Genomic DNA, 72,089 nt, shown 5'->3' with positions numbered 1-72,089 from the left:
CCGTCTCATCTTTGTTTTCTTATAGCAAAGATGCCTCCTCGCAGATCACCCAGACACACTACCCCGATAACTCCCATACCTTCTCCACAAATCGATGCAGCAACTCTGAACGCTGCAGTGGCCACGGCTGTGGAAACAACCATGGCACAATATCATCCCATCGGTACTGGTGGAGGTCAAATGCATATGGATTCTACTCAAGGTGAGGTCCCTGTGCACTAGGGAGAGTTCTCCTACAAGGACTTCACCAGATGCCAACCATTGTCCTTTAAGGGGACTAAAGGAGTCATTGCCCTCATGCAATGCTTCGAGAAAATGTAGTCAGTCTCCAAAATCTGTTTATGCCCAGAAGGAAGCAAAGTAAAGTTTGTTGCCTGCACCTTTTCTGGCAAGGCCCTAACATGTTGGAACAGCCATGTTAAGTCACTGACTCTATCAGTGGCAAACACAATAGGTTGGGAAAATCTAAAAGAGTTAATACGGGAGGAATACTGCCCATTAGGCGAGGTTCAAAAACTGGAACAAGAGCTGTGGGATCTCGCTATGGTCGGCTCAAACATAATGACCTACACTGACCGGTTCAGCGAGCTAGCAGCTCTATGCCCCGAGATGATTACCTCAAAGAGCAAGAAGATAGGAAGATACATTTGGGGTCTGACTGCTCTGACCCAAGGAAATGTGTTGTCTTCTAACCTAGCCACGTTCAATAGTGCTAAACGCCTGGATCAGTGACTCATCGACCATGGAGTCTGCCATGGTGTAAAAGTCCCTATTCCCGAGCCATCCAGGGAAGAGGACTATAATCAGAAGTTGGAGAACAAGATAAAGAAGTAGAGAACAACAAAAGATACACCACAAGAGCAACCAACGAGTACTATGTACGCTGCTACGATGCCTACTGCTTCAGCACCTGCCAGTCGATATGCTGGAAACCTTCCGAAATATGGAAAGTGCAATTTCCACCACACCGGAGTATGTTGAGAAATGCAGTGTCTGAACTGCCACAGAAAAGGACACACCGTCCGTTACTGCAGGGCACCGACTCAACTGATGTCCCAAGACTTCGGAACTGAAGAAAAACAAGCCTGCTATGGCTGTGGTGAGACTGGACACCGTCAGGAATACTGCCCAATAATAAGGAACTCAGGCGCGGATGGACGCATTCTAATGATCACTGCAGGAGAACCTACCCCGGAGTCGTCGACGAGTAGTGGTATGCTTTTCAAAATAGTAATTACTTTTAAAATTAATTTATATTCATATAAGATTAAAATTTGGGGATAGTACTTAAAAGTAACTATAACCACTCACATGTTAAAATAGGGGGAAATATGTTGGAATAGTGTCTAAGACTGCAGCTATATTAGGCAAGTATTTGACCCGATTGTGCATGGTCCTTTTGGGTTGCCTTCACCATAGCAACTTGGTAGGATGATTTATTATGAGAGAATTGTGAATGGTCCTTTCGGGTTGCCTTCACCATAGCAACTTGGTAAGATGATTTATTATGAGAGAATAGATATTATTAATATATTATGAGAATAATATAAGGAATAATAATATATTTATTTGATTAATATAAGTCATAGATTGATTAGTATTAATTTGGTGACTTAAGGAGATTAATTAAATAAGAGGGTATAAACTGTCAATTGCTTGATAGTTAAACTTTAGACTGTAAATCCTTATTGGATAGGGGTTGGATGATTTCTAGGCTAGGATAAGCCTCAAAATCATCCAAGGCATTATCTTGGGAAGGATTTGGATTTCTTTGAGTAATAGTTATCCAACTAGGGTTTGAGTTGTAACCCTTAAGGAGTCTACAAGTATAAATAGACCATATGGCAAAGGGAAATCGGTACATCATCTAAAGTAGAGAACCCCTGGCCAAATTCCTCTTCTCTCCTCTCTCTGAAAACCATCCTCTTTGCTAGTTGCTGTTTGTAAGCCATTAGAGGAGTGATAATTGTGACTCTAAAGCTCCAAGAACAAGAAGATCAAACAAGTGTTTCAAGGTATGCTTCTAACTCTGGTTTTGTGTTGTTCTTATACCTAATAAGTGATTAGGAGTCTTGGATTCAATGCATGTTTAATTAGAGAAACCAAGATCCGAGCATTAGGGTTTGTATGTGCACTTAGGAATGTTCTTATGTACAAAACCAATCAGTGGTATCAGAGCCTAGATTGGTTTCTATTAAATTGATGCTTGAATGTTTGAATCTCAAATGCAAAATTCGATTTTTGTGTTTCTAAGTCATGGACTCGGCGAGTCCCATAGTGGACTCGGCGAGTTGGCCTGACTCGGCGACTCCAGTGTGGGTACTCGGCAAGTCCGAGCGTCAGGATTAGCCAAAAACGGGATTTTTTCATATTTATCTTATGGAAACTTACCTTAATCATATTAGATCAACCCTAATCCGATTTTGTGATATATATGACTATATTTTTGATCTAATAGAAGATATTTATCAATTAATAAAATATTTAATTTTCTTATATAGTAATTATTAATCAAATATGGATAATTATGTGATTAATTGTTAATTTAAATTATTTGTTATTTGATCCTTTATGTTTTAAATGTTTAAAACCTGTCCTCAAGTTTTGAAATTTATGTTTTGTGATTAAAAGTTTAATTTAGACAATTTAAATTTCAAACCCTAGAATTTTACAAGTTTAAAATACAACCCTATACTAATATAGTATTACAAGACTAATATCTATATATGTATAACTTAAATTCGAGTCTTACCGTTAGTAGGCCTCATTCACGAAGTCGGTCTATAAGGTGGGTATAAGGTTGCGGCCTATAAAATGGTGCTTAATGGATGTACACTCACACCCACCGCTCGCTTGATTTGTGGAGGGTCATTAGTCGAACGGGTAGGATAGGGCAACCTCATCCTCTCATTAAAAGTATAATAAGATATACAAAGTAGCTACATGTTTTCTTAAAATTTTCCAATCTTAGTTACTTTAGAAAAAGTGAATTGATGCAATCCCATGAAATTACACTTTGCACCTTGCTAAGAAGTTAGTGGAGCGTGTGTAGTTTACCGGCACACTAATTGGTTCTAAGCGAAGGTGGCAAAGGGTGATTCAGTGTTTATCATATTTTGATGGAGCGTGTGTGGTTTAGCGGCACATCGAATAGGTGATCGTTACAATGAAGGCACCATGTTAATTTGCATGGTCATTCACACCCGCTTTGTGATCCTCGGTATCCCAGTCACAAACAAGAGGGGCATATCGAGATTTAAACATGCCATTGAAAAGTTTCAATGAATCTCATCCTAACCTAGGAATTCTCAATACATTTAGGACTTAAAGTTATGTTTTTCATGGTGGAGAATTAGTGAATCATCATTCACTTACCTTCAAATTGTTTGCATATTAGATTACGGCATCCGTTTTCTATTGTGTAAATATTGTTGTTGGATCCTAGCCCTAATTTTCTTATTGGGTGATTATTAGGGATTCATATTCTAATCTATCTTTGTCCTTTCTATTTATAGATGTCGAACGCCAACAATGCGGCCGCGAGTTCTTTCACTTTGATGAGCCTTTGTCAAAAGGTTACCTTTAATGGAACGAACTTTAGCAAATGGATAAGATACATTCGCACGATTGCTCGCTATGAGGATAAGGAGTATGTCCTCGATGAGAAGCTCGAGAAAATCAACCCTGAAATTGCTACTCCCGCCTAAATCACCGCTTTCGAAACTCACGAGCGTGATGCAACGAAAGTGCATTGCATCATGATCGCGACAATGAACTCCGAATTCCAAAAGTCCTACGAGGACATGTGTCCGTACGAAATGCACCAAGACTTATTAGAGAGATACCATCAAAACGCGAGACAAGAGCGTTATGAGATTTTCACGAACATGATTTCCGCTAAGATGGGTCATGGAGAGTCTCTTACCGTGCACTTGAAAAAGATGCAAAGGTATGTCGACCGCCTTCGCAAGTTAAATGTTGACTTTGGGGAAGACTTGGCGATCGACATGGTGCTTCACTCTTTGCCTCCGAGCGACAATCAATTTAGGATGACCTATCACATGAACAAAGAAGAGGTCACCCTAAGCAAACTCCAAGGTCTCTTGAGGGTCGCTGAGAGCAACCTCAAGGACAAGTCTGTTGCACCAACTCCCAATCCGCCTGCTGCTCCTGTCTTGGCAATTGGACCAGGAAAGGGAAAGAAGAGGAAGGCTTCATCAAAGAAATATCGCAAGGTGAAAGCCCGAGATGGTGCCTCTTCTAGTGGGACCAAAGTTGATCCCGCTAAGCCCTACTCTAACCCGAAGGAGGCAGAGTGCCATCACTACCACAAGATAGGACATTGGAAGAGAAGTTGCCCAAAGTACCTGTAAGCCATCAAGGAAGGAAAGATCAAGCCATCTTTCGCAGGTATATATACAATTAAATCTAGTGATTCATCTCACAATACTTCTTGGGTTCTTTATACCGGTTGTGGTTACCACATTTGTTCCAATGTGCACGGACTAAGAAGAAGTAGAGACGTGGAGCATGGAAGAATAAATCTAATCATGGGGAACAGAAGATCGTCGCCTGCGACAAAGATTGGAGTGTATTATTTAGTGCTTAGGAATAGTTTATCTTTAGATTTGAACAATTGTTGCTATTCGCCAAAAATGGCTAGAAACATCATTTCTTTTCATGGTTTGTTTAGACAAGGTTTTAGATTTTCTTTTAATAATGAGAATGGTTCTGTTTTAGCTTATCTAAATGGTGTCTTTTACTTTGAAGCTATACCATGTAATGGAATTTATGAAACTGTTATGATTGTTGATAACTTAGGAAATGATGTTTTGTACTTAGATTCTTTCAATAGTATGGATAAGGCATCCTTATGACATTGTCGTCTTGGACATGTCAACAACAAACGCATAGCCCAACTCCAAAAGGATGGAGTGTTGGAGTTATTCGACCTTAGGGAAGATGACACATGCGAGTCTTGTTTACTTGGAAAGATGACTAAGTCACCCTTCGCTGGTACGTGCGAAAGGGGTGAGGGTCTATTGGACCTCATACATACCGATGTATGTGGACCGTTTAGATCTACCACGAAGGATGGAAACCGCTTCTACGTGACATTTACCGATGACTATAGTAGATATGGGTATATCTACTTAATCAAGCAAAAGTCAGAAACTTTTGAAAAGTTCAAAGAGTTCAAGAATGAAGTGGAGAATCAATTGGGCAGGAAGAGCAAGATGCTTCGATCCGATCGAGGAGGAGAGTACCTAAGTGTTGAATTCCACGATTATCTCAAGGAGTGTGGAATAGTTTCACAATTGACGCCACATAGGACACCACAATTGAATGGTGTGGCAGAAAGGCGTAATCGAACTTTTTTGGACATGGTTTGCTCTATGATGAGTCGTGCTTAGCTATCTATCTCTTTTTGGGGGTATGCCTTAGAGATTGCCGCCAAAATCGTTAACCGAGTCCCTACCAAGAAGGTTACCAAAACACCTCACGAGATGTGGACATGGAAAGCTCCTTCGTTGGCACATATCAAGGTTTGGGGTTGCGAGGCTTTCGTAAAACGAGATACTCACGACAAGCTCGAACCTCGTAGTGAGCGATGTATTTTCATCGGCTACCTGCAGAAATCCTTTGGATATCTATTCTATAGACCGAAGGACAATGTTGTCTTTGTTGCGAGGAAAGGAGTTTTCCGAGAACGAGAACTCATAGGCCAAGGAGACAGTGGGAGGCAAATCGATCTTGAAGAGATTCATGAGTTGATAGATGAAGGAACCTCAACCATTGGCGCTCAACCCGAGGAGGAAACTCCGGTTGAACCGATTGATGTAGCATTACCTCTTAGACATTCCGAAAGAGTTAGGTTTCAACCCCAGTTGTATGGTTTTCATATTACTGCCGAAGGGGACATGTATATTAGTGATAGTACACTAATAAACTTTGATGAACCTAATAGTTATAAGGAAGCCATGGCAGGCCCGGAGTCTGTGAAATGGAAAGAGGCAATGGATAGCGAGATCCAATCCATGTATGATAACCAAGTTTGGAATTTGGTTGATAATGTGCCCGGACGTAAGATCGTTGGGTGCAAATGGATCTTCAAGAAGAAGACCGACGTGGATGGAAAAGTACACACGTATAAAGTACGATTGGTTGCGAAGGGCTCTACTCAAACACCCGGAGTTGACTATAAAGAGATCTTCTCACCGGTTGCGAAGATAAAGTCTATTAGAGTGATGCTAGTTATTGCCGCATTTCATGATTATGAGATTTGGAAAATGGATGTCAAGACCGCTTTCCTTAACCGAAAGTTGGCTGAGGATGTTTACATGGCTCAGCCAGAGGAGTTTGTGGATCCAAAGCATCTGAATAGTGTGTGTAAGCTTGAGAAGTCCATTTATGGACTAAAGCAAGCGTCTCGCAGATGGAATCTTTGCTTCGATGAGAAAGTCAAAGAGTTTGGATTTGTACGAAGCGAAGATGAATCATGTGTATATGTCAAAGCCAGTGGGAGTGTAGTAAGCTTTCTCGTTCTATATGTCGATGACATATTACTCATAGGAACCAACGTCCTGACTCTGCAGGAGGTTAAGTCCTGTCTCGGGAAGTGCTTCGCTATGAAGGACCTCGGAGAGGCTTCCTATATTTTGGGAATAAGGATAGAAAGAGAAAGAAGTAAGAGACTAATAGGTCTTAGTCAGAACACTTACTTAGAGAAGGTACTAAAACGTTTTAGTATGGAAAACTCGAAGAAGGGAGAATTACCAATACAAAGCAATGCCAAGTTGAGTAAGACTCGCCCTGATGTAGCCTTTGCTTTGAGCATGGTTAGTAGATATCAAGGGAATCCTGGCAGAGCCCATTGGATTGCGGTGAAGAATATCCTTAAGTACCTTCGGAGGACGAAGGAATGGTTCTTAGTCCTTGGAGGGAGTGATGACTTGAAGGTGCGAGGGTATAGCGATGCCAGTTTTCAGACCAACAGGGACAACTACCGTTCGTAGTCGGGCTGGGTCTTTACCCTGAATGGAGGAGCAGTAACTTGGAAAAGTTCCAAGCATGAAACTGTAGCTGATTCAGCGTGCGAATTAGAGTACATCGCAGCGAGCGAAGCGTCGAATGAGGCAATATGGCTAAATAACTTCATTGGTGATCTTGGAGTTGTACCTACCATAAAGGAGCCCATGGAGATTTTCTGTGATAATGAAGGTGTGGTTGCCTTGACCAAGGAACCGAGAGATCATGGTAGATGACGACATATCGACAGAAAATATCACATTATTAGACATCGTGTAGAAGAAGGACAACTCGTAGTGAAGAGGATATCATCAGAAGATAACCCAGCAGATCCGCTTACGAAGGGACTGAGTAGGGTTAAGCATTCGCATGCATGCTAGGAGTATTGGGCTGAAGGATGATATTAGCGTAGATTAGATAGTATTATAAACGTGTAATAGATAAATGTAATTAACATTTGATGATTAAATAAATGAGTTTTATTTGTAAGTAATGTTACTATCTTATGTTAATTGTTTAACTATTGTTTCACTTTGCATGTTTTGACTTCCAGAATAATTGAGTTTATTAAGAATAATCGAATTGTTCAAATGATCCACAATCCTTCATATGTCGGAAGTAGATATGAATGAAGATTGTCATGAATAGGTGTGTAGATTGTCTAAATGGTTTTAGACATAGCAAAAGATTGCTGCAACATTCATGAGTGCTTATGAACTAGTTTTGAGCATTGGAACAAACCCGTGCTTGCTGGAATCACCTTATGGAATGTGATAGTAAATGGGTGATCGCAAGACGATAATATCATATAGTCTTAAAACCGAGATGTATGGTTTGTTATTGGTTAATTGATTGTACATTGATAATGCGAAAACGCATTGGTAACTCGATGTTATAAAACACATTGTGTTGTGTAGTTGGTTAATGAATAAGTAAATGCATATAAGTCGAAGTTTATCTGTAACTTTTATCCTTTGAAGGAAAAAGTGATATTTCGGCCGCTAGATGATTTGATTTGACTTATGTGTCGGGCCCAGTCAGAACTGAATTGATGTGTTCGATTAAGTTCTACGTCAAATAAATCAGAAATCGAGAAACCAAATGCTAGACTAACTATTCCATAGTATTGTCAGCATGATATCTAACAGAGGACTGTACGATCCCTTATCTAAAGGACAAGATTGATTAGATCAGAGTTTGACAGCGTCTTTGAGAGCTACGATTGCAAATCGGAATGTACCTGTGCATATAGTTACTAGACTTATCCAAGTGGGAGACTGTTGGAATAGTGTCTAAGGCTGCAACTATATTAGGCAAGTATTTGACCCGATTGTGCATGGTCCTTTTGGGTTGCCTTCACCATAGCAACTTGGTAGGATGATTTATTATGAGAGAATAGATATTATTAATATATTATGAGAATAATATAAGGAATAATAATATAGTTATTTGATTAATATAAGTCATAGATTAATTAAATAAGAGGGTATAAACTGTTAATTGCTTGATAGTTAAACTTTAGACTGTAAATCCTTATTGGATAAGGGTTAGACGATTTCTAGGCTAGGATAAGCCTCAAAATCGTCCAAGGCATTATCTTGGGAAGGATTTGGATTGCTTTGAGTAATAGTTATCCAACTAGGGTTTGAGTTGTAACCCTTTAGGAGTCTACAAGTATAAATAGACCCTATGGCAAAGGGAAATCGGTACATCATCTAAAGTAGAGAACCCATGGCCGAATTCCTACTCTCTCCTCTCTCTGAAAATCATCCTCTTTGCTAGTTGGTGTTTGTAAGCCATTAGAGGAGTGATAATTGTGACTCTAAAGCTCCAAGAACAAGAAGATCAAACAAGTGTTTCAAGGTATGCTTCTAACTCTTGTTTTGTGTCGTTCTTATACCTAATAAGTCATTACGAGTCTTGGATTCAATGCATGTTTAATTAGAGAAACCTAGATCCGAGCATTAGGGTTTGTATGCGCACTTAGGAATGTTCTTGTGTACAAAACCCATCAAAATATTCAAGAGAACTAAAAGATCCTTTAGAGAAGGTATTATGGCTCACCATATACATCAGGGTTGTGCGCAACTAAGATGTTGCAGACTTAGAGTGAGTGACTCCGCTTAGGTCCCCTTTCCTTAATTGGTTGAGGATTTGAGGTAGAGATGCTCAGTCGACTGCCTGACTCATCTTAAGTATTCACAACTGGTATATGACGGGCGATGGTAGTGGTACCATCGTGGGTCATGGTATAAAAGTATCCCTTCAGTGAGTAAATCACTTTTATTTGTAAGTATGCGTACATAGCGGTACGTTACATAGGAGTGTTAATTTCAAAATAGAAAACAGGAAACATGAGAACAGTTACAAGGAGTACATTTGTGACAACCCGATGCTCGTTCCATCATTTGTAACCCTTTTTGATTAATATATTCGTCGTTTTCAATTTTGTTTCCATTACATCATTAAATTAAGTCATAAATGTGGGATTTCTATTATGACTTAATGGGTGTCCAATTTGATGAGAAAAGAAGGTTCAGATATTTATTTGTGAATAAATATTTTATGATATATTTGAAAGCTTCTTAACAACATACTTTGATGATCAAGCCTCTAAGCTAGAGGATCATCACATGCATATTGGTTTTTGGGTGAAATACCACCACCATCATCATAAAAACCGTGGTTATGAACAAATGATTCATAATCCATCAATAGAATGTTGTAGATGAAGAAGATATCTAAGAAAACTTGAGATTTTAAAGGAAGATTTAAGGGGGAATGAAGGATTTCGTTTTTACTTGTGGATGAACTTTGCTGCCAAAATTCATGAGTTAGGGTCTGGGGGAGAGAAAATGTGGTGGTGTGTGTGTGAGAGAGAAATGAGAGATTTGAGAGAAGAGTGTGGGAAAGAACAAACAATGAACTGCTTTCTTGGAGAGGGGGACTATTTTGAGGAGGAGAGAGATTCCTTCTCTCTTCAAGTTTTATAAAATTCAATTTCTTTTATAAAATATCTCAATTTTTATATAAATATCAAACTTTTTATAAAATATACACTAAAATCAAGTTTTTATTCATAAAACCTCTATTTTTTATTTTTAATTAATGGGTAAATGTTAATGAGTTAAATTTTTTTTTTCCTTGAATGTATTTTCATAATTTTTATTATTATAAGGTACATAATTATTTTTATAGAATTTTTAAGGTTAAATTTTATAAATATGAGTTTTTAGGGCATTTAGGTTTTTGAGAGTTTGTAAATCTTTAGATATTAAAATCAATAGAATCTTTGAGACTTCAATCTATCTTATGGTATTATAACTCTTTTATAGTTACAAATAATGTTTATAACTTATTTTATCGGTTTATTGGCATTCTATGTAGTAGTTTCGAGATTCAATTGAAATTGAGGAATCAAGTCGTACAACCACTCACTTTAACTGAAGTCAAAATTGTGCCTGCTAACTTTCAAACTTTTTGGAATAACTTTGAGTGTTTTAAAGTTAGTGTTTTAGAAGATATCAAGAGAGAGGATACCCTAGGGTTTATTATGTAACAATAAGTGCCAACAACTTCAAGAGTTTGGAGTTTACCGTCCAAAATGGTATTGGGACCGTAAACCCTAAAGACTATATAAGTGAGACTTAGATATTTTATTCACTTTTTCACATTTCCAAGACTAGAGCCATTTCTCTCTCAAGTATCATCCCATTTTCTTCAAGATCTTCAACTTGTAAGTGTTTCTAGCCCTGATATGTTTAGATCAATTGTTAAACATCAAGAAATCCTCCAAATACCCCAAGGAAAAGGTGTTCACGGCCCAAGATCCTCTTGAACCGTGAACACTAAAAATTTGGCCAATCTGAGGCCAAAGTGTACCTTATGCCCCTGTAGGTCTTGGAACCAAACATAGAAACTACCCTTGACATGTTTAAACCTTAGGAGCAACAAGAAAACACCCAAGGATCACAAGGAACAAGTGTTTACTGCCCAAGAATCTTCTTGGACCGTAAACCCTAATAAGGGTGCTAAAGTGTCCCTATTCTCTTGCCATATCTTGGAACCAAACATAGAAACTACCCTTGACATCTTTAGACCTTAGGAGCAACAAGAAAACACCCAAAGATCATAAGGAACAAGTGTTTACGGCACAAGAATCTTCTTGGACCATAATCCCAAATAAGGGTGCTAAAGTGTCCTTATTCTCTTGCCAAACCTTGGAAACAAGCCTAGAGCGTTCACTTAATGTGTTTAGCACATAAAATCACCCAAAATGTCCCATTTAAATGTGTTTACGGTTTGGTAAACCTCCCAAAACCGTAAACACCTCAAAGGCATGTTTTAATGCCCCAAACTCTTTCCTTAAGCCTAGAAACTAGCCTAGACCCTTACCTTGAAGTGTTTAAGACTTGAAAACATCATTTAACCATAAACCATTTGAGTTTACTACCGTAAACCCAAAGACAAAGGGTCCAATAACCGTAAACCCCATAAAGGGTTGATATGTTGCTGTAATCAATTCCTAAGGCTAAGACTTGAAGTTAGGATGCTTCAAAATGACTTCTAGGACATCAAAGCACAAAATGGTAAAAAGTGCAAGAGTTTACAACCATAAACCCAAGGGGGGTCGTTACAAAACCGTAAACACCCTTAGATGCCATTTCACTTCCCCTTGATGAATCACATGTGATTCCAACACTTAACCAAGGTGTTTTACTAGTCCCAGATGGTGTTTCCATTCATATAGTTGTTTATAAACACTATATTCATGTCAGTATGTGCCCTTATATGTCATTTAGGACTTGTGTTTCGGGACTTCATTCGTGGAACTTCTCATCCATACATGCATACCCATTTGAATCACCCACATCAGGTGAGTTCATACCCCGTAATGAATCTTTTAACTATTTTAACTGTTTTAAGGGGGGAATACAGGTTGAACACAATGATAATTGTGTAAATGTTTGTTGTTAAACATCTTTCAAAATGTTACTTATGTTATTTATAAGTTGTCAAAACATTTCAAAACTCTTTTAAAGGTTATGTTACTTTATAGTTATACAAAACTCTGTTTTTAAAGTACAAGCATAACATAGTAGATAAATGAGTCTTTTCAGTAACAGTCCAGGTAGAACATTAGTAAACTATTATAGGTATAGTTTAGGAGAATGCTATTCATTACTTCTAGTACAATGAAGCACACATAGAAAGAATACCATAACAGAACAAATAGTGAAGAGAATCAAACAATACCATAACAGAACAAGCAATGAAGAGAATCAAACAGTACCAGAACATAACATAACAAATAGGTTAAGTTGCTATAGCATGAGAACACACAAACATGAACTAATTATACTAATGAATCACTAACACATTAGTGATTGTTATATTGGGTATACATGAACATATAACTTTAATGTGAATTACACGGCTTGCAAGGAATTGTTGGGGTCGTGTTTGGTTCCCTAAATCTCTTTACATTGAGAGCTTTAAGTAGGGGTTCTAGCTTTCACATTATGATTGTAATAAAACAAATATGTTTTTAGGTTATTAGTACATCCGCATGTCATTATAAACGACATCTGTGTACTTACTTTTCCCATTACTTTCATAAAGTGTCAGTGTTACTTGAAACTTGGTCTACTTTCTAGGTAACATAGATATAAACTAGGGAGAATATACCTTCACATTTGACAAAGGAAAGTTGGATTTAACACAGATCAAAAGATGCCTTGGTAGAAGGCTACGATTAAAGGTTAGGATCATAATGCTAGCTTTGTGATGCCTTAATGTATACACTATAGGATACATATATACTAGTAGATTCCGACAGCTAATAGGATGTGTGCTCTTTGCTTCACTTCGTGTTCCTGTTGGATGTGGGCTTGGAATGGTCGCTCAATCTATTATCTATCCGAATCAATATACATTTATGCTTAGTATCCATTAAGTCATCATAAGGGTACCAGGTATGGATCAGGTTATAGGACATGGAGTTAACGCACAGCTTTTCTAGTACAAAACTTACTTTTCAAAGTCAGTACTTTTGGTATAGAAAACTAGAGAATTCCCAGATAAGGGCTTAATCCATTTCACTAAGCCAATACAGTTTTAGAGACTTTAGGTGAATAACTCTATAACACCTTAGTTTATACACCGTGTTTATATACAAAGCTAATACCCAATAGATAGTTAACGATGTGTTTTCCGCCATACTTCCTGTTCCCGTTGGATTGTGAGCGTAGGGCAGATTAACTCAATTAACTTTCTACCCAGTATAAACAAAGCTATTATAAAAGTAGTCACCGTAGTCATTATTTTAATATAAGAAATACAGGTTATCTTAAAGAACTTTTCATTAGATATAAAGGAACCATTACAAATAACTCCATAAGTAACAAGTTAATACACCAGTTTTATATATGACAACGATCTACCAACCAATGGAGTGTGTGCTATCCACCTTACTTTCTGTTCCCCGTTGGGTTGTGAGCTTGGGGCAGATGCACACAATCGATTGTTTGTTTACTCTGAGTATATATAACTTTTACCTACTTAGTACCCATAGAAAGGCTTGCAGTGTCATTTTACTTAACTTTCATTCAAGTAGGAAATATATGATTTTCTTGAGGAACAGGCGAACCTTTGAAAACAGAACTTACAGCTTACATCACTTTTACATATACATTTTCCAAAATGCTTTACATCTTACTCACATCACTAAAATCTTATGAACTCACCAACTTAATTGTTGATCAACTATTTCCAAAAACTTGTATTCTCAGGAGACTATTAGACAAGTGCTCGTGCAGGGGATTCAGAAGATGAAGCATTACAACTTCAAGTCTTGTTTTGTTATTTGTTTATGACTTCTATGTTTTGTGAACACACACATTGTAAACACTTACGTTCTAAATGAAATGGCTGCTCATTACTTGTTTACCATATACAAATCTCGTGATACTTGACATGACATCCTCCACCCCCAAACGTTTCGGCCGTTTCGGTTTTGGGGTGTGACAACTAGTAACTCAACCTCAGATCCTTGTACATATTCATTGCCCCTAGTTGAATAGGGAACTTGGATTTGTGTGCCTCCTCCAAAATTTTATGCCTCACACTCCTTGTTACCAGTACCCACACCCTGGCCACATTGTATCAGAAGACCTCAGCTATCCCAGAAATACAAAGGGCTACTGACCCCAAATCGACTCTATCTTCAAATTTTCTTTCTTTACACCCTCGACCTAAGTTTGCTTGATCATATCCAACAATGGAGAGATCATTGTCATCTTCAAACAAACATCCCCGATCGATGCACTTGCTTCTTTCCGGATTAAAGCATCGGCCACCACATTGACCTTCCTTGAATGGTACAATATCCTGCAACCATAGTCTTGTTGGATTAATGTCTAAGTCCATACCTATAATTGTTAAGACTTGACCCGACCCGGCATGGTCCATTTGGGTTGCATGGCATCATGCACTTGGATAGACTATAATGAGAGAAATAAGACACTTATGGTTATTAATATATTATAAGTTCTAGTATATTAATAATAAGAATAATAAGATTATTTAATTAGTATCGATCAAGAATTAATCTAGGATTAATTAAGTGATCAAAAGAAGACTAATTAAATATATGGGTTGATTGTGTAAATCATCCATACTTATATAGTGGGCTAATGCTCCATGGGTTATCTAGTTGGGCCAAAACCCATATGATGCTCCATGGTATATTTGAACCCATGGATCGAAGGAAATCGAAAGTCATGACAATTAAGGTTTAGCCTAATTGTATAACTATATAAGCATATTATTCTTGATCAAAATCGGCCACTAGAGAGAGAAGTGAAGGGCTAGCCGATTTCATGAAGTGTAGAATTCTCTCTAAGTTATTCCAAGTGTTTCTGGTGTTGTGTGAACCATTTGAGGTGTCACACTTGGGGCACTAGGCACTCAAGCTTCACGAAGACAAGCACTAACAAAAGGTATGTTATTCTAACTTGTGTTATTCAACGTTTAGTATGCTAGAATAGAATAATACCTTGGAAAGTTGATATTTGCATGTATAATAGAGAAAACATAGATCCAAGGTATTTAGGGTTGCATGTGCACTTAGGATTGTTAGAATGCTCAAAACCCAACAGTGGTATCAGAGCCTAGGTTGTTTTCTTGTTATACTTGCAATAGAACCTGAAAAATCGAGTTTTGTTGCTGTCTACCCATCAGACTCGCCGAGTCCATGAAGGGACTCGACGAGTCCAAGGCAAAAAGCATCCAACTCGCCGAGTTGGTTAGTGCACTCGACGAGTTGGACCCCCAGACAGCATAAATTCGATCCTTTTGGCTAGAAATGGACTAGGAACATTACCCTAAGTTGTTTTTGAACTTATAAACTTGTTTTTTAATGTGGTAATGTTCATGCTAATCCATTTTCAAAGATAATTGTCAATAGATTCATGTTTTGTATTAGTTTAAAGGTTAGACTAATTACATGAAAAAGTTTGATTTGAATTATCTTGTTCTTATGAGTTGCTTATATTAATAGAAAAGTTAATTGAAATAGTTGTTTTCAATCCATTTTAATCTAAGAGTTGAGTATAAAATGTGTTTGTGTAACTTGTCCTCAAGTTACATGAAGAGTCACATTAAAGACTCATAAAACTCATAAAAGTTGGCAATGGTTACAAAATGAAAAGTGTAACCTTAATTAATTCCATAAGTTATAAAAATAAAGAAAAGTTAATTCTTTTATTAGTTTAAAGTCTTCCATAAGTTATGGAACTTGAAGAGTTTTTTGGATTAAAACTACTTTAAACACATAAGTTATGGAATTAATTAGTTTTGAATAGTTTCAAAACTTGCCCTCAAGTTTTGGAATTTGTAAAGTTTTCTCTTATGAATACTTTAATTCCAAGTTAGCCCTTAGAATTTTAAAAGTTAAAATTCAACCCTTATACTTTATAATATTATAACTTAATAATATATATATGTATAAGAGTAAAGTCGGTCATACCGCTAGTACGCCTCTTTCACGAAGCCGGTCTATAAGGTGGGTATAAGGTTGTTGCCTATAAAATGGCAGCTTAATGGGTGTCCACTCCCACCTACCGCTTGCTTGACTGGTGGAGGGTCGTTAGCCGAACGGGTTTGACAGGACTATAATTCTCCCTTCATTAAAAGTATTAATGATAAATACTAAGTAACTAAACTCTTAATAATTCCCAATCTTAGTTACTTAGGAAAATGTGAATAAGGTGCTAATCCATGAAATTATAATTTACACTTTGTCTAAGTCGTTAGTGGAGCGTGTGTGGTTAACCGGCACACTAACTTGGACTTAACAAGGTAGGCAAAGGGTAACTTAATGTTTATCATAGTATCGATGGAGCGTGTGTGGTTAACCGGCACATCGATTGAGGGGTAAACACTTAAGGGTGCCATGTAATTTGCATGGTTACTTCACACCTTGTTTTGTGATCCTCGGCATCCCAGTCACAAAACCTGAAGGGCACACTCGAGATTGAAACATGCCATTGAACAGTTCAATGAATCTCAAAGATCTAGGAGTTTCAAATCCAATTAAAACCTAATAATACATTTCGTTTATCTTGGTGGAAATTGGTGAATCGTCATTCACCTACCTTCAAATATTTTATAGTTTGGATTACGACATACCTCTTCTAAGTTATAAAAATAGTTTGTTGGGTCCTAGCCTTAATATTTCATATTGGGTGTCATATTAAGGACTTTAAATCAACTATCTTGAATATCTCCCAAAACATGTCTGGTTTAGACATTTATGATCTTCCCAAATCTCTTGAAACAAGCTTTCCTAATGAAGATGATGTCCCATGGATATCATACTTCTCTCACCTCCTCCAATTATTCTCCCTAACCCGCAAGTTCTTGAAAAGTTTAAGGTCACTCGAGCCCTAATGGCAAGTAAAGGTCTAGGTGTGGTCACATCTTGGAGATGTAGTCACATATTGACAAGTCGGGAGAGTTGGGTGTCACTTTCTAAGTCACATAGTGAGTTCCTTTGGGACACCTATGAAAAAGAATATGACAAGACCCTTAATGATCTTATCTAGTTGCTAAGATCAACTTCCTGAAACTTTATGGACATTGACAATGGTGACACTGGAAATACAGAAAAAGCATTCTCTTCCCAAGGAAAAGGATTGACCATAGTCAACTAGGTTGACCAAATGGTAAAGAGAAAAGGCTAAGTCTGTAATAGTCCCGTGTACCATTATCAAAGGGTCCATATGTTTATATTGCCAAAGGAAGGGTCATTAGTTGCGAAGTTGCCAAATTTACCTAAGGATGTTAAAGTCAATAAGTTTGACTCTACTTCAGGTACAGTCCACTATCTAACTCTGCTAAGTTTCTATTCTGAGATTCTTATTACATGATGTGACTGGGTCACATGTTGATGTTTTAAGAATCAAAGAAAAGTGAAGGAACTTAAAGAAAGAATATGCTGAATCTGATCGCGTAGATGGATTTCTATCGCATAATTTGAAGATCGGATTCTTGAGCTACTTCTTAGGAGTTATGAGGTATTGCTTAGGAATAGATAACAACAAGTTTTCATATGGATTGTAAGGATAAGTTTTTACAGATAGTTTTAAAATAAAAGAGAATTTTTGATTTTATTTACTTTAAAATATCCTTACAATGGCATTTGAGGAAAAATTGTTGCTTATATGATTCCATTAATAGCAAGAGTGGAAATATGAAATTGATTCTTTCATTTGTGGTAATGTATAAATTTACCAAATAAAGGAAATATTCTCGTCACCCAAGTCTCAATTGGACCGGAACTTGGAATCATGCAAGTCGTATAGCATGATGAATGAGAACTTTCAAGTATTAGAAAAATTAAGACTAATTACTTATTCACATGGATATGTGAGTCAAGTAATGGACTAAGGGATAGAGTACATAGTCATGTGCACTTATTAAGTCCACCACAAAAGATATAAGGCTATTCGTCATAGTTTACTAAAGCTCAGTGAATATGATTATACTTACAAGCTTAAGTGTAACTCTGAGACATTGGAAAAGGTTCCAATGCATGGCAGAGCGAATATGAAGAATCAAATTAGGCAGAAGGATAAAAGTTTCTCAAATCTGAAAAGATGGGAGAGTACTTTAGTATCAGCTTTGTGATCATCTTGATGATTAAGAAACCATATCAAAATTAGTTCTCTAAGGAAGTCGTAGTGCATTCTTATGACTAAGAAGAAGGGATCTTGAATTGTTGAAATGGTTAAATCAAGAAGATGAGTCATACTTCGTTCCAAAAACAATTCTTAGAGTCATACTCCAAGATTGTAACTTGAGTGACATGTCTTAAAGAAGGTATAAAACACTTGTCAAATGTAAGAGTAAAAGTTTCCTACCCTTGTACATTTGAAATTGGTAAGTTGTGATGTTTTGGATAAAACAAAGACCAACTTAGGCCAATTGTGTGAAGTGTTTGTCTTGATTAGAATCCACACTATCTCTTGGATATTTGACAAGAAAGTCTTATAGGTCAAGAGGATAGTGGGAGTCTTAAAGGTCTTGAAAGTCTCAAGAACTAATCAAGAATAGAACCTGATGTTCTTCACTAGCACACGACTTGCGGTTAATAACCTATCGAGTTGACATATTCTATGCCCATTCCAGTTAAAGTTGGCTTTGCATATGAGTTCTTAGAGTTCTCAATTTGTTGTACAACAACTTGGAAACAATGGTAGGCCCTTGAGTTGCTAGGTGGCAAGAAATTAAGATTGAGTTCAATCCATATGGTTTTGGAGTTGTCATTCTCCTTGTCTTGCGATTATGGTTTTGACAAATTCATATGGATAAGAACCATTAAATCTAAGTGTCATAAGGTTTCTTTCCGATTCATGAAAATGATGGTGAGGAAACACTTTCACTAAGTAGATTTTAGCTAGATAGCAATTGTGATATTTGCATTCTCAAAGTCGTTAGTGGAGCGTGTGTGGTTTACCGGCACACTAACCTGGACTTGTGAGAAGTAGCAAAAAGGTCTAAGCATTATGATTATGGCATCCATCTTCATAATTGTTTAGACACACAAGTGTGCTATCTAAGGGAAGGTATATGCTTTTGATAAAGTTTTATCAAAACAATCTAGTATCAAAAATCGGAACTTTGGTAAGAAAGTTAGCTGATTTTTGAGTACATGTCAAAACTAGTGGGAGCATAAGTGTTATGCTAATAATCATCATGTTAGTGGGAGCATGATAATTATGATAAGTATTGCAAGTTAGCAATGTTAATTATAGAAAACAAAAGTTTCAATTGGGAAAGAGTTGTTTTGCTATAATTAAGGGAGAGGAAATTATACTTCATCTCAAATCTATAAGCTTAGATCGTGAGGTTTTAATCATTTAGTCAAGGATATATATATATATATATATATATATATATATATATATATATATATATGAATTTCATGTTGGAATGGCTCAACATAAGGAAATTCTATATATGGGTCCATTATTTGCGTTCTAAAATTCGGTTATGATTACGGCATCCCTTTTCATAATCTGAATTATAAGAACTTGGCAAACAGAAATGGAAATGTTATAGCAAAAGACTGGTTTAGTCTTTATGTGAGACATCATGAATCGTGTTCCATACACTTCAGATATAGGATCGATTTCATGTGCTATATTCATCCTTTCTAAAATTTTCCAAATGCGTGGGGCATTAAGAAGGGAAAATGTTTAGAACTGGATATGACTAAAAGGATTAAACAATTGTCGAGGAAAATCTAAGGTTTACCAAAGATTGGTTGCTCAAGGACAGTTGGAAGTATAGTGATAATTCTGGAAGGACCATATTGACATAATCTGTAAGGAGGCAACTCTTGTTCAGAAGTGATAGTCAAAATGGAATCTGGAAATGTTTCAAAGTTAGAATTTTCAATTTGTTTAAGATTAGGAAACTTAATGAAGAAGGATGTTTCCAAGGAGTTGATCTCCTTTGGAATACTCTATAATGATTGTTGCCAAGTCCTTGTGAATTTGTGCATAATCTTTACAAGAGGATCAATGCATATAAGTTTAGAATCTAATAGATTTCAGTAAATGGCATGAATTTGGAATTCTTGCATTTGCAGTAAGGATTTGGGAGTGTGAAAAGAGAATCATTGAAGTTATGTTCAATTGATCTAGTTCACAAAGTAAAGATCATAGATAAACATATTATGCATACGTGGTGTATGGCATGACTAGTGTTTAGAAAACATAGTGCACATGCTTGGAGCATGGGACAACTATTGTTTTAAATTCAAGAATAAAGTTGATAGCTGAAACAGTATACAATGAATAATGTGTAATCATATGGTGATAAATAAAAGGTGTTGTATTTATGTTCATAGGTTTTGATACCATATTGGATTCAATTATTATTGTGTTTCACTTTGCATGTTTTGACTTCCCGAATAAACTAGGTTATTCTTTCGGAATGACTAAGTTATTCAAACCATCCACAGTCGGTCATATGTTGGAAGTAGATATGAATTAAGACTGTCATGGGTTGGCTTGTAGAGGTCTAAGGTGTTGGACAAAGGGCTACAACACTCATGAGCGCTCATAAGTTCTAAGTATTGGATTCAACCCGCGTTCATTGGAATCACTTCATGGATTTTATCACGAGTGATCATGAGACGATAATATCTTATATTCTTCAAACCTAGAGATATGAGTTGTTACTATGAGTTGGTTGTACATTGATTGCACGAAAACGCATTTGGTAACTCGGTGCTATAAAACGTGCCTTTGTGTATGATTCAACAAGTAGTAGAACAAGCCATATGAGTCGAAGTTTGTCCATTCCTTTTACCTTCGGGATAAAAGCGATATCTGTGGGCCCCTCGATGATTTGATGATGACAAATGGAAGTGCTCGGCCGGGCCAGGACTGATTTGATTTGTTCAATTAGTCAGTCGTCATAAATCGAAAATCGGGAAACAATAAATGGATAGAGAGAATGATTATAATCCATGTCTCAGTCCATATGATATCTAGAATGGAGGAATATATGATCCCTTATCTAATGGACAAGTCATTGACAAAGGTCAGAGTTCATCTACAAGGTCAAGAGTTCGACAGAAGCTTTTGAGAGCTACGATTGCTAGTTGGTTCCTCAAGTCATATGCAATAATAGTTTTGGACTTATCCAAGTGGGAGACTGTTGGATTAATGTCTAAGTCCATAACTATAATTGGTAAGACTTGACCCGACCCGACATGGTCCATTTGGGTTGCATGGCATCATGCACTTGGATAGACTATAATGAGAGAAATAAGACACTTATGGTTATTAATATATTATAAGTTCTAGTATATTAATAATAAGAATAATGATATTATTTAATTAGTAGTGATCAAGAATTAATCTAGGATTAATTAAGTGATCAAAAGAAGACTAATTAAATATGTGGGTTGATTGTGTAAATCATCCATACTTGTGTAGTGGGCTAATGCTCCATGGATTATTTAGTTGGGCCAAAACCCATATGATGCTCCATGGATTCTCCATGGTGTATTTGAACCCACGGATCCAAGGAAATGGAAAGTCATGACAATTAGGGTTTGACCTAATTGTAACACTATATAAAGATATTATTCTTGACAACATTGGCACTAGTATGATTCTAGAGAGGGCTAGCCAATTTCATGAAGTGTAGAATTCTCTCAAGTTATTCCAAGTGTTTATGGTGTTGTGTGAACCATTTGAGGTGTCACACTTGGGGCACTAGGCATTCAAGCTTCATGAAGACAAGCACTAACAAAAGGTATGTTATTCTAACTTGTGTTATTCAACGTTTAGTATGCTAGAATAGAACAATACCTTGAAAAGTTGTTATTTGCATGTATAATAGAGAAAACATAGATCCAAGGTATTTAGGGTTGCATGTACACTTAGGAGTGTTAGAATGCTCATAACCCAACAAGTCTTCCAGTACATCCAACCACCTCCTCTACTGCATGTTCATGTTCTACAGATCCATCAAATACTTCAGACTTTTATGATTAGTGAAGATGCTGCACCGAACTCCATACAAGTATTGTCTCCAAATCTTAAGGGCGAACACCACCAGCCCTAATTCCAGGTTATGGGTGGTTTAGTAAGCCTCGTGAGGCTTCAACTGCCTCGAGGCGTACGCGAACACATGTCATCTCTACATCAGTACATCGCCTAACCTTGTGATAGACGCATCATAGTAAACCACCAAATCATCTAGCCCATCGGGTAATGCTAATCCGGTCCCCATCGAAATGTCACATTCTTCTTCGCCATGTGGTTCAAAGGCACAAAAATCTTGTAGAAATCTTGAATGAATCTCCGACAGTACCTTGATAGAACCAAGAAGCTATGTATCTTTGATGCATTTTTCGGCACCTCCATCACATCACTGCCTCAATCTTGGCTGGATCAACCAAAATGCCCTCTTGGTTGATGATGTGCCCCAAAAACTGCACCTCTCTCAACCGTAAATCAGAATTTGAGAACTCAACATCAAGCCTTTGCGTCCTCAATGTCTCCAATACCTCCCTCAGATGCTGCTCATGCTGCTACTTGGTCTTAGAATAGACCAAAATATCATCGATAAATACGATTACTGACCGATCCAACATCAGCCTACACACTTTGTTCATGAGATGCATGAACGCTGCTAAGGCATTGGTGAGCCCAAATGGAATCACCACAAACTCATAGTGCCTATACCGAGTCCTATAAGCTATCTTCGGTATATTCTCATCCCAAATCCTCATCTAATGGTACCCTGACCAAAGATCAATTTTGAAAAACCAAGACGCACCCTGCAGTTGGTCGAACAAATCATCGATCCTCGAAGCGGAAAATGGTTTTTCACCGTTAAATTGTTCAGCTCTTCATAATCAATAGACATCATCTATGACATGTCCTTCTTTTTCATGAACAGGTTCAATGCTACCCATGGGGAACTGCTCGGACGGATAAATCCTCGATCTAGTAGCTCCTGAAGCTGCGTAGTTAGCTCCTGCCTCTCGAGTGGAGCTAACCGGTATGGTGCCTTGGCTTTTGGATCAGCGCCTGACACGAAATCAATGAGAAACTCCACTTCTCTCTCCGGAGGCACTCCAGGTAACTCCTCAGGGAAGACATCTTAAAAATCTTGTAGAACTGGAACATTATCCAAATCTGTCGAGGCCTCAACCCTCGTTTTCTAGATATGTGACAACCTGAAACTATTCAGTCACCATAACCCGTTTACAGTTAATAGAACTCGTTCTTATTAAACTTTTCGTTAAGATTTTGGGGTAAGACAAATAAATTAAAGTTATTATTTAATTTCATTGGGGTTGAAATGAAATAAATACACGTGTAACACCCTCGAATTTAATTATGGAAAATTTTAGTTTACGACTAAGCCGGGTAAGACTATAAGCCCCGTTTAGCGTCTGTATCGGGTAAAATTCCACCTGGCCACAAACTCAAATCCTATATAAGGGCTGAGTGGTCACTAAGTTAGAACTTTTACCACTCTAGCCCCTCTCTCTCTCTACTCTCTCTCTCTTCAAGGCCCGGTTTTTCCAAAATCCACAAGTTTCCGCATCCAAACTATAAGTACTCTTACCCTAGATTGTTCTACAACTCATTACATGTCATTATAGATTGAAAATCATCCAAGAAGGCCAAGAGTAAGGAGTTTACGGCCCAAGAACACTCTAGGGCTGTAAACCCCTAAAAGTGTGCCAAAATGCCCCCAAATCTCTTCCTTAGGCTTAGAGGCTAACTTAGAACATACCCTAGAAGTGTTTTAGCCATTAAATCTTGTGTTTAGAGGCTTAAAAGAGGGTTTACGGCCCAAGAACACCCTTAGGCCGTAAAATCCCTTAAACTATGAAAATTGAGCCTTTAACCCCTTATTTAGCCTTGGACCTTCACATAGAATGTTGTAGGAGTAAGCTAAGGCCCTCAAAAACAAAGTATAAGGGGCGTCCAAGAGTTCACAACCGTAAACCATGGGGTTCACGACCGTAAACTCCCAAGGATTGGTCCTAGGACCGCAAACTCCAAGGGAGTGCCTCTTTTGAACCCTAAACGCACCTCAAGCCTTGGAATTTTCCTTAGAACCCTTCCTAGAGACACAAGAGACTTGAAAACACACAAATAGACTCCTACCATGAGTTTACAACTGTAAACTCATTGGGGAGGTGGTCCCTCAGCCGTAAACTCACCCAAGGTGAGTTCGTGAGGAGTAAACTCGATAGTGAGGCCTAAAACTCCTTCCTTGCAACCCGATAGCCTTCTAGCACATGATCATAGAGTTTTTTCTTCACATTAGGATGTCTATATGTGTTTAATTAGTGTCTTAATCACTAATTACTTGTAAACATATGTCTTCTAGGGTCATAGAGTGTGTACAAGTCTTTACTTAACACCAAATGCTCATCCAACATTTCCACCCGATCTACTCGCTATAGGTGAGTTCATACCCCTTAATTAACCTTTTTAAATGTTTTTACATGTTTTAGGGGGGAGGATACAAGTAAATGCAACAAGATCTAGTTCCTAATCATATGTGATTTATAACTTACAACCAAAAAGGATTTTTCTATACTTTTAACTACTTGTCAATAAAATTGATTTAAATATTCGTCAAACGCATTTTCTAAACTAAATTCTTGTTAAACTATTTTCAAAATGTGTTTAAACTACCTTTCTTTAAACTATATCAACATCAATATATTTATATAAATAAGACTTGAATGACATAGGACTTAATGCTCACCTTATTTCTTGTTCTTGTTTGATTGTGGTCTTAGGGTATATTGTTATCCGTCCGACTGTCGTTGATTTCTTAGTTATATATCATATATATTGTGTTAGATATGAAAGTCTTTATCTTATATAATACCTTTGTAAATCGAAGGCATGCGACTCCACACTCTATTTAACCATGATAGGTATAGTTAATACTCCTGCTCGTTACCTCTATCACTACGATACCTGCTATAATTACTACAATCACAAGTTAAGACACATTTAAGAGAAACTCTCTATACTATACTAAAAGTTATTATACTATAATACAAGAGAATACACTAATCCACAATATAACAGACTACATCCCGACTGTTAATCACAGTCCAAGTCGACTAGGCCTATGGATGGCACTATATCACTACACTACGGATGACAAGAAAGGTCATCGAGCCCTCTATAAGCACTCAGTTTTTTTACATGAAAAATCACATCCATATTCAAACTAACACACTAAGACTTAAAGTCTAAGCTAAATTCCCGAAGTAAATAAATATATATTGAAGTTTGCAACACTACTATAGTCAATCAGCAATACTTTTTCTCATCTACGTTACTTGTTTGAAATTTATTAACTATTTTTAACACTGAAAGTTTCAATGAAAATATTGCTACACACACAAAGGATTTAACTTACAAATATATAATTCTGGAAAATATAAGACTTTCTGGGGATTTCTACTACTCTCAAACTTTATTGCAACTTTTATATTACATGATTGTAAACACTTTTATACAAGAAAAGACACTAAAATCATATGAACTCACCAGCTTTATGCTCATACTCGTTTTCAAAATAACTTATATCCTCAAGTCAAAGATAGACAGGTACTGGTGCAGCTTTTGAGAAGATTGGGCATATATAAGACCCATCTTTTATTTTTGTTATATTTTTGGTGTCTATTAACTATACAGAACACGTTTGTATTTACAAATACTATATTAATGCAATGGTTGTTGTCACTTGTTCTTACTATTATGAAATTGTTATGATACTATACATGACGTCCTCTACTCCATAACGTATTCCACCGTTATCGGTTTTGGGGTCTGATAGATTGGTATCAGAGCATTGTTTATAGTGAATCAAGTATATCAACACATAAAAGATATACGAACTATAAACACTTCAAGACTAAAACACTCTGACAAAGAATATATAATTTTAAATACTAAAATATTTAATTAGTTAATTAGTTATATATATATATATATATACCAATACGAAGGGTCAGTATCATTTTAGAACAAAACAGAAGTATTAAATATTGTTGAACAACACAATTAAGCATAGAGACATATAGTCACATCTGGCTGGATGTAGCCTGAACAACTAAATATCTCTACGAGTGACTAGCATGTGCCTAAGAGTGATTCTGGTGTTGCAACAAGTCTAAAAACTTACCAACACTACCAGAAGAGTGTAACAACCCGAAATTTGTTCGTCGCCAAAACCCGTTCTACCCGGAAAGTCGCCGTTATCGGATTCGTTCCGATTTCTCTTTGATAATTTATTTGTATAAATTGTGCGTTTATTTTATCCTAATGAGTGTCTAAAGCACTCAGGAACTTATGTTATTCGCCCAAAATGATTATTTCACGAATTTTTAAAATGTTCCCGTCGGGTGACGGAAACTCAATCGGGTGCGACCAAAAGCCGCGTTTAGCGTCGGTATCGGGTAGAATTCCACCGCGTGAAAATTTTAGGAACTATATAAACATGTTTCAGCCTTCATTTGAAGCTTTTTCCTTCTCTCACTACTCTCTCTCTAACCTCTCTCCAAAATCCAAAGATTTAGTGTCCAAAACTCAATTTTAAGACTTCAAATCCTTAAGGTACCTTCCTAGCCTTAATCTATAGCATGTTTAGCTTCCAAATTAGACACTTAAACATGAAATTGGACAAAATGCATGAGTTTATGGAATAAGAAGGTGCTTAGGCCGTGAACACCCAAGATGGTGGGTTTTGAGCCCTTAAACCCTTCCTTGACTAGTTTGGACCTTGGATAGGGCTATGAGACTTTAATATATGTAATCTAAACATGTAAAACTTGCATTTTGTGATGTTTAGAGGAGTTTACAGCCAAAGATCATTCTTGGGCCGTAAACTCATATAATGAGGGTTTTTATGCCCTTAAACCCTTCCAAATCACCCCTATAGCTTAGATATGAATTATAGGACTTTGATTCTTGCATTTGGACACTTGAAACATGAACTTTGGGGGATTTAGATGAGTTTACGGCCAAGGAGAGTTCTTGGGCCGTAAACTCCCCAAAACTTGGCATAAATCCCATTTTAAGGTGTTAGAAAGCCATCCAACACCACCAAAAGCCTTGGAATAAATCAAGGGACCAACCAAAAATACTTTGAGGGCCTAAAACACAACATTTATGGGGTTTCTAAGGGTTTACGGCCAAGACATGTTCTTGGGCCGTAAACTCCAAAATTTTTGATGTTAAAATGCAAACTACACACCCCTAAGGCCCTTAGATGAATTTTAGAAGTCCATTCATGCATGTTCTAGACCTTGAAACACCTTGTAGCATCACACACTAGAGTTTACGGCCATGAAGGGGTTTCATTGGCCGTAAACTCCACAAATCACTCAAAAGTCCCATGCAAACTCATGTTAGGCCTTGGATTAATTTTACCAATCACATGTGATTTGTTCTAGCAACAATAAACATCATTTTCTTGGACAAACAAGGGTTTACAGCCATGGATCTTGCTAGGCTATAAACTCCCATCAAAGATGGTCAAATTGATGTTTTGAACCATTCCAAGTCCTTAAACCAAGTCTAGAAATCATCCCCTAAGTGTTGGAAGTCCAAAAGACACCATAAAACACCCATCATGAGTTTACGGCCGTAAACTCATGGGGAAGGGTGTTTTGGCCGTAAAATCCCTTAAGGGGAGTGTTCCTTTGATGTCCCAACTCATTTCCCAAGTCCCTTGTGTCATTTATGTCCCTAAACGCCACCCGGGTCCCACCAAACACTTGTATCGGAGTGTTATCGCGACCTGAAGCAATTGTCCCTATCCGACAATCAATCTAAGTCCTAATTAGATACAAATGTGTATCTTTACTTCATAATTAGGAACCTCGTATGTTTACAAGTCCCGGCTCAGCTCTTAGCATCCAAACCGTCTCGTACCTCGTTCGGTGAGTTCATACCCCTACGGCCTTTTTCACTGTTTTCAATGTTTTCAGGGGGGGAATACAAGCAAACTATAACTGTTTTCCAATCATAACATTGATGTGTTTCAAACAATCTTTGATAAACCTATAAACTCTTTTACTCCTTATGTATTATGCTGCGCATAAGGAATGACTACTCGATTTCAACTAAATGGATTTTAGTTAAGGAAACAACCAAACTAATCAAATTATTATGGGAATAATTTGGGGGTCTTTACTGTATTTCTATCATATACTAATGTCTATACTAAGTTATTAGATAAACTATGTCTATTTCAGTTTATCTCCGTATCATTTGAATGTATTATCCGATTATTTCATGTATGTATCTATCCTTTACTGTACTATGTTTCATAACTTTCTGTATGTCGATATCTTATAAGAACCCTGTGAATAGTTTAGTACTAGCTTGTGAGATAGTCACTACCCTTTATGGATGATCAGTAAATCCTCTCCGAAAGTGTAACCAGAGTCTCCTGGAGGGAGAGCGCGGAATTTGTGAATAGATCTATTCGGGACTGACAATCCCACACCTTAACTGCTAGCTACAGTTAGGCGGGCACGCCTAGGGTGACAAATTTCTGGATATCGTTCGACGTCTGACAAACGTCAAGGATGTCACGTTGTCGTATTAGTATGGTTACCCAACTCACAATATGTATTAATACCAGCTTATTCACAGTTTGGGTTCAAAATCTTTATCTCGTTCGGGATAGTGATCCCATGGTTTTGTATCTATATTCTATGTCTCTTTCGGGATTGTGATCCCAGGGTATTGTTTCTATGTCTCTTTCGGGATAGTGATCCCATGGTATTATCAAACTATTCTATATCTATGTCCTATACGGGATAATGATCCCATGGTTTATTCTTATATCTCTTTCGGGATAGTGATCCCATGGTATTAACTAAACTATTTGATATCTAGTTCGGGATAGTGATCCCATGGCTTTATGTCTATATCTTGTACGGGATGTCTTTCCCCATGGTCATTAACTATAATTTATATGGGATAATGATCCCATGGCTTTCTAAATCTATATCTTATACAGGATAATGATCCCAAGGTTTTGTGTCTTTAACTATATCTTATACGGGATAGTGATCCCATGGTTTTCTAAATCTACATCTTATACGGGATAGTGATCCCATGACTTCTAATAGTTGTATCTTATTCGGGATAATGATCCCATGGTTTCAAATCTATATTTACATATACACATTGACTTATCTCGTGTTAGTCCGGGATGATAGTCCCATGATATTGAACCGTACTTTCGAATATCTCAAACTAACTTATATGTCTTTCGGGATAGTGATCCCAAGAATTTCATTATATAGTTTTGTACGTTAAACTATACTTTGTGATATACCATTGATCTTACAATTAGGAAAATATGGGATTTTCCTGGGGTGAATTACAATACATAATCGAATTGGTAACCAATGATAACTTAACCAACTTCACATAAGAAAATATGGGATTTTCTTGGATAACAAACTTTTTCGGAAACTAAAGGAAACCGATACATTTTCACAAAACAAAATCGCTTATGAACTCACAAGCTTTATGCTGATTTTCAAACCGCTTGTATTCTCAGGTCCAAGTTAGACAGGTACCCGGTGATCTCTTTTGACGAAGATGGAGTGCGTAGAAGACTCGTCTCAACTTTTGTTTATATGATGCATATGTATATTTGTATAAGTTTACTTTTGAAACACATGTAAACTTTCATATATATATGTAATGTAATGTTTGTTTACTGTGAATACTATGTACATTGGATTTGATACACAACGTGGTAGTCAACCCCGGAGACGTTTCCGCCTTTGGTTTTCGGGGTGTGACAGATTGGTATCAGAGCCCTTGTTTATAGTGAACAGAGTATACCAAACCTTACATGGTATAAAACTATAAACACTAAAGGGCCTCAGTGCTCTGAATTAAAAGTATCTTCAAAACTACAAATATTTTCAAAAGTATACAAGTATACCGAACCGTCGAAATCCGTAACTACAAGTAGAACAAAACATAAGTAAATGGGTGTTGTACACTGCGGTTAAACCTGGGCAGTTATGTAGTTGTGTCTAGGGTCAATATAGCCTGGCCAACTATATTCATTCGAGACACGACCAACATGTGCTTAGGAGTGATTGTGGTACGCAGCATGCCTAAAACTTACCTAATATGTCAAACAACGAATCGTCGCTGCAACGAACCATGAAATACTATGGGAGTATTTCTCGAACCAACCCTTCGTAGAAAACCCTCGTATACGCGATGTTACTTGATCAATCCGTTAGCGATAAAATGTTCTGCCTTGATAACTCCTTCCTGCTTTATCGCTTAGTATGATGCTATATCTGTCTTGATGAGATATCCCCTGTTCAATATCTCTTGATTCAATTGAGAGGACTTATAATCCTCTCTTTCCTGATCTTTTTAGATCAAGATGCCTCCGAGAAAGAGACCCAGCTCGAAGAACAACAATAATCCTCCTCCGCCAACACCTTCTCCTCAATTTGATCTAGCATCACTTCAAACAGTTCTGACTGCTGCAATGGTGGCAGCTATGTCTCAAATGAATCCCGGTGGCTCCGGAGGTGGTCCCCAACACGAAAATCCAGAAGACAGCCAGGAACACAGAAGAGGGGGTTCCTACAAAGACTTCATGAATGCGAAACCCACAACCTTTGATGGCACTGGAGGTGTCATTTCCCTGACTCGATGGTTCGAGAAAATCGAGTCAATCTTCGAAATATGTGCCTGTTTGGAGTCTAACAAAGTCAAGTTTGCTGCCTGTACTTTCCTCGATAAAGCCTTGACTTGGTGGAACGGCCGAGTCAAATCCTTAACTCTACCTGTATCGAATGCCATGGGTTGGGAAGCTATGAAGGAGCTTCTTCTCGCAGAGTATTGCCCTCGGGGCGAAATCCAAAAACTGGAACACGAACTCTGGAACCTTAAGATGAAGGGTTCCAACATAGCTGCTTATACTTCAAGATTCGATGACCTGGCTTTACTCTGTCCGGGAATGGTTACCCCGGAGAGTAAAAAGATCGAAAGATTCATCTGGGGATTAACCCAGCCAACCAAGGGGAATGTCTTGGCTGCGAAGCCAGACACGTACGACAGTGCTAAATGCCTTGCGAAAATCTTGATCGATCACGAAGACAAGTATGATGAAGAAACTACCACTCCTGAGTCAGACACAAGTGGAGGTGAAAGTAGAAAGAAATCTCGGAACAAGCGAAAGGCCCAGAGTACGAGAGGGTCTTCGAAGAAACAACAAACGGTAGCAGTCCATGCTGCTACTACTCCTATTGTTGTCTCAGCTCTCGGTTCTACAGCCCAAACTCCCACCAGTGGATACACTGGCAATCTTCCTTGGTGTGGTAAATGCAATTACCATCACCGCATCCCTGGTCCGTGTCGCGAAAAGAGCTGCGACAACTGTGGCAAGAAGGGCCATCTGTCTCGAACCTGCAGGAAACCGACCAAGTCAACGAACCAATCAACGGGAGCAGGAATCAGTCCAGCCTGCTACAATTGTGGTGAAGCAGGGCACTTCAAGAGGAATTGCCCCAAGACAACTACCACCACTGATCCCTCTGTCGCCGCAGGTATAATTCTCTTTGATAACTCTTATACCTGCAACTCTTTTCGATTCCCGTGATTGAAGGGAAACCTGTTATCCATCTATTCGAATGTTTCCTAAGCCTGATTCCTCGTGTGTGATCGAGATGTGCATCATCGAGACGACTAACCAATGAGATGGAGAACACTAACTTCGTACCTATAGATTGAATCCTCGGTCCGGAGGACTATTCTGTTCCATTTGGTTAAATGAGAAACCTTTCGCGATAATACCTTGATGCTACGTTTATCATGGAATGACGGAGTCCCATTCATGTTGTTATCTTGGTTTCGAGAGGGTCGCCTGTCTATATCTTTTCCTCGACCTAACTCTCATGATTTTCGGCATCAAGCTTTCGTATTGTGTCATGCTTTACAACTCCAAAGTTTTCCTGGTACGAACTACCGCATACCTCGTTTCTGTGGTCATTTGGAAACGAGAAGTTAGTAGTCCTTTCTACTAAATATCTGTCCCGAAGTGTTTCCGGGAAACTTCTTTCGAACGTCTAAAGTTTAAATTCCATGTCGTATGTTTCGAAATCTTCGTAGAGACTCGATTCCACTTGAGAAAGTGATGATCCAAAATATTGAATCCGTTCGAGTTCGTTTCAAACTCATGATCTATATCCTATTCCTTGAATTTCGGGACGAAATTCCCTCTAACGGGGGGATAATGTAACAACCCGAAATTTGTTCGTCGCCAAAACCCGTTCTACCCGGAAAGTCTCCGTTATCGGATTCGTTCCGATTTCTCTTTGAAAATTTATTTGTATAAATTGTGCGTTTATTTTATCCTAATGAGTGTCTAAAGCACTCAGGAACTTATGTTATTCGCCCAAAATGATTATTTCACGAATTTTTAAAATGTTCCCGTCGGGTGACGGAAACTCAATCGGGTGCGACCAAAAGCCGCGTTTAGCGTCGGTATCGGGTAGAATTCCACCACGTGAAAATTTTAGGAACTATATAAACATGTTTCAGCCTTCATTTGAAGCTTTTTCCTTCTCTCACTACTCTCTCTCTAACCTCTCTCCAAAATCCAAAGATTTAGTGTCCAAAACTCAATTTTAAGACTTCAAATCCTTAAGGTACCTTCCTAGCCTTAATCTATAGCATGTTTAGCTTCCAAATTAGACACTTAAACATGAAATTGGACAAAATGCATGAGTTTATGGAATAAGAAGGTGCTTAGGCCGTGAACACCCAAGATGGTGGGTTTTGAGCCCTTAAACCCTTCCTTGACTAGTTTGGACCTTGGATAGGGCTATGAGACTTTAATATATGTAATCTAAACATGTAAAACTTGCATTTTGTGATGTTTAGAGGAGTTTACAGCCAAAGATCATTCTTGGGCCGTAAACTCATATAATGAGGGTTTTTATGCCCTTAAACCCTTCCAAATCACCCCTATAGCTTAGATATGAATTATAGGACTTTGATTCTTGCATTTGGACACTTGAAACATGAACTTTGGGGGATTTAGATGAGTTTACGGCCAAGGAGAGTTCTTGGGCCGTAAACTCCCCAAAACTTGGCATAAATCCCATTTTAAGGTGTTAGAAAGCCATCCAACACCACCAAAAGCCTTGGAATAAATCAAGGGACCAACCAAAAATACTTTGAGGGCCTAAAACACAACATTTATGGGGTTTCTAAGGGTTTACGGCCAAGACATGTTCTTGGGCCGTAAACTCCAAAATTTTTGATGTTAAAATGCAAACTACACACCCCTAAGGCCCTTAGATGAATTTTAGAAGTCCATTCATGCATGTTCTAGACCTTGAAACACCTTGTAGCATCACACACTAGAGTTTACGGCCATGAAGGGGTTTCATTGGCCGTAAACTCCACAAATCACTCAAAAGTCCCATGCAAACTCATGTTAGGCCTTGGATTAATTTTACCAATCACATGTGATTTGTTCTAGCAACAATAAACATCATTTTCTTGGACAAACAAGGGTTTACAGCCATGGATCTTGCTAGGCTGTAAACTCCCATCAAAGATGGTCAAATTGATGTTTTGAACCATTCCAAGTCCTTAAACCAAGTCTAGAAATCATCCCCTAAGTGTTGGAAGTCCAAAAGACACCATAAAACACCCATCATGAGTTTACGGCCGTAAACTCATGGGGAAGGGTGTTTTGGCCGTAAAATCCCTTAAGGGGAGTGTTCCTTTGATGTCCCAACTCATTTCCCAAGTCCCTTGTGTCATTCATGTCCCTAAACGCCACCCGGGTCCCACCAAACACTTGTATCGGAGTGTTATCGCGACCTGAAGCAATTGTCCCTATCCGACAATCAATCTAAGTCCTAATTAGATACAAATGTGTATCTTTACTTCATAATTAGGAACCTCGTGCGTTGACAAGTCCCGGCTCAGCTCTTAGCATCCAAACCGTCTCGTACCTCGTTCGGTGAGTTCATACCCCTACGGCCTTTTTCACTGTTTTCAATGTTTTCAGGGGGGGAATACAAGCAAACTATAACTGTTTTCCAATCATAACATTGATGTGTTTCAAACAATCTTTGATAAACCTATAAACTCTTTTACTCCTTATGTATTATGCTGAGCATATGGAATGACTACTCGATTTCAACTAAATGGATTTTAGTTAAGGAAACAACCAAACTAATCAAATTATTATGGGAATAATTTGGGGGTCTTTACTGTATTTCTATCGTATACTAATGTCTATACTAAGTTATTAGATAAACTATGTCTATTTCAGTTTATCTCCATATCATTTGAATGTATTATCCGATAATTTCATGTATGTATCTATCCTTTACTGTACTATGTTTCATAACTTTCTGTATGTCGATATCTTATAAGAACCCTGTGAATAGTTTAGTACTAGCTTGTGAGATAGTCACTACCCTTTATGGATGATCAGTAAATCCTCTCCGGAAGTGTAACCAGAGTCTCCTGGAGGGAGAGCGCGGAATTTGTGAATAGATCTATTCGGGACTGACAATCCCACACCTTAACTGCTAGTTACAGTTAGGCGGGCACGCCTAGGGTGACAAATTTCTGGATATCGTTCGACGTCTGACAAACATCAAGGAGGTCACGTTGTCGTATTAGTATGGTTACCTGACTCACAATATGTATTAATACCAGCTTATTCACAGTTTGGGTTCAGAATCTTTATCTCGTTCGGGATAGTGATCCCATGGTTTTGTATCTATATTCTATGTCTCTTTCGGGATTGTGATCCCAGGGTATTGTTTCTATGTCTCTTTCGGGATAGTGATCCCATGGTATTATCAAACTATTCTATATCTATGTCCTATACGGGATAATGATCCCATGGTTTATTCTTATATCTCTTTCGGGATAGTGATCCCATGGTATTAACTAAACTATTTGATATCTAGTTCGGGATAGTGATCCCATGGCTTTATGTCTATATCTTGTACGGGATGTCTTTCCCCATGGTCATTAACTATAATTTATATGGGATAATGATCCCATGGCTTTCTAAATCTATATCTTATACAGGATAATGATCCCAAGGTTTTGTGTCTTTAACTATATCTTATACGGGATAGTGATCCCATGGTTTTCTAAATCTACATCTTATACGGGATAGTGATCCCATGACTTCTAATAGTTGTATCTTATTCGGGATAATGATCCCATGGTTTCAAATCTATATTTACATATACACATTGACTTATCTCGTGTTAGTCCGGGATGATAGTCCCATGATATTGAACCGTACTTTCGAATATCTCAAACTAACTTATATGTCTTTCGGGATAGTGATCCCAAGAATTTCATTATATAGTTTTGTACGTTAAACTATACTTTGTGATATACCATTGATCTTACAATTAGGAAAATATGGGATTTTCCTGGGGTGAATTACAATACATAATCGAATTGGTAACCAATGATAACTTAACCAACTTCACATAAGAAAATATGGGATTTTCTTGGATAACAAACTTTTTCGGAAACTAAAGGAAACCGATACATTTTCACAAAACAAAATCGCTTATGAACTCACCAGCTTTATGCTGATTTTCAAACCGCTTGTATTCTCAGGTCCAAGTTAGACAGGTACCCGGTGATCTCTTTTGACGAAGACGGAGTGCGTAGAAGACTCGTCTCAACTTTTTTTTATATGATGCATATGTATATTTGTATAACTTTACTTTTGAAACACATGTAAACTTTCATATATATGTAATATAATGTTTGTTTACTGTTGTAACAACCCTAAATTTCCACTTCATTTCAATGTACCTTTTTCATAAATCAACTCGCGCAACCAATCGTCGTTCCGATTTCCAATTTCCGATTTCTCCGTTTAATTAAGTCATTAATTATTACGCATCTAAAATGACTTAATGGGTGTCTTCATACATTTAGAAATCAATTTAACACCCAACTTTAGTGATCGGAATAATTCTAAAATTTACCGTATCGGGTTGCGGTAACTTAATCGGGTACGACCAAAAACCCCGTCTAACGCCGGTATCGGGTAGAATTCCACCGTGTCTAAGACTTAAACACTATATAAACGTGTTTAGGACTTCATTTGAAGCCTTTGGTCAAATTATCACTAAACATTACCCACCTCTCTCCTAATCCAAGTTTAAGAGATCAAAACTCAAAATTAAGGCTTCTAATCTCTAAGGTACCTTCCTAGCCTTAATCTATAACATATTTGGCATCCAAATTCGAGTTCAAATCATGAAAGAGGCCAACATTCACGAGTTTACGGCCATGGAACATTCATGGGCCGAAAACTCACATTTCAAGGGTTTTTAAGCCCTAAAACCCTTCCTTTGCATAGTTGGACAGTAAATATGGCTTAAGGGCTTAAAGGGATGAACTTATAACATGTAGAACATGGATTTAGAAGGACAAAAGTGAGTTTACGGCCAAGGAACTCTCTTGGGCCATAAACTCATATACAAATGGTATTTAAGCCAATTAACCCTTCCAAAACCTAGTTGGGACTTAGACATAAACCTTGGACTTGCTAATCTAGACTTGGAACACTTTAAACTTGATTTTTGAGTAACAAAGAAGAGTTTACGGCCAATACACTCTCTTGGGCCGTAAACTCCTCTAAAAGGGTGATTTAAGGCCTTTAAACATGTTCAAATGCTTCCAAACTCAATCTATGGCTTTGTGGTAAAATCTAGATGCATCTAAAAATGGTTTAAAGGATTGAAACACAACAAAAGTATGATTTATGAGAGTTTACGGCCTAGGAGCATACTCTTTGGCCGTAAACTCATAAAACAATGTTATGGATGCATCAAACACACCCAAATGGCTTGTATAAAATTCTAGAATCACATGTGATTGTTTTAAGCACCAAAAACTATCTTCTTCAAAGGTAAAAGAGAGTTTACGGCCTTAGAACATTCCTCTAGGCCGTAAACTCCAACAAAGGTCTTAATTGATATTCTAAATTCATAACAAAGCTTAGAAAATTAGTTTGAATCACATGTGATTGCCCTAAGTAGCTTAAATCAATTTTTCTTAGCCATTGTGAGTTTACGGCCGTAAACTCTATGAGTGTGGCCGTAAACTCATGTTTTAAGTGTCTTAAATCCATTTCAAGTGTTCCAAGGTGTTTAGATAATCATTCCTAGCAATCCCTAAGTCCAATTGAGCCCTTAAAACACCAAAACCTCACCCACATGAGTTTACGGACGTAAACTCATGTATGTGGGTGTTCCATTCTTGTAAACTCTTTAAAATGTTTACTTATGGAGAGTAAACTCATGTCCCAAGTCCCTAGTGCCATTACAAGTCCGAAGATGTCACCCGGGTCACTCCAAACGCTCGTTTTGAGGTGTTTAACCTCATTGGAGTGTAATGTTCCATATGATTAGTGAATGTATCTCTAATTGTATATATATGGACATTATATAATCTTACATAGGGTCATCGCGAGTAATAAAACCCCGAACCGACATCTAGCATTCAAAACCGACAAGTTTCCGAGTCCGGTGAGTTCATACCCCTACCCTTTTTCACTGTTTTCATTGTTTTCAGGGGGGGAACACAAGCAAAGTACAAGGGAATTCTTGTACTCATAACATGTTTTCAAATATGTGTTTCATATTTTTATGCTTTTATAACTGATAACGACAACTGATAACAGATCGAACATACAGATCACGTAACATATATATTTGTGAAATAAATCTTTAAACTAGTATGTTTTACATGTATTTCACAAATGGTTTTCCACATTTTATCAGTTAAAAGCATGACATTAAAACATTTGAATATAATACCTATACCCTGTTTTGTCCTCGGTAACACTCCACGCACATACGCGAGTGGAGGACTTTCATATTATTACTAGTAAATTTGTTATTCCGGTACGATTGGAGACACGTCCTCGGAGAACACTCCACCTGGATTACGCGAGTGGAGGACTACACCCATAACCAGAATCTCTGGTATTTAGAGAGCGTGACTTGATTGTATAGATCTATACGGGGCTGACTACCCCACACCTGGCTGCTAGCTACAGCCGAACCGAAATGGTTCAAGGGTGACGAAAGTCATAAGTATGTGGACGACTTATTGCCACATGTGGACTACTTATTGCCACAGGTTTCAGTCTATTGTATGGTTGTGGAACTCGCAATTAGGATAACAGAGATTTACTTACAGTAATAATGGATTTCTTTATACATCGTTTACATCTTTTACATCTTTTACTTACTGTAACTAACATTCAGGAAGGTACGGGACCTTCCTGGGGAGAACATGGAACCTAATCACGATTACATATTTTACATCTTTCACATCGTTTACATAAGATACATACATGCAGGAAAGCATGGGGCTTTCCTGGGTAACACTTACATAACTAGAAAGAGTCATAGAATGGATAACATTACATCTTTTACAAATTGTAACATACAACAAGGAAAGTATGGGACTTTCCTGGTAACACATGATAAGTAAACAGAACAGTTTAACCAGTCAGATAACCAACTATACATTTTCACATGAGTAAACATGTTTTCAGTGTACAAACTTACTATACTTTACAATTGTGAAACAATAACCAACTTTCGAGAAAATACGGGATTTTCTTGGTGTACATAACATTTCGGAAACAGAAACGAAACCGATACATTTTCGTAAACTAAAACCGCTTATGAACTCACCAGCTTTATGCTGATTTTCAAACCACTTGTGTTCTCAGGTCAGCGTTAGAACAGGTACCCGAAGATCCTTTTGCATGAAGACGGTGTTCATGAAGATCCGTTACATTTTGTCTATATATATTATGTATTACAACTGTACAAACTTTACTTTTGAAATAATTGTAAAACTGTTATTATGTAATGTAATGCTTGTTTTACTTTACTTACTATGTACATTGGATTTGATACTCAACATGGTAGTCCACCCCGGAAATGTATTCCGCCTTCGGTTTTCGGGGTGTGACAGATTGGTATCAGAGCCCTTGTTTATAGTGAATAAAGTATACCAAACCTTACATGGTATAAAACTATAAACACTAAAGGGCCTAAGTGCTCTGAATTAAAAGTATCTTCAAACTACAAGTATTTTCAAAAGTATACAAGTATACCAAACGGTCGTCATCCGTAACCACAAGTAGAACAGAACATAAGTAAATGGGTGTTGTGTGCTACGGTTAAACCTGGGTAGTTATGTAGTCGTGTCTAGGGTCAATATGGTCTGGCCAACTATATTTATTCGAGACACGACCAACATGTGCTTGGGAGTGACTGTGGTGTGTGACATGCCTAAAACTTACCCTAATATTCCAAACATCAAATCATTATCGTGAATAATTCATGAAATACTATGGGAGTATTTCTCGATTCCAATCATCCGTAGTAATCCTCATTCGAGTAGTTCTCTGTGATCACTCTTAGCGATAAATTATATGTTCGATAACTCATTCCTGCTTTATCGCTTACTCGAATCATATAACTGTCATATCTATCGATTCAATGTAGAGGACTTACCATCCTCTTTTCCTTGATCTTATTAGATCAAGATGCCTCCCCAAAAGAGACCTAGCTCAAAGAACAACGACAATCCTTCTTCGCCGCCACCTCCTCCCCAGTTTGACCTAGCATCAGTTCAGACAATGATGACAGCTGCAATAGTAGCAGCTATGTCAGAAATGAACCCTAGTGGTTCGGGTGGTGGTACTCAATCTCAAAACCCTGAGGGTAGCCAGGGACACCAAAGAGGGGGTTCCTATAAGGATTTCATGAATGCGAAACCAACATCCTTTAATGGCGCTAGAGGTGTCATTTCTTTATCTCGATGGTTCGAGAAAATCGAGTCCATCTTTGAAATCTGTGCTTGTACGGAATCCGATAAAGTCAAATTTGCAGCCTGTACCTTCGCGGATAAAGCTTTGACTTGGTGGAATGGCCGAGTCAAATCTCTAACCTTACCCGTAGCCAATGCCATGGGCTGGGAAGCCATGAAAGAACTTCTCATTGATGAGTATTGCCCCCGTGGTGAAATGCAGAAATTAGAGCACGAGCTCTGGAACCTGAAGATGAAAGGTTCCGACATTTCTGCATATACTTCTCGATTTGATGATCTCGCACTTCTCTGCCCGGGGTTAGTCACTCCTGAAAACAAAAAGATCGAAAGGTTCATTTGGGGGTTATCTCAACCAATAAAGAGTCATGTTTTGGCTGCTCGTCCGGATACCTATGATAGTGCCAAAACCTTAGCACAAATTCTGATTGATCACAACGACGATGTCAAGGAAATCACTACCACTTCTGAGCCGACTCAAAGGAGTGGTGAAAAGAGGAAATTCTGGAAGAAGAAGAAGGGTCAATCTTCTCAAGGATCATCCAAGAAACAACAGACGGTAGCAGTCCATGTTGCTACTACTACTCCTGTTGTTGTTGTTTCTGCCATGGGATCCACAGCCTCAACTCCTACCAGTAAATATGCTGGTAACCTCCCTCTGTGTGACAAGTGTAAATACCATCATCATCCTGGTCCCTGTCGAGAATTGTTTTGCACCAACTGTGGTAAGAAAGGGCACACAGTTCGGTACTGCAGAACCCCTACTCAATCAGCTAACCAATCATCGGGAGCAGGCGTTAGTCAAGCCTGCTACAACTGTGGTGAAGTCGGGCACTTTAAAAGGGATTGTCCCAAGAGGTCAACTACTGGTAACACTGGAAGGATCCTAACCATGGGACGGGAGGAAGCAGTTGCCGATCCCACTGTTGTTTCGGGTACGTTCCTTCTCGACAACTCATATGATAGTATTCTTTTCGATTCGGGTGCTGAAAGGAGTTTTGTTAGTCATGTATTCAAACATAATCTAAAACCAAATCCTCAACCACTAACTGAAACGTTTACCGTCGAGATGGCTAATGGTGAGAAAGAAAGCGCTAACGATGTATTCATAGGGTGTACGCTTACCCTAAATGATCACTCATTTCCTATAGACCTCATGCCCATTTCCATTAAGAGCTTTGATGTTATCATTGGCATGGATTGGTTGAGTCCCAATCATGCTGACATTCTTTGCTACGAAAAAGCTATCCGTCTCAATCTTCCTTCGGATCAAACTCTCGTAATCTATGGCGATAAACCCAGTTCCAACCTTCATATCATTTCTTGCATCAAAGCTCGAAAGCTCCTTCGAAAGGAGTGTGTTGCATTCTTAGCTCATGTGATCAACGAGAAACAAGAAGTTAGAGACCTCGCGAGCATCCCCGAAGTCTGTAACTTTCCCGATGTGTTTCCCGAAGAACTTCCAGGGATTCCTCCCGAACGTCAGGTAGAGTTCCGTATTGACCTAATTCCTGGAGCTACTCCCGTAGCAAAATCCCCGTATCGCTTAGCTCCCACAGAAATGCAGGAGTTATCAAGTCAACTCAATGAGTTACTCAGTAAAGGATTCATTAGGCCGAGTTCCTCACCCTGGGGAGCTCTGATTCTGTTTGTCAAAAAGAAAGATGGATCCTTTCGGATGTGTATCGACTATCGCGAGCTGAACAAGTTAACCGTTAAGAACAGATATCCTCTTCCAAAAATAGACGACCTCTTCGATCAACTCCAGGGAGCCAGTTACTTCTCTAAGATAGACCTTCGATCAGGGTACTATCAGTTACGAGTCCAGGAGAATGATGTTCCGAAGACAGCTTTTAGGACTCGGTATGGACACTACGAGTTTGTAGTGATGCCCTTCGGTCTAACAAATGCACCAGCTGTGTTCATGGACCTGATGAACCGGGTGTGCCGTCCCTTCCTAGACAAATTCGTTATCGTGTTCATTGATGACATTCTCGTCTACTCCCGAAGTGAAGAAGATCATAAACAGCACTTGAGGCTAGTGTTGGAAACTCTTAGGTCCGAAAAGCTTTACGCAAAATTTTCCAAATGCGAATTCTGGTTACGGAAAGTAACTTTCCTCGGTCACGTAGTAAGCGAGGAGGGTATTCATGTAGATCCTTCCAAGATTAAAGCGATAGAGAGTTGGTCGGCACCGAAAACGCCCACGGAAATTCGTCAATTCTTGGGTCTAGCCGGCTACTATCGACGATTTATTCAGAAGTTTTCCAAAATCGCCAAACCGTTAACCACTCTAACACAGAAAGGTGTACCCTTTTGTTGGAGTGATAAGCAAGAATCTGCATTCCAAACGTTAAAGAGAGCCTTATGCAGCGTGCCTGTTCTGTCTCTGCCGGAAGGGACAGAGGACTTCGTTGTCTTCTGCGATGCATCTAATCAAGGCTTAGGCTGTGTGCTTATGCAAAGAGGAAAGGTGATTGCCTATGCCTCTAGACAGCTGAAAACACACGAAGTCAACTATACCACACACGACTTGGAGCTAGGAGCAGTAGTCTTCGCGTTGAAGATTTGGAGACATTATCTCTACGGAACCAAGTGCACAATCTTCACTGATCACAAGAGCCTGCAGCACATCTTTAATCAAAAAGACTTAAACATGAGACAACGGCGATGGGTAGAATTACTCAGCGACTATGAGTGTGAAATCCGTTACCACCCCGGCAAGGCCAATGTGGTAACAGATGCCCTTAGCCGAAAAGATAGTACAAGCCACAAAGTGAAGAACCAGACGATGACCATCCATTCCAACTTACCTACGCAAATCCGAGAAGCTCAGTATGCAGCCCTCAAACCTGAAAACGTGTCAGATGAAACCTTGAAAGGAATGGAAAAGAAACTTGAGATCAGAGATGACGGAGTTCACTATTTCATGAATCGAATCTGGATTCCCAAATCCAGTGGATTCAGGGAAATAGTCATGGAGGAAGCACATAGAACCAAATACTCTGTTCACCCAGGTTCGGACAAGATGTATCTGGATCTCAAGAAACAATATTGGTGGCCAAACATGAAAGCTGAGATAGCTACATTCGTGGGCAAGTGTCTGACTTGCGCCAAAGTCAAAGTCGAACATCAGAAACCTTCAGGTCTGCTCCAACAACTCGAAATTCCCGAGTGGAAATGGGAGATGATTACCATGGACTTCATCACCAAACTACCCAAGTGTTCTAGTGGGTACGACACCATTTGGGTAATTGTCGATCGTTTGACAAAATCCGCTCACTTCATCCCGATTAAAGAATCATACAAGATGGAGAGACTCGCGCGAATCTACATCCAGGAAGTAGTACGTCTACACGGAGTACCTGTTTCCATTATCTCTGATCGAGATGGTAGGTTTACCTCCAGATTCTGGCAATCTCTTCAGAAAGCCCTTGGAACCAAACTAGATATGAGCACGGCGTATCATCCTCAGACCGATGGACAGAGTGAGAGAACAATCCAAACCCTGGAGGACATGCTTCGGGCATGTGTCATTGACTTTGAAAAGTCGTGGGATACACACCTATCCTTGATCGAGTTCTCATACAACAACAGTTACCACACCAGCATTAGGGTTGCTCCGTTCGAAGCCCTATACGGTCGTAAGTGCAGATCCCCTCTGTGTTGGGCCGAGGTGGGGGATATACAGTTAGCCAGGAGTCAAGTCCCCGACAGTGCTCTCACTGGTCCTGAAATCATCCGCGAAACCACCGAAAAGATCATTCAAATCCGTAACCGACTGAAAGCCTCACGTGATCGTCAGAAGAGTTACGCTGATAATCGTCGGAAACCACTAAAATTCTAGGTTGTAACTTTGGCAAGCGTGGGAAACTTAATCCGAGGTACATTGGACCCTTTGAGATCCTCTCCAGGATTGGTCCAGTTGCTTATAAACTTCATTTACCTCACGAACTCAGTAACATTCATCCTGTCTTCCATGTTTCAAATCTTAAAAAGTGCCTATCCGATGAAACCCTAAAAATTCCCTTAGACGAGATCGAGATCAATGAAAACCTCAACTTTGTGGAGGAACCGATCGAAATAATGGATCGAGAAGTCAAACGTACAAAACAAAGTCGCATCCCGTTAGTGAAGGTTCGCTGGAATGCCAAGCGGGGACCGGAATTCACTTGGGAACGGGAAGACTCAATGAAACAGAAGTATCCACAAATCTTTTCTTATCCATGATTTGTATCTTGTCTTATGTTCTAAACTTGAATTTCGGGACGAAATTCCCTTTAACGGGGGGATAATGTAACAACCCGAAATTTCCACTTCATTTCAATGTACCTTTTTCATAAATCAACTCGCGCAACCAATCGTCGTTCCGATTTCCAATTTCCGATTTCTCTGTTTAATTAAGTCATTAATTATTATGCATCTAAAATGACTTAATGGGTGTCTTCATACATTTAGAAATCAATTTAGCACCCAACTTTAGTGATCGGAATAATTCTAAAATTTACCGTATCGGGTTGCGGTAACTTAATCGGGTACGACCAAAAACCCCGTCTAACGACGGTATCGGGTAGAATTCCACCGTGTCCAAGACTTAAACACTATATAAACGTGTTTAGGACTTCATTTGAAGCCTTTGGTCAAATTATCACTAAACATTACCCACCTCTCTCCTAATCCAAGTTTAAGAGATCAAAACTCAAAATTAAGGCTTCTAATCTCTAAGGTACCTTCCTAGCCTTAATCTATAACATATTTGGCATCCAAATTCGAGTTCAAATCATGAAAGAGGCCAACATTCATGAGTTTACGGCCATGGAACATTCATGGGCCGTAAACTCACATTTCAAGGGTTTTTAAGCCCTAAAACCCTTCCTTTGCATAGTTGGACACTAGATATGGCTTAAGGGCTTAAAGGGATGAACTTATAACATGTAGAACATGGATTTAGAAGGACAAAAGTGAGTTTACGGCCAAGGAACTCTCTTGGGCCGTAAACTCATATACAAATGGTATTTAAGCAAATTAACCCTTCCAAAACCTAGTTGGGACTTAGAGATAAACCTTGGACTTGCTAATCTAGACTTGGAACACTTTAAACTTGATTTTTGAGTAACAAAGAAGAGTTTACGGCCAAGACACTCTCTTGGGCCGTAAACTCCTCTAAAAGGGTGATTTAAGGCCTTTAAACATGTTCAAATGCTTCCAAACTCAATCTATGGCTTTGTGGTAAAATCTAGATGCATCTAAAAATGGTTTAAAGGATTGAAACACAACAAAAGTATGATTTATGAGAGTTTACGGCCTAGGAGCATACTCTTTGGCCGTAAACTCATAAAACAATGTTATGGATGCATCAAACACACCCAAATGGCTTGTATAAAATTCTAGAATCACATGTGATTGTTTTAAGCACCAAAAACTATCTTTTTCAAAGGTAAAAGAGAGTTTACGGCCTTAGAACATTCCTCTAGTCCGTAAACTCCAACAAAGGACTTAATTGATATTCTAAATTCATAACAAAGCTTAGAAAATTAGTTTGAATCACATGTGATTGCCCTAAGTAGCTTAAATCAATTTTTCTTAGCCATTGTGAGTTTACGGCCGTAAACTCTATGAGTGTGGCCGTAAACTCATGTTTTAAGTGTCTTAAATCCATTTCAAGTGTTCCAAGGTGTTTAGATAATCATTCCTAGCAATCCCTAAGTCAAATTGAGCCCTTAAAACACCAAAACCTCACCCACATGAGTTTACGGACGTAAACTCATGTATGTGGGTGTTCCATTGTTGTAAACTCTTTAAAATGTTTACTTATGGAGAGTAAACTCATGTCCCAAGTCCCTAGTGCCATTACAAGTCCGAAGATGTCACCCGGGTCACTCCAAACGCTCGTTTTGAGGTGTTTAACCTCATTGGAGTGTAATGTTCCATATGATTAGTGAATGTATCTCTAATTGTATATATATGGACATTATATCATCTTACATAGGGTCATCGCGAGTAATAAAACCCCGAACCGACATCTAGCATTCAAAACCGACAAGTTTCCGAGTCCGGTGAGTTCATACCCCTACCCTTTTTCACTGTTTTCATTGTTTTCAGGGGGGGAACACAAGCAAAGTACAAGGGAATTCTTGTACTCATAACATGTTTTCAAATATGTGTTTCATATTTTTATGCTTTTATAACTGATAACGACAACTGATAACAGATCGAACATACAGATCACGTAACATATATATTTGTGAAATAAGTCTTTAAACTAGTATGTTTTACATGTATTTCACAAATGGTTTTCCACATTTTATCAGTTAAAAGCATGACATTAAAACATTTGAATATAATACCTATACCCTGTTTTGTCCTCGGTAACACTCCACGCACATACGCGAGTGGAGGACTTTCATATTATTACTAGTAAATTTGTTATTCCGGTACGATTGGAGACACGTTCTCGGAGAACACTCCACCTGGATTACGCGAGTGGAGGACTACACCCATAACCAGAATCTCTGGTATTTAGAGAGCGTGACTTGAGTGTATAGATCTATACGGGGCTGACTACCCCACACCTGGCTGCTAGCTACAGCCGAACCGAAATGGTTCAAGGGTGACGAAAGTCATAAGTATGTGGACGACTTATTGCCACAGGTTTCAGTCTATTGTATGGTTATGGAACTCGCAATTAGGATAACAGAGATTTACTTACAGTAATAATGGATTTCTTTATACATCGTTTACATCGTTTACATCGTTTACATCTTTTACATCTTTTACTTACTGTAACTAACATTCAGGAAGGTACGGGACCTTCCTGGGGAGAACATGGAACCTAATCACGATTACATCTTTTACATCTTTCACATCGTTTACATAAGATACATACATGCAGGAAAGCATGGGGCTTTCCTGGGTAACACTTACATAACTAGAAAGAGTCACAGAATGGATAACATTACATCTTTTACAAATAGTAACATACAACAAGGAAAGTATGGGACTTTCCTAGTAACACATGATAAGTAAACAGAACAGTTTAACCAGTCAGATAACCAACTATACATTTTCACATGAGTAAACATGTTTTCAGTGTACAAACTTACTATACTTTACAATTGTGAAACAATAACCAACTTTCGAGAAAATACGGGATTTTCTTGGTGTACATAACATTTCGGAAACAGAAAGGAAACCGATACATTTTCGTAAACTAAAACCGCTTATGAACTCACCAGCTTTATGCTGATTTTCAAACCGCTTGTGTTCTCAGGTCAGCGTTAGAACAGGTACCCGAAGATCCTTTTGCATGAAGACGGTGTTCATGAAGATCCGTTACATTTTGTCTATATATATTATGTATTACAACTGTACAAACTTTACTTTTGAAATAATTGTAAATCTGTTATTATGTAATGTAATGCTTGTTTTACTTTACTTACTATGTACATTGGATTTGATACTCAACATGGTAGTCCACCCCGGAAATGTATTCCGCCTTCGGTTTTCGGGGTGTGACAACTGTGAATACTATGTACATTGGATTTGATACACAACATGGTAGTCAACCCCGGAGACGTTTCCGCCTTTGGTTTTCGGGGTGTGACAAAGAGCGTTAGAACAAGAATACTATAGGAGTATTATGTATTCTACTAACTGCATATGTGATAACAAAAATGGTCGTTACTAGTAGGGCAATAGTTGCTAAGTGGATACATCACGGTTACATGTGACTAGGGCGCTATAGACTTAGAATCTATGACCTTTGGTTCATTTCCTATTCTTATTTGATTGGGGATATGGAGTTAGGGTCGCTTATTCGATGGGCTATCTTGTTGCGGTTACATGTAATTGGTATGCACTATGCCAGTATTGGGTCGACTAATAATGATCATCGTATAAGTATCCTAGATTAGTATGTCTATTAACCTTTCTTTCCCCATTCTCGTGTAGATAACATTGTTGGCTTCCACCATCCCGACGACCCGTATTATCCGAACCAAGGCAATGGAGGATAGCTCGATAAAGAGCCAGAAGATGATCGCCTGATCCCTTTGGATGATCACCGTGTTTAAGGCTTTTCGAATGGCACCGACTCCGATCCAGAAGTCAACAACCGGCGCCCAGTAGCTCCAAACCCTAACCCATGTCCGGTATTTCAAGGCCCCACCCCCATGTGGGCAATAAACCTAAACCTATGGAGCGATGTGCAGGGTCAGCCTGTACCTTTCGACGGAGACCGAAGCTTCTACAACATAAGTGAAGGAGGATTAGCAAACCGAGTCTTGCCCATCATGGTCCATAGCATCTCCAAGAACACCAAACAAGGTCAAGCAGCCATCGGCAGAGTCATGGAAATTGATGCCAACTCCAGCCTTTACACTGCCTGCATCTGCCAACTGGAAGAAGCCATGGATAGGACTAGGAGGACCAATGAGGTTCTGCAGCAATAGCTAGCTGCATCCCGAGCCGAAGTTAGGGAACTCCGAGCACGTCAGAGGGTTCAGGAGAGACACCTTCAGGAAGTTGTTCGCCAACTGGCTGATCTTAGGGTTTGCCGAACGAGTACCCGTCGTCAGTAGGAGATATCCACTCATCTTCCCCTTTTATATAAGGAATAGCCTTTCTCTTTCTATTATCGGTAGAGCACTTGTTTATAAACATTCCTAACTTTGAAAGTACTTTAATTAGGCCTCTAGGCTACCAACATTTTCCTTATGGTTTGATGTAAGACCTATTATTAGGTCACTTTTCCCGAATTCATATTACATCATCAATATCAGTAATATGGGCAGCTATCTATTATGTTACTATGACTCTATTTGATAGTTGTACTATGGTTTAGTCCATGAAATGCTCTCATCATATATGTAATTGATTCTCACTACTGTCATTATCCCTATGAACTTTTAGTAAAAGATGCCTCGCTGGAAGCGCCCGAACAAAGGCAGACCTGCAACTCAAACTTCACCTCCACCACCTCCTCCTCCACAGATCGATCCTATGATATTCCAAACAGCTGTAACTGTAGCTGTAATAGCCGCTATGGCTCAAATGAACTCTGGTGATGCCAGTGGAGTTGGAATGGGCATCAACTCCATAAACAGTGAAATTCCTTCACGTACACAGGGGTGTACTTATAAAGACTTTATGAGCTGCAAACCGACATTTTTCAATGGGATCGGAAGAATCCTTACTTTGTCCCAATGGATTGAAAGGACTGAAATTGCCTTTGAAATGTGCTCATGCACCGAAGAAAGCAAAATAAAGTTCGCTGCTGCCACTTTCACAGAAAGGGCCATGACATGGTGGAATGGCCATGTCAAATCACTCTCTTTGGTAGCAGCCAACACCATGGGCTAGGACACACTAAAGGACCTAATGATGAATGAGTATTGCCCTAGGGGTGAAGTTCAGAAACTAGAAGAAGAACTTTGGAATCTCAAGATGAAGGGGACTGACATAATATCTTATACTGCTAGGTTTTGCGACCTAGTAGCTCTGTGTCCCAACATGATCCCTTATGAAAGCAAGAAGATAGAGCGATACATATGGGGTTTAGTGCCCCCGTATCAAGGAAACGTGTTGGCATCACTTTCTACAACCTTTGATAGCGCCAAGGAATTGGCCCAAAGGTTAATTGATCATGAAACTCCCTACACCCCATCAACAACCACGGCGATTACTATCGTACCATCCAAATCGACTGACAACAAGAGGAAGCATTGGGATTAGAAGAAGGGCAATAAAACTCAATCCTCCTCCAAGAACCAACAGATCATGGTCGTCCATGCTGCCACCACTCCTGTTACCCTTGTACCAGCCAAATCTTATGCTGGAAACTTACCCAAGTGTCCCAAGTGCCCCTTCCATCACAATGGCTCCTGCCGTAAATTACACTGCACCAACTGTGACTAGAAGGTCCATACTGTTCGGTTTTGCAGGTCCAACCCAAACCTATCTCCCAAGTCCCCAGCTTGGGAGTGAGCCAGGCCTGCTATAGTTGCGGTGAAGTTGGCCATTTCAAGAAAAACTGTCCGAAGGCCGGGAATACGGGAGGAACAGGAAGACTACTCGCAATTGGCCACAATGAAGCAGTAGCGGACCCCACTGTAGTCAAGGGTACGTTCCTTCTCAACAACTCTTATGCTTTTGTCTTATTCGATTGTGGAGCAGACAGAAGTTTCATAAACCAAAACTTTCAACACTTACTTAAGCAATCTCCACAACCACTAAAAGAAACATTCGTCATGGAAATGGCTAATGAAAAGACAGAGAGCTCTAATGAAATCTTCATAGGTTGCACTCTCACACTAGGTGATCATTCATTCCCAATCAACCTCATACCAGTATCGATCAAGAGTTTCGATGTCATTGTGGATGTGGATTGGTTGAGTCTCCATCATGCTGATATTTTGTGTTTCGATAAAGCAATCCATCTAAATCTGCTGAATAACAAAACCCTGTTAATCTACAGAGACAAACCCAGTACGAGCCTTCGCATCATCTCGGGTATTCAAGCCCAGAAGTACTTTTGTAAGGAATATCGCGCATTCCTTGCACACGTTGTCTACACGAGCCAGAAAACGAAAGATCTAAAAGAGTTCCCCATCGTATGCGATTTCCCAGACATGTTTCCAGAGGAGCTCCTAGGTTTACCTCCCAAACGTCAGGTTGAGTTCAGAATCGACCTAATCCCAGGGGTACCCTTGTAGCTAGATCGCCTTTTCGTCTAGCGCCTGCTGAGATGCAAGAACTGTCCGATCAACTTAATGAGCTACTCAGCAAGGGCTTCATAAGACCCAGCTTCTCACCTTGGGGAGCACCGGTCTTGTTCGTAAAGAAGAAGGACAGATCATTCCATATGTGCATTGACTACAGAGAACTCAATAAGCTAACGGTTAAGAATCGCTACCCTCTTCCCCCGTTTAGAGGACCTATTCGACCAACTTTAGGGGGCGAGTTACTTTTCCATGATTTATCTTAGGTCCGGGTATCACCAGTTACGAGTGCTTGAGGAATACGTTCCGAGAACAGCCTTCCGAACTCATTACGGACATTTCGAGTTGGTAGTAATGTCGTTCAGACAGACCAAAGCGCCAGCAGTATTCATGGATTTTATGAATAGGGTCTTCCATCCTTACTTGGATCAGTTCGTCATCGTCTTCATTGATGACATACTCATCTAATCTCGGAGTAAGGAGGAGCATAACGACCACCTAAGACAATTCCTAGAAACCCTACGATTAGAGAAGCTATATGTGAAATTATCGAAGTGCAAATTATGGATCCAAAGAGTCGAATTCTTATGACACGTGGTTAGTGAAGTGGGAATCCACGTGGACCCATCCAAAGTCAAAGCTATCGAAAACTGGTCAGCACCGAAGATGCCTACAGAAATTCGTCAATTTCTAGGCCTAGTTGGCTAGTACCGCAGATTCATTCAGAACTTCTCTCGGATTGCGAAACCCCTCACCACATTGACTCATACAGGCGTGACATTTGACTGTGGAGAGAAGCAGGAGAACGAATTCCAAACCCTAAAGGGAGGCTTATGCAACGCACCAATACTATCCCTCCCCAAAGGGACAGAAGACTCTGTGGTATATTGCAATGCATCAAATCAGGGGCTTGGTTGTGTTTTGATGCAACGAGGAAAGGTCAAAGCCTATGCCTCAAGACAACTAAAGACACACGAGGTCAACTACACCACGCACAACCTCGAATTAAGAGCGGTTGTGTTCGTCCTACAGATCTAGAGACATTACTTGTACGGTACGAAGAGCACGATATACACCGACCACAAAAGACTACAACACATATTCAACCAGAAGGAGCTCAACATGAGACAACGACGATGGGTCGAGGTACGCAATGATTACGAATGTGAAATTCGTTATCACCCGGGTAAAGCTAATGTGGTAGCGGACGCCCTAAGCCGGAAAGAACATACTGGTCGAAGATTCAAGTCATTAACAATGACTATCCATTCGCATCTCTCCGCATAGATTAAAGAAGCTCAGCTCGAAGCTTTGAGGCTTGAAAATGTGGTGGGAGAATCCCTACGAGGAATGGATAAGAACTTGGAAGTCAAGGGTGACAGAGCTTTATATCTCATGGACCGAATCTGGACACTATGTCACGGTGGCTTCAGAGACTTGGTCATGAAGGAAGCCCACAACACTCGATACTCCGTTCATCCAGGATCAGATAAAATGTATTTGGATCATAAAAAGTCATATTGGTGGCCTAACATGAAGGCAGAGATTGCTACCTTCCTGAGTAAATGCCTTACCTGCGCTACAGTCAAAGTCGATTACCAAAAGCCATCAGGTCTTCTACAACAACCGGAGATACCAGAGTGGAAGTGGGAGCGGATCACTATGGATTTCATAACTATGCTACCTAAGACAATGGGCGGACTTGATACCATATGGGTCATCATCGACAGATTGACCAAATCCACGCACTTCCTACCCATCAAAGAAACAACCAAGATGGAGAAACTCACAAGGACATACATTAAAGAGATCGTATGACTGCATGGTGTCCCTATATCTATCATCTCTGATATAGATAGTAAGTTTACTTTGATATTCTGGCAATCATTGCAAAATGCATTAGGGACAGGGCTAGACATGAGTATGGCCTACCATCCGCAGACTAACGGACAAAGTGAGGGGACGATCCAAACCCTAGAAGATATGTTGCGAGCCTGTGTGATCGACTTTGGTAAGGCATGGGATACCCACTTACCCCTTGTCGAGTTTTCCTACAACAACAGTTATCACACGAGCATTAAGGCAGCCCCATTCGAAGCCCTCTATGGCCGAAAGTGTAGATCCCGTCTATGCTGGGCTAAGGTGGGTGACACTCAGTTAGCTAAAGGACGCATTCCTGACAGCGCTCTCATGGGTCCGGAGATCATTCGAGAAATGACCGAAAAGATCGTACAGATTCGTGAACAACTAAAAGCCGCTAGAGATCGATAGAAAAGCTACGCAGACAAATGGAGAAAACCCTCGGAATTCCAGGTGGGTGACCGAGTCCTTTTGAAAGTCTCTCCCTGGAAGGGCATGATACGCTTTAGGAAGCGTGGAAAGCTGAATCCAAGATACATAGGGCCTTTTGAGATTCTCTCCATAATCGGCCCTGTAGCTTACAAACTTAACCTACCCTACGAGGTCAGTAACATACACTCTATCATCCACATCTCGAACTTGATAAAGTGCCTATCTAACGAAACCCTAGTAATCCCACTAGATGAGATCGAGATCAACGAAAGCCTGAACTTTGTAGAAGAACCTGTGGAAATCATGGATCAGGAGGTCAAACGAACGAAACTAAGTCGCATCCCAATTGTGAAGGTTCGATGGAATTCCAAGCGAGGGCCGGAATTCACTTCGGAGCAAGAGGATCAAATGAAGCTTAAGTATCCCCATCTTTTCTCTTAGTTATCTTGTAATAACATGATCGTTTGAACTCTAATTTCAGGATGAAATTCCCTCTAACGGGGGGATGATGTGACAACCTGAAATTATTCCGTCACCATAACCCGTTTTCCGTTAATAGAACTCGTTCTTATTAAACTTGTTCGTTAATATTTTAGGGTTAGATAAATAAGTTAATGTTTTTATTTTATTTCATAAGAGTTGAAATTAAATAAATACACGTGTAACACCCTCGAATTTAATTATGGAAAAAATTTAGTTTACGACTAAGCCGGGTATGATCATAAGCCCCGTTTAACGTCGGTATCGGGTAAAATTCCACCTGGACACAAACTTAAACCCTATATAAGGGTTGAGTGGTCACCAAGTTAGAACTTTTACCACTCTATCCCCTTTCTCTCTACTCTCTCTCTCTCTTCAAGGCCCGGTTCTTCCAAAATCTGCATGTTTCCACTTCCAAACTGTAAGTACTCTTACCCTAGATTGTTCTACAACTCATTACATGTCATTATACCTTGAAAATCGTCCAAGAAGGCCAAGAGTAAGGAGTTTACGGCCCAAGAACACTCTAGGGCCGTAAACCCCTAAAAGTGTGCCAAAATGCCCCCAAATATATTCCTTAGGCTTAGAGGCTAACTTAGAACATACCCTAGAAGTGTTTTAGCCATTAAATCTTGTGTTTAGAGGCTTAAAAGAGGTTTTACGACCCAAGAACACCCTTAGGCCGTAAACTCCCTTAAACTATGCAAATTGAGCCTTTAACCCCCTATTTAGCCTCGGACATTCACATAGAAACTTGTAGGAGTAAGCTAAGGACCTCAAAAACGAAGTATAAGGGGTGTCCAAGAGTTCACGGCCGTAAACCATGGGGTTCACGACCATAAACTCCCAAGGAGTGGTCCTAGGACCGCAAACTCCAAGGGAGTGCCTCTTTTGAATCCTAAACACCCCTCAAGCCTTGGAATTTGCTTTGGAACCCTTCGTACAGACACAAGAGACTTGAAAACACACAAATACACTCCTCCCATGAGTTTACGGCCATAAACTCATGGGGGAGGTGGTCCCTCAACTGTAAACTCACCCATGGTGAGTTTGTGAGGAGTAAGCTCCATAGTGAAGCCTAAAACTCCTTCCTTGCAACCCAATAGCCTTCTAGCACTTGACCATAGAGTTTCTTCACATTAGGATGTCTATGTGTGTTTAATTAGTGTCTTAATCGCTAATTAATTGTAAACATATGTCTTCTGGGGTCACAGAGTGTGTACAAGTCTTTACTTAACACCAAACGCTCATCCGACACTTCCACCCGATCTACTCGCTATAGGTGAGTTCGTACCCCTTAATTAACCTTTTTAAATGTTTTTACATGTTTTAGGGGTGGGATACAAGTAAATGGAACAGGATCTAGTATTTAATCATATGTGATTTATAACTTACAACCAAAAAGGATTTTTCTATACTATTAACTATTTCTCAATAAAAATGTTTTAAGTATTCATCAAACACATTTTCAAAACTAAATTGTTGTTAAACTGTTTTCAAATGGTGTTTAAATTACTTTTCTTTAAACTATTTCGATATCAATATATTTATATAAAAAAGACTTGAAGGACATAGGACCGATAGCTCACCTTATTTCTTGTTCTTGTTTGATTGTGGTCTTAAGGGTATATTGTTATCCGTCCAACTATCGTTGATTTCATAGTTATATATCATATATTGTGTTAGATATGAAAGTCTTCATCTTATATAATACCTTTGTAAATTGAAGGCATGCGCCTCCACACTCTATTTAACTATAAAAGGTATAGTTAATACTACTGCTCGTTACCTCTATGTCACACCCCAAAATCGTGAATGGCGGAAACATTCTGGGGCGGAGGACGTCATGTACAGTTTCACAACAATGAATAGTGGTAAACAAGCAACAACATCATCCATTGCATTAATAATATAATTTCATACATGTGTGTTCTGTCAAAGTTATAGACACCAAAAATATACATATCAAAATAAAAGATGAGTCTTGAACGAACTCCATCTTCTCAAAAGCCTGGCACCTGTACCTATCTAGTGGTGACCTGAGAATATAAGTTATTTTGAAAGCGAGTATCAGCTTCATGCTGGTGAGATCATAAGTATCTTAATGTCTGAGTTTGTATGAAAACGTTTGAAAGTTGTTTCTGTAAGGTGTTTTCTACAATGTTTTGTATAATGTTTGAACTCTCCAAGAAAACCCTATGTTTCCTACTAACTGTAGCCTTCTACCAAGGCATCACGTGTCCCTGTGTATGTCTCTTGTTAGAGTGTGTGTTTCCTAATTCTGACCATCATTAACCAAAAATATAGTTACTACATTACCGTGCATCGTGTGAATATTCACGAAGTGAATGTAATGGGAAAATATTATCATACCATAGTATTTGTAATAAGTGGCTACCGTGCTACTAACTACCTTAACACAAAAAGGTGTTCCAAATAACATGTGATCGACCTGTATTCTTCTACAGACTCTAGTAAAACAACAATATAAGATGCCATAAGAAATGACATTTGGCACGCGTAGATTTGCAACTCCTACTGTAGCGAGTAGCAAGGTGTAGGATAGTCAATCCAGTATAGATCTATACACAAACTCGTACGCTCTCAAACTAAGGAGATTCGGGATACAAGGGTGGTCGTGGCAGGAAGTGCCATGACCGGCTCAATGGTTCCCATAACTTCATAAATGTATATGTAATGAATGTGCTAACTGAAAGTGTAATCTTTCTCTGTCTAACCTGTGTGTGCTGAAATGTTCTGCTTTTGCTAGCTGTAATGTATGTTCTCTCTATCTAGCATGTATAGTAATGTACTATGTGTACTAGTTGTAATGTATGTTATCTCTTTATCTAGCATGTATAGTAATGTACTGCGAGTACTACTCGAACTGACTCATGAATGAACTGACTTATTGTATGTTTCATTGTTCTAGTGATAGTATTAGTATTTGTGACAACTAGAAGTTTGTATCATCACCGATATCCGTTTCCGTCTATAAAATTCGTCTTTTTTTCAAATCATTTCCGTTTACATTTTTAAAATTAAGTAATTTATTTCGAGAATTCTATTATGACTTAATTAGTATCCAAACCCATTAGAAACTCAAGAAAACACCGCAATATGATAATTACATAAATTTTAGAATTTGTCATGCTGGGTTACGACAACTTAATTGGGTGCGACCGAAAGCCCCGTTTAACGTCGGTATCGGGTAGAATTCCACCGTGTCCCAAACCCGAACCATATATAAAGTGGTTTAAGCTTCATTTGAAGTCTTTTCACTCTCTCTCTAACCTCTCTCCTCAAATCCACATTTAAGTCCAAAAATCATTGAATTCAAGCCCCAAATCTTCAAGCTAACTATCCTAGCTCCTAGTATAACATCTTTAGCCTTCAAATTCATGGTTAATCTTTGAAATAGGACCATATTGATGAGTTTACGGCCCTAGAACAGTCCTAGGCCGTGAACTCACATAAAATGGGTTTTGGAGCCCAAAAATCGTTCCAAACCACATTAGGAGCTTAGATATGACTTAGGGCTTACGAAAATGGACTTAGAACACCTTGAACTTAACTTTTGGAGAGTAAACATGAGTTTACTGCCCAAGAATAAGCTTGGGCCTTAAACTCCATATCATAGGGAGTAAACTCATTTTAAAGTGTTAAAATGCCATTTAAACACACCAATAGCCATGGAATAAAGTCTAGAAGCAACCACAAAAGAGTTAGAGGCCTTAAACTTAATGAAAACCCCTCCCTTAGGAGTTCACGGCTGTAAACCCCCCAAGGATGGGTTCCTGGGCATTAAACTCCTATAACATAGTCAAATGATGCCCAAAATTCCATCCAAGGCTTGTAAAATGAGTTTAAATCACATGTGATTGTCCTAGCACCACCAAAACACATAAGGAATGGGTATGGGTGAGCTTACGGCCGTAAACACCTAGCTTACTGTCGTAAACTCAAGAAAATGGTCCTTAAGTGAGTTTAATCCATTCCTATGCCCTAAATTTGATCCTAGCTAATTTCCCCAAGTGATATTTGACCATTTAGCACCATAAAACCACTCAGCCATGAGTTCACAGCCGTTAACTCATGTGGAGTTGGTCTCATGGCCGAAAACTCCATAAGGAGTTTACTCTTGAAGAGTAAACACATTATCCAGGCCGTATATGTCCTTAGGTGTCACCCGGGTCACTCCAAACACTTGATTTGAAGTGTTTTCGCGTCTTGGAGTGTATAATCATATCAAATTAGTAATTTAACGTCTAATTAGATACATTTGTATATCATCTCATATTACATAGGAACCTCGCACGTTATCAAGCCCCGAACCGACACTTAGCATCCAATCCGACACGCTTCTCGACTGGTGAGTTCATACCCCTATTTTTTTCAAATGTTTTTCAAATGTTTTCAAGGGGAATACAAGCTATAGTACAAGGAAATCTTGTACTCAAACTTATTATTTTCAGTTCAAATGTCTATTTTTGTATGTTTTTAATATCGAAAAATGTGTTAATCAAATAGTACAAACTACGAAGTTAGCTTTCAGACTAATCATATTTTTCTTGATAAAGTGTTACAATCTAAATTATATTTCATAATCTATGAATGATTCATACTAATCATCAATTAGAACTAATACGAATAGGAATACGAAAGTACAACTAGAAACAGAACGAATACGAAAGTACAACTAGGAACAGAACGAATACGAAAGTACAATTAGGAACAGAACGAATACAAAACTATAACTAGGAATAGAACTAATAGGAATACTAAAGTAATAATGCGAAGGTAATAATACGAATACCAATGTGAATAACAATATGAATACGAATAGGATTAGGAATAGGAATACGAATACAGATATGAATGTGAATACAAATGCGCATACGAATGCGAATACGAATACGAATACGAATAGGATTAGGAATAGGACTAGGAATACGAATACGAATGCGAATACGAATACGAATACGAATAGGATTAGGAATAGGACTAGGAATACGAATATGAATGCGAATACGAATGTGAATACGAATATGAATACAAATAGGTTTAGGAATAGGACTAGGAATACGAATACGAAGGCGAATACGAATACGAATATGAATACAAATATAAATATGAATACGAATACAATTATAAAGTACCGATATTAATATGATTAAGAATAGGAATACGAATACGAAGGCATGCATCTAGGTACATTCAAGTGTAACACAATTAGGATATCAGAATACCTAGGTAATATAACAATTATGAAAGATAATCTAACATTACATTGGGATTCAATAACTAAACTTACTTTTAGGAAAATATAGGAATTTCCTGGGATAACAATTGTACATAACTAGATTCGTGTAATAAAACAATTAATCAAACTTAACATATAAGAAAATATGGGATTTTTTTGGATAACAAACTTTTTCGGAACACCAAAGGGAACTTGTACATTTTAAGAAAACAAACATCTTATGAACTCACCAGCTTTATGCTGATTTTCAAAATGCTTGTATTCTCAGGTCCATATTAGACAGGTACCCGCGATCTTTTGGAGAAGACAGATCGTATAGAAGACTCGTCTCTACTTTTGTTCATATATACATATGTATAACACTTGTAACGCTTTACTTTTGAAAATATATAAATTCTAATATGTAATGTAATGGTTGTTTACTTTGCTTACTATGTGCATTGGACTTGATACACAATGTGGAGTCCGCCCCGAAAATGTTTCCGCCTTCGGTTTTCGGGGTGTGACTGATTGGTATCAGAGCCCTTATTTATAGTGAACTAGTATACCAAACCTTACATGGTATCAGACTATAAACACTAAGGGGCCTAAGTGCTCTGAACTAAAAGTATACCTCAAATTATAAGTATTTTCAAAAGTATCCAAGTATACCCAAACGTCAAAATCCGTAACTACAAGTAGAACAAAACATAAGTAAATGGGTGCTGTACGCTGTGGTTAAACCTGGGAAGTTATGTAGTCGTGTCTAGGATCAATATAGCCTGGCCAACTATATTCATTCGAGACACGACCAACATGTGCTTGGGAGAGACTGTGGTGTGTTGCATGCCTAAAACTTACACAATACCCAAACAATGAGCCGTCGTTGCAGCGAGAACAGAAATACTATGGGACTACTTCTCGAGCCAAATCCGTTATAGAAATCCTTATCCCGTTGTTGCTCCTCAATCATTCCTTTAGCGATAATTTATCTGTTTTGATAATTCATTCCTGCTTTATCGCTTAATAGAATTCTATGTCTGTCATAAAGAGATATCTCTTGTTTCATATCTCTTGATTCAATTCGGAGGACCTACCATCCTCTCTTTCTTGATCTTTATAGATCAAGATGCCTCCAAGAAAGAGACCCATTTCAAAGAATAACAACAACAACCCTCCCCAACCACCACCTCCTCCTCAATTTGATCATGTCGTATTCCAGATAGTTGTTGCTGCCGCACTGAGAGCCCCCATATCTCACATAAACCCCGGTGGTTCAGGGGGTGGTACCCAAACCCAAAACAAGGAAGGTAGCCAGGGACACTGAAAGGAGTGTTCCTATAAGGACTTTATGAATGCAAAACCCACAATCTTTAATGGCACCGGAGGTGTCATTTCCCTAACTAGGTGGTTAGAGAAAATTGAATCTATCTTCGAGATCTGTGCTTGTTCAGAATCCAACAAGGTGAAGTTTGCCGCCTGCACGTTAACCGATAAAGCTCTGACTTGGTGGAACGGCCGAGTCAAATCTCTAACTCTACCTGTAGCCAATGCTATGGGTTAGGAAGTTATGAAGGAACTTCTGCACGCGGAGTATTGCCCTCAGGGTGAAATTCAGAAGCTGGAGCATAAACACTGGAACCTGAAGATGAAAGGTTGTTATATCGCCGCTTACACTTCAAGGTTTGACGACTTGGCGCTTCTTTGTCCAGGGATGGTTACCCCGGAAACTAAGAAGATTGAGAGGTTTATCTGGGGTTGACCCAGCCAACTAAAGGGAATTTTTTGGTTGCGAAGCTAGATATATACGATAGCACCAAATGCCTCGCACAAATCCTGATCGACCATAGTGAGAACATAGAGGAAGCAGCCACCACTTATGAGCCGACAGAGTGAAGTGGTGAGAAGAGAAAATTTTAGGAGACAAGGGATAAGAGTCAACCTTCACAGGAGTTCTCAAAGAAACAACAGATGGTGGCAGTCCATGCTGCCACTACCCCTGCTGTTGTTTCTATCATAGGTTTCCCAGCCGAAGCACCTATCACCGGATATGTCGGTATTCCCCCGTGGTGTAACTAGTGCAGTTACCACCTCCGCATCCCCGATCCCTATCGTGTTAAAATTTGCAAAAATTGTGGCCAAGAGGGTCATCATGCACGAAGTTGCAGAACACCAACAAATCAACCTTCCGGAGCGGGCATCCGTCAGGCCTGTTATGGTTGCGGTAAAGTCGGGGATTATAAGACAAACTGCCCCAATGCAGCAACACTAGGCAACACTAGAAGAGTCCTAGCTATAGGACAAGGTGAGATAGCCATCAATCCCACCTATGCCACATGTATAATCCTCTTATTCAACCCCTCTGCTTGCAATCCTTTTCAACTCTAGTACTGAAAGATAAACTGTTAGCTATTCATTCGAACCTCTTCATAATCATAGCCCTCAACTAGTAACCGAAACGTTTACCATCAAGATAGTTAACGATCAGAAAGAAGGAATGTTACATTCTGAAATGCGTATCCCAAGGAACATAGAACTTTTCGAAATCCTCATTAGGATTGATTCCGTAGCCTACAAACTTTGATTACCCTCAGGACTTAGCAGCATCCATTTGGTATCCCACGTCTTTGTCCTTAAGAAGTATCTACCCGATAAAACCCTAGTAATCCTTTTGATGAGACCAAAATCAACGAAAGTCTGAATGTCATGGTAGAACCAATCGAAATCATAGATCGAGAGACTAACGTATGAAACAAAGTCATATCCGAACAGTGAAGATTCGCCGGAAAGGCACACTAGAACTCGAATTCACTTGAGATCGCAAAAAAATCCAATAAAGTAGAAGTATCTGTATTTCATTCCAAATCTATACATTGTATCTAAAGTTTAAATTTCAGGAAGAAACTCCCTCTAATGGGGGGATAATGTGACAACCCGAAGTTCGTATCATCGCCGAAACCCGTTTCCGTCTATAAAATTCATCTTTTTTTCAAATCTTTTCCGTTTTATTTTTTAAATTAATTCATTTATTTCGAGACTTCTATTATGAACTAATTAGTATCCATACCCATTAGAAACTCAAGAAAACACCGCAATATGATAATTAGATAAATTTTAGAATTTGTCCTGCCGGGTTACGACAACTTAATTGGGTGCGACCAAAAGCCCCGTTTAACGTCAGTATCGGGTAGAATTCCACCGTGTCCCAAACCCGAACCATATATAAAGTGGTTTAAGCTTCATTTGAAGCCTTTTCACTCTCTTTCTCTAACCTCTCTCCTGAAATCCACACTTTATGTCCGAAAATCATTGAATTCAAGCCCCAAATCTTCATGCTAACCATCCTAGCTCCTAGTATAACATCTTTAGCCTTCAAATTTGTGGTTAATCTTTGAAATAGGACCATATTCATGATTTTACGGCCCTAGAACGGTCCTAGTCCGTGAACTCACATAAAATGCGTTTTGGAGCCCTAAAACCCTTCCAAACCACATTAGCAGCTTAGATATGACTTAGGGGCTTACCAAAATGGACTTAGAACACCTTGAACTTAAATTTTGGAGAGTAAACATGAGTTTACTGCCCAAGAATATGCTTGGGGCATAAACTCCATATCATGGGGAGTAAACTCATTTTAAAGTGTTAAAATGCCATTTAAACACACCAATAAACTTGGAATAAAGTCTAGAAGCAACCACAAATGAGTTAGAGGCCTTAAACTTAATGAAAACCCCTCCCTTAGGAGTTCACGGCTGTAAAGCCCCCAAGGATGGGTTCATGGGCTGTAAACTCCTATAACATAGTCAAATGATGCCCAAAATTCCATCCAAGGCTTGTAAAATGAGTTTAAATCACATGTGATTGTCCTAGCACCACCAAAACACATAAGGAATGGGTATGGGTGAGCTTACGGCCGTAAACACCTAGCTTACTATCATAATAGCTCCATAAAATGGTCCTTAAGTGAGTTTAATCCATTCCTATGCCCTAGATTTGATCCTAGCTAATTTTCCCATGTGATATTTGACCATTTAGCACCACAAAACCCCTCACCCATGAGTTCACGACCGTGAACTCATGTGGAGTTGGTCTCAGGGCCGAAAACTCCATAAGGAGTTTACTCTTGAAGAGTAAACACATTATCCAAGCCGTATACGTCCTTAGGTGTCACCCGGGTCACTCCAAACACTTGATTTGAAGTGTTTTCACATCTTGGCGTGTATAATCATATCTAATTAGTAATTTAAAGTCTAATTAGATACATTTGTATATCATCTCATATTACATAGGAACCTCACATGTTATCAAGCCCCGAACCGACACTTAGCATCCAATCCGACACGCTTCTCGATCGGTGAGTTCATACCCCTATTTTTTTCAAATGTTTTTCAAATGTTTTCAGGGGGGAATACAAGCAAAACTACAAGGAAATCTTGTACTCAAACTTATTATTTTTAGTTCAAATGTCTATATTCTGTATGCTTTTAATATCGAATACTATGTTAATCAAATAGTACAAATTACGAAGTTAGCTTTCAGACTAATCATAGTTTTCTTGATAAAGTGTTACAATCTAAATTATATTTCATAATCTATGAATAATTCATACTAATCATCAATTAGAACTAATACAAATACGAATATGAAAGTACAACTAGGAACAGAACGAATACGAAAGTACAACTAGGAATAGAACGAATACGAAAGTACAACTAGGAAGAGAACAAATAGGAATACTAAAGTAATAATGCAAAGATAATAATACGAATATGGATGCGAATAACAATACGAATACGAATAGGATTAGGAATAGGAATACGAATACGAATATGAATGTGAATACAAATGCGAATACGAATGCGAATACGAATACAAATACAAATAGGATTAGGAATAGGACTAGGAAAATGAATACGAATGTGAATACAAATGCGAATACGAATACGAATACGAATGCGAATATGAATAGGATTAGGTATAGGACTAGGAATACGAATACGAATGCGAATACGAACGTGAATACGAACGTGAATACGAATACGAATACAAATAGGTTTAGGAATAGGACTAGGAATACGAATACGAATGCGAATACGAATACGAACTGGAATACAAATATAAATATGAATACGAATACAAATTTAAAATACGAATATGAATATGATTAAGAATAGGAATACGAATACGAAGGCATGCATCTAGGTACATTCAAGTGTAACACAATCAGGATATCAGAATACCTAGCAAATATAACAATTATGAAAGATAATCTAACATTACATTGGGATTCAATAACTAAACATAGTTTTAGGAAAATATACGAATTTCCTGGGATAACAATTGTAGATAACTATATTCGTGTAATAAAACAATTAATCAAACTTTACATATAAGAAAATATGGGATTTTCTTGGATAACAAACTTTTTCGGAAAACCAAAGGGAACTTGTACATTTTCAGAAAACAAACATCTTATGAACTCACTAGCGTTATGCTGATTTTCAAACTGCTTGTATTCTCAGGTCCATATTAGACAGGTACCCGCGATCTTTTGGAGAAGACAGATCGTACAGAAGACTCGTCTCTACTTTTGTTCATATATAAATATGTATAACACTTGTAACGCTTTACTTTTGAACATATGTAAATTCTAATATGTAATGTAATGGTTGTTTACTTTGCTTACTATGTGCATTGGACTTGATACACAACGTGGAGTCTGCCCCGGAAATGTTTCCACCTTCGGTTTTCGGGGTGTGACAGATTGGTATCAGAGCCCTTGTTTATAGTGAACTAGTATACCAAACCTTACATGGTTTCAGACTATAAACAATAAGGGGCCTAAGTCCTCTGAACTAAAAGTATACCTCAAAATATAAGTATTTTCAAAAGTATCCAACTATACCCAAACGTCAAAATCCGTAACTACAAGTAGAACAAAACATAAGTAAATGGGTGTTGTACGCTGTGGTTAAACCTGGGAAGCTATGTATTCATGTCTAGGATCAATATAGCCTAGCCAACTATATTCATTCGAGACACGACCAACATGTTCTTGGGAGTGACTGTGGTGTGCGGCATGCCGAAAACTTACCCAATACCCAAACAATGAGTTATCGTTGCAGCAAGAATAGAAATACTATGGGAGTATTTCTCGAGCCAAATCCGTTATAGAAATCCTTATCCCAACATTGCTCCTCAATCATTCCTTTAGCGATAATTTATTTGTTTTGATAATTCATTCCTACTTTATCGCTTAATAGAATTTTGTAACAACCCGTCATTTTAGGTCATCAAAGATCGAGTCTTGTAACCTCTTTGAAAAAGGGATTAGAATATCATAAAAAAATGAAGTATTCAAAAACTCTGTTTGGAGTATGCTATGTAGTAAATATCGTCTTAAGGTTTCCAAACATATAAATAACACAAAAATCCGAGTTATAACGAAGAAGTTATGATCATTCTAAGTTTTTCCGACAAAAATCGGCGATACGATGTTACGTAAAAACGCAAAGTTTCAATAAAACACTTTCTGACCTTAGGTGTCTAAATGAAAGTCATAGATATTGTTAAACTACAAACGTGCATAAAAAGAACGCTCAAATCGGACATCGTATGAAAAAGTTATGAATTTTTAAAGAAATTCGTTAATCACATCATTTTAATAAATAACTAATAAAAATATTTTCGGAATTTGCCGAAGGAATCTAAACGAAAGTTGTTGATCTTAGTCTCACCTACGCGTGGATATAAAGAACGTCGGAAACGGAGTTTGTATGAAGGAGATATAAATTTTTTAAGTTTGATAAATAATTATTATATATTTTTATTCAAAACTTCGGTATTATCCGAAGTCTAAGTCACACAAGTACGCCTTGCGTACACGAGTACGCCCAGCGTAGTCAAGGCCTTGGCCTCGAATCATCCATGACGCCCCTATGCGAGCCTAACCCCCCCCCCCCCCGGTCCCATCCGAAGTCCGAGGCAGTCGAGGACTCGGTCATGCGTGACATACGCGTACGCCCCGCGTACCGAGGCGGTTCCAGCCTCCTATAAAATGGATGCGAGGGTTCCCAGAAAAACTGCTCATTCTCTCTCACTTTCCTTGCGTTTTGCCTCGTTTTCGGTGCTCGCACTACCCCGAAGCCCTGGTCATTTTGGCCAAGTCCCGAAGGTCGATTTTACTCCCGAGAAAATCCGCCTTTTCAAGCCAAAGTTCTGCTCTATTTTCATCACACCTTCTTCAATCAATCAAGTGAGTTCATACCCCTTTCAAACATACTTTAAATACAGTTTAAATGATTTTATACTCTATAAGGGGGGGGGGGGGGGGGGAATACAAGTAAACATACAGTTATTATCGTGTATTTTATAAAGTTTCACTTCACTTGTTTTTATCGAATAAATCACTTGTAATTCCTTACTACTATGGAAAACTCTTGTCATACTTTGCGTGCATTACAGTTATACAAAGTATATAGTGATTTCAAAGTACCTTTCGTTGCTATGTCGTTTTATACATTCTGAAAACTTATGATTTATGCTTTGTCAAACATTGTGAAAAAGGATAAACTTTGCATACAAAACTATCACTTTAATACAGACTTAGTTGAGAATCCATTAGACGTGTATATCTTCAAACACTACTTTCTTATTAGAAAGTAATGCCGCAAGTCCTGTTTATAACCAGAGTCTCCCGTTAGGAGAACGTGTCAAATGTGTATAGATCTGTACGGGAAGTCATGATCCCGCGCCCTGACTGTTAGCTACAGTCCGTCCTTTGGGGTGACAGTTGTCATAACGCTGCGACGCCTAAAGAACGTCGTTACAGGCATATTATGTTTAGTATGGTTATAAAACTCATCGGATATACAATTATTATGGTATTATGCTTTTATGAACGAGTAGCTATTAAAACTATTCTTCATCTAACAAATGCGATCTTCGTATAGCTTTATTATATAAAACTATGCCACAACTTTTAAGAACGTCAATTGATCGCGATTTTCGGTCTTAGAGACTGCCAGTTATGTTAAGAAATTAAGGGTTTTTCCTATATACAAACCAAACAACTAATAGGAAAATAAGGGATTTTCCTGGTGCAATTATTTACAACTTATAACACGAACATTCATATGCATTTCATACCTTTATAAGAAAATAAGGGATTTTCTTGGAAAACACAACAATTCATATCCCAACCATTAGGGAAAATATGGTATTTTCTGGATCTAATACATTCATTTACAGCACGACAAACCATAACTCTTTACATTTGAAATACTGCATTTTCTGGAAAACATACACGAACTTTCGAATGGCGTACATTTTCTCAAAACACTACTCATGAACTCACCAACTTAATTGTTGACACTTTCTCTTTGAAATAACTTGTATTCTCAAGGAACCGCTAAGCAGGTTTGGAAATCAACTTTTGGGATTGACGCGCTGGCGTTAATTACTTCTTTTGAAAGATGTTTATGTATTTATCTTTTGAACATGTAATGAATACAATTATGTAAACATATTTAAAACCTTTATATATGTATGGTGGTGTGTACTTTCCTTTATATGAACTGTTATGATACTGAATATGACGTCCTCCACCCCCGAACGTTTCCGCCGTTCTGGTTTGGGGGTGTGACAGATTGGTATCAGAGCTTTATTTATAGGGAATTAAGTATATCAAAACCATTTCTTTTTGGTATACAACTATAAACTCAACTGGGCAAAAACACTCTGAGAAAAGTCATACTTTTGAAATTAAATTTATTTAGTTTTAAGGTAAGCATGCACTCATTTCATACTAATAACAGTTTCATATCGAATAACTCTAGAAGTATTATAAATAAGCTGTGCAGTACAGGTACGCCTTGGGACATGTAATCGGAAGTGGGAAGAATATAGCCTGATCAACTATATTTGTCCGAGAGACGACTAACGTATGCCAAGGAGTGTCTGCAGTGGACAACGATTTTAAAACTTACCAAAAGCACATCATTACATAATACTAAGGGAGTTTTTGTGTTGTCATCAACCACTAAACTTAAGGGTAAGTTTCATGTGCTCTAGCTTATAGTAAATTCTTAACCCTATTCTCGTATAGACTAAATGGCAGGATTCCATCACCCCAATGACCCCTACTACCCTAACCAAGGTAATGGAGGATGGATCGAAGAAGATCCTGAAGAAGACGAAGATCCTATAGAGTTGGAGGAAGGAGATGACTCTGCCACAGATTCGGAGCCAGAAATTATCAATCCACCAATCCCACAACCTCCCGTCCACGTGAGGAACTTCCAAGGACCCACTCTTGTGTGGGGAAGTCACCTCCATCATTGGAGCCAACAACAAAGCTTACGCCCACCCTACGGCATGTGTCGAGACTTCTATGATGTCAGAGGCGGGGGATCAGCAGACCGAGCACTTCCGGTCATGGTTGGCAAACTCGCCAACCAGTGCTATCAATCCGGAGTATAAGCCAACCGAATCCGAGAGGTCAACGTGGAAGTACAAATCCACACGGCCGATATCAACCGCCTAGAGATGTTGCAGAACGACATCTACCTTCGCGCCGAAGCATTCCAAGCACAAGCAAATGCATCCTTCGCAGAATTGAGGGAACAACAAGCTGCGTTTGATAGGCGCCTCATGGAGTCAAAGCAGTCCGACACGGAGTCGAGCTCCAAGCGCAAACCGCGCCGCAAGTAGTGCTTGCTCGACTCTCAATTTTTGTTATAAATTAGGACTTTGAATAAAAGTATTATTTTCTTTAAAATTTTCCGTAATCGGAAACCTTTAGAAAGGTCATGAACTTTTGTCTAGACTCAGATGTAACACAACTATATGTTGAATATATATATATATATATATATATATATATATATATATATATATATATATATATATATATATATATATATATATATATATATATATATATATAAGGGCATATCCCTTTCTTGTTGTTAATTATGGGTAGTTCGTTCAATTCATAAGTACATCTATTCAAACTTTATTTTCAAGCTCAAAACCTTGTGTTGGTCAAACCCAATTTCTTAGAACTATTAAAAGTTAACTCGATATCATTCAACTCTGAACTACCAAAACATATAAATCTTTCATTCTCTTTTGGCAGCGCGATGCCTCCTCGTCCAAACCTAAGGCCCAGACCGGGCACGGCACCACCTCCACCACCAACGTATGATCCGGCCATGGTCCAGGCTGCTATCACAGTAGCAGTAACTGCAGCCCTCTCACAAATAAACTCCAACGGAAATGGAGGGGCAAGTAGCAGCACGAATCATTCAAATCATGGCACTGGTCGTGGTCAAGTAAGAGAATGTACTTACAAGGAGTTCTCTAACGCTAAGCCAAAAACTTTTAATGGAATTCGAGGAGTCATTGCGCTAATGCAATGGTTCGAAAAGACCGAAACAGTTTTTGAGATCTGCTCATGCCAAGAAGCAAGCAAGGTTAAATTCACTGCTTGCACCTTCATAGATCGAGCCCTCACTTGGTGGAAAAGCCATGTGAGTTCGGTGACGCTCACTGTCGCCAACGCCATGAGTTGGGAGGATCTGAAGGTTCTACTACTGGAAGAATACTGCCCAAGAGGCGAAGTGCAAAAGCTTGAGCAGGAGCTCTGGAATCTGAAAATGACTGGGTCTGACCTAGTCGCCTACACAGCTAGGTTCAATGACCTCGTTGCATTGTGCCCTAGCATGGTCAACCCAGAATCAAAGAAGGTTGAAAGGTACATTTGGGGGTTGTCACCCCAAATTCAAGGGCATGTCCTAGCTTCCAACCCTATTACCTACAACAGCGCTAAACGCCTGGCTCAGCGACTCATCGACCACAGAGTAAAATAGGGTACCATTGCAGCAACCGCAAATGCATCTAAGGAGGCTTAGGGCCAGAGTAGGCCTTGGAACAAGAGGAGGGTACAAACCCTCCAGGAGAACCCCAAGAAACAACAAGTAGTAGCGACCCACACTATGACTGTACCTGCCAACCCTGCCCCTACAAGCTCATATCATGGGAAACTTCCTAAGTGAAACCAATGCAAATTCTACCACCACGGTCCTTGCCATGATCTTCAATGCACCATGTGCAATAAGAAGGGACATACAGCTCGCTATTGTAAAGAGCCAACCCAACCATCCGCCCCCACTACTAATACCAGAGTAAGTCGTGCCTGCTTTGAGTGCGGAGACACGGGGCACTACCGCAGGGACTGCCCAAAGGCAAACAACCGGAATACCGGCGGAAGGGGCCGAGTTTTCGCAATGGGACAAGATGAAGCCATTGCGGACCCTACAGTTGTTACGGGTACGTTTTTTCTCGATAACTCGTATGCATGCATTTTGTTTGATAGTGGAGCGAAAAGGAGTTTTGTGAGTCACGACTTTAAAGGCCTGCTAAAATCAGTACCACAATCATTAAGTGAACCATTCATAGTAGAAATGGCCAACGGGAAAACTGAAGGCACTAAGGAGGTATACTTAAACTGCACCCTAACTTTAAACGATAATCCCTTTTGAATTAGCCTCATGCCAGTCTCGATTAAGAGTTTCGATGTCGTCATTGGCATGGATTGGCTGAGTTCTCATCATGCAGACATTTTATCTTACGATAAGGCCGTTCGCCTTAATCTGCCAACCGGCAAAACTTTCATTGTCTTGGGCGACAAACCCAGTACCACTCTTCGTATCATCACAAGTATCCAAGCTCAGAAATTCCTACGCAAGGAGTGTCACGCGTTTTTGGCACATGTTGTAGATGTGAAACGCGAAGTCCAGGACGTCAAGAATGTGCCCAACGTATGCGATTTTCCCGACGTTTTTCCCGAGGACCTTCCGAGAATACCTCCTACGAGAATAGTCGAGTTCAGAATCGATCTGGTTCCCGGAGCTACCCCAGTAGCCAAAGCACCCTATCGATTAGCCCCGGCAGAGATGCAAGAGCTATCCAGCCAACTGAATGAGCTACTTCGAAAAGGATTCATCAGGCCGAGCTTCTCACCATGGGGAGCACCCATGTTGTTCGTGAAAAAGAAGGATCGATCATTGAGAATGTGCATCGACTACCGAGAACTCAACAAATTTACCATCAAGAACCGATACCCCCTACCCCGAATCGATGACTTATTCGACCAACTCCAAGGAGCCAACTACTTCTCCAAGATCGATCTGAGATTGGGATATCACCAGCTGCAAGTCCTGGAGAGTGATGTTCCCAAGACGGCCTTCCGAACGAGATACGAACATTACCAGTTCGTAATGATGCCGTTTGGACTAACTAATGCCCCGGTTGTATTCATGGATCTAATGAATCGAGTATGTCGTCCATTCTTGGATAAGTTTGTGATAGTATTCATAGACGACATACTCATTTATTCAAAGAATAAAGAAGAGCATAGTCAACATCTGAGGCAAGTCTTAGAGATGTTACGGACTGAGAGACTGTATGCAAAATTCTCAAAATGTGAGTTTTGGATTAGAAAGGTGGACTTCCTCGGTCACGTGGTCAGCAAGGAAGGAATCCACGTGGATCCATCAAAAATCAAGGCTATCAAAAACTGGTCTGCACCAACTACACCAACAGAAATTCGCCAATTTATAGGTCTTGCTGGTTATTATCGAAGGTTCATTCAGAATTTCTCCAGCATCACAAAGCCTCTTACCGCTTTAACCCAGAAAGGTGTGACCTACCACTGGGGAGAAAAGCAAGATGCTGCATTTCAGACCTTGAAACAGGCCCTTTGCAGTGCACCCATCCTTTCTCTTCCAGAGGGGACCGAAGATTTTGTGGTGTATTGCGACGCTTCGAAGAAAGGGTTGGGCGGTGTGCTAATGCAGAGGGGAAAAGTTATTGCATATGCCTCACGACAACTGAAAACGCATGAGGTCAACTACACCACGCATGACTTAGAACTTGGGGAGGTGGTCTTCGCTCTTAAAATCTGGAGACACTACCTATATGGTACCAAGTGCACTATCTTTACAGACCACAAGAGCCTCCAACACATCTTCGACCAGAAGGAGTTAAACATGAGACAACGACGTTGGGTCGAATTGCTCAACGACTATGACTGTGAGATTCTCTATCATTCAGGAAAGGCAAACGTCGTGGCGGATGCCCTTAGTCGTAAGGAGTACTCTGGTCGAAGAGTGAAGTCATTAGCCATGTCGATCCATTCGTACCTGTAAGCACAAATCAAGGAAGCTCAAATAGAGGCCTTGAAACCCGAAAACGAGACGGGTGAGACCCTTAGGGGAATGGACAAGAACTTAGAAATCAAGATTGACGGAGCACACTACCTCATGAACCGAATAT

This window comes from Lactuca saligna, chromosome 1 (assembly GCF_052625555.1).
Source record: "Lactuca saligna cultivar CGN05327 chromosome 1, ASM5262555v1, whole genome shotgun sequence".
Classification (NCBI taxonomy): domain Eukaryota; kingdom Viridiplantae; phylum Streptophyta; class Magnoliopsida; order Asterales; family Asteraceae; genus Lactuca; species Lactuca saligna.
Note: the sequence above shows the minus strand (reverse complement) of the source record.